This window comes from Rhineura floridana, chromosome 5, assembly GCF_030035675.1.
Source record: "Rhineura floridana isolate rRhiFlo1 chromosome 5, rRhiFlo1.hap2, whole genome shotgun sequence".
Lineage (NCBI taxonomy): Eukaryota > Metazoa > Chordata > Lepidosauria > Squamata > Rhineuridae > Rhineura > Rhineura floridana.
In genome coordinates, this window is record NC_084484.1 from 119005021 (window position 1) to 119077109 (window position 72089).

Sequence of the window (72089 nt, forward strand, 5' to 3'; positions counted from 1 at the left end):
CCCAGCTTTGTCCACCTGGTTTTTCAGTACAGCAGCAGCCGAGACCTGGGGGATGGGGAGGTGGGGTCGCAGTGGTCTATTGTGACACCATCCCCCTGACCAGGTGCCCTCTCCCACAGTTCTCAGGGTTCGAGTGTGTGTACTTGAAGTTAGGTGGCCAGGACAGAATAGGGATTTTGTTGGTGTACCGCCCACCCCGCTGCTCCACAGTCTCCCTACCTGAGCTAGCCGGGGTAGTCTCGGGGTTGGTATTGGAATCACCTCGGCTTGTGGTGCTGGGTGACTTCAACATCCATGCTGAGACTGCTCTGTTGGGAGTGGCTCAGGACTTCATGGCCTCCATGACAACCATGGGTCTGTCCCAAGTAGTATCTGGCCCCACTCATGTTGCTGGTCACACCCTCGACCTTGTTCTCTGTGTTGGTCGGGATGACAGTGATCTTGGTGTGGAAGAACTCGTGGTGGTTCCATTGTCATGGACAGATCACTACCTGGTCGGGTTTAGACTCACTGGGACTCAGAACCTCTGCAGGGTTGGGGGACCGATTAGAATGGTCCGTCCCAGGAGGCTGATGGATCCGGATGGTTTCCTGACGGCTCTTGGAGATTTTCCTGTCACCTTGGCAGGCGATCCTGTCGAAACCCTGGTTGACCTCTGGAATAGAGAAATGCCCAGGGCGGTGGACACGATCGCTCCCGAGCGTCCCCTCTTTCGGAGTGGAGCCAAACCGGCCCCATGGTTTTCCAAGGAGCTGGTGGTGATGAAATGTGTCAGATGGGGACTAGAGCGACGTTGGTGGAAGACTTGGAGCGAAGCTGATCGATCTCAGGCTAGAGCCTATTTGAAGGCCTACTCCGAGGCAGTACGGGCTAAGAAGAAATCTTTCTTCTCGGCCTCCATTGCGTCTGCTGGGAGCCATCCAGCGGAACTGTTTCGAGTGGTTAGGGGGCTTTTAAGTTCCAGCCCCCATGAGGGTAATTCTGACCACTCAGCAGACCGCTGTCAAGAATTTGCACGGCACTTTGCAGACAAAGTCGCTCAGATTCGCTCTGACTTGGATGCTAAAATTGATACAGTCTCTGAGGATGTAACTTTGGTGCCTGTTTGTCCAATTAAAATGGATTCTTTTCAACTTGTCCTGCCCGAGGATGTGGACAAGATCCTTGGAGCGGCGCGTGCCACCACTTGTGTACTGGACCCTTGCCCTTCCTGGCTCATTAGAAGTACCAGAGGGGGACTGGTTGATTGGGTCAGGGGAGTAGTTAATGCCTCTCTACAACAAGGCAGAATTCCTTCATGCTTAAAGGAGGCAGTTATAAGACCACTGCTGAAAAAGCCCTCCCTGGATCCCTCTTTATTAGGTAACTACCGGCCAGTCTCCAATATTCCATTTTTAAGCAAGATAATAGAGCGTGTGGTGGTCACCCAACTCCAGAGATTCCTGGATGATACGGATTATCTGGATCCATTTCAATCTGGTTTCAGGCCTGGCTATGGGACAGAGACGGCTTTGGTCGCCTTGGTGGATGACCTACGCAGAGAACTGGACAGGGGGAGTGTGTCTCTGTTGGTTCTACTGGACCTCTCAGCGGCTTTCGATACCATCGATCATGGTATCCTTCTGGGCCGCCTTGCTGAGATGGGACTTGGAGGTACTGTGTTACAGTGGCTCCAGTCCTTCCTGGAGGACCGAACCCAGAAGGTGGTACTGGGGGACTCCTGCTCGACCCCCTGGCCATTGACCTATGGGGTCCCTCAGGGTTCAGTTTTGTCCCCCATGTTATTTAACATCTACATGAAACCGCTGGGAGAGGTTGTCTGGGGTTTTGGGGTTCGGTGCCATCAGTATGCTGATGACACTCAACTCTATTTCTCTTTTCCACCTGAAGCCAAGGAAGCCGTACAGGTCCTAAATCAGTGTCTGGCATCAGTGATGGACTGGATGAAGGCAAACAAGTTGAGATTAAATCCTGATAAAACAGAGGTACTCCTGGTCAGTCGGAGGGCAGATCAGGGAATAGGGATTCAACCAGTGCTGGATGAGGTTGCACTCCCCCTGAAGTCTCAGGTTCGCAGTTTGGGTGTACTCTTGGACTCAGCTTTGAATTTGGAGGCCCAGATTACTGCTGTATTCAGGAGCGCCTTTGCCCAATTAAAACTGGTGCACCAGCTGTGCCCATTCCTGGAGCTGCCTGATCTGACTAGGGTGATGCATGCCTTGGTTACATCCCGCTTAGACTACTGTAATGCGCTCTACGTGGGGCTGCCTTTGAAGACTGTTCGGAAACTTAAATTGGTACAAAGAGCTGCAGCCAGAGTGCTAACCGGGGCTGGTTACAGGGACCATAAAACTCCCCTGTTACAACAGCTCTACTGGCTGCCAATTTGTTTCCGGTCACAATTCAAAGTGCTGGTTTTGACCTACAAAGCCCTATACGGCTCAGGTCCAGGCTATTTGACAGATCATATCTCCCTACATGAACCTGCCCAGGATTTGAGATCTTCAGGTGAGGCCCTTCTTGTGCTCCCCACATCTTCGCTAGTACATATGATGCAGACACGAGATAGGGCCTTTTCGGTGGCCGCCCCTAGGCTATGGAACTCCCTTCCGAGTGAGGTGCGATTAGCTCCCTCCTTGCCGTCTTACTGGCGACAAGTAAAGACTGTTTTATTTCAACGGGCATTTGGGATAGAGAACGACCAAGATTAAATGTCATAGGATTGGTGTCTACAGTATATGATTTTATTATTTTAAATTGTCTGTTGTTTTATAGTTTTTAATTTTTCTCATAGTTTAATTCTATTTTAATTGTATATTTCTGTATGTTTTAATGGTGTTGTTTTTAGTTGTAAGCCGCTCTGAGTCCTATTGGGAAAAGGGCGGGGTAGAAATAAAGTTTATTATTATTATTACCATTTCTTTTTCCACAGTCCTTCTCCAATCCCATTAGAAAACTTTTCAACATCAACACAGGTCACCCTCACAATGTTTGTAGATTATAAGTATATAGTCAGTTAGGTCATCCCAAGTAAATTAATCTACAAAGAGGGCACAGCTGTGGAGAAAGCTTTAACTGCCATTCAAAACTAGCCTTTTCCCAGCTGAATTTATTAACCTTACTCACATTAACCCTTCATGGGGTTTTTTTTTGGTCATTGGAGGTACTGCACCCTAGAAATACTGCATACCACCTACATATCAACCATTTCACACTTTATGCCTATACACAATCAAGAAAAATAATATAACAGATATTGAAAAGCAGATTACTACAGTTCACCAGGATTTGAAAGAACAAAAACTCCACAAATTCCAGAGGGATTAAAAGGATTATGAGGAAAACAGGGTTTACAATTGGAAAAGACAAAAAGACACCTATAAGTTTATACCAGAAATAAGTGAAATTCCTACCTTGCTTGTTTGCACTAAATGTAATATTTCCTAGGAAAGCTACTTTGACTAATGGGCTCATATAAGTCAGTCTCATGTTAGGAAGGCCAGAAATTTCAATCCAGCTAGAAAATATTTCATAGGAGTCGAACCATTACCGCAGTACAGTATTATTTCATTTTTAAAAGACAGACACTAGGCCAAGGACAGAAATAGTAGGGAAAAGAAAGAAATAATGTGAATTGCTGTTAAATATGGGGGGAAAATAGCAGAGAGAACCTTATCTAAAAGACATAAGACTGGTGGCATAGCATACACGATGAGCAGGCTATTCTACAAGAAACATATTGATAGCAATGTCAATATTTATTCACTCATTCACCAAAACAAACTAAAGCACATTCTACAAAAGCATAGCTGCTGGCAATTTTATATATAGATTTCCTTGCCTGCTTCTGAGATGACCCAGAAAGTGCTATTTCAGGGGACGGGGGAGAGAGAAAGAAAGGAAATAATTCATTTGCAAATCTTGCAGGCATAGTGTGCCTCTTTCAGGCATATTAACCACATCATAAAGCTCAGTGGCATGGCATCTGAAATCCGATAGACCTAGTTTGGAGAGAAAAACAAACATATTGGGTTGTATCCAGCTAAGTTGTCCTCAGAGTAGATCCACTGAAATTAATGGACCTAAGTTAGTCCTGTCCATTAATTACAACAAGTCTGTTCCAGTATGATTCATGTTGTATACAGCCCATTTTTTTCTGAAATGTGTAAGAGAAGAAGGTAGCACACATTTTAAAAAGGGATAAAAGCATTCCCCCTGATAACAATGAATAACTGCCAATATCTGCCATAAAGTCTAGCTTTAAGTAATCTGCTGCACTGTCATTTGTATCATCAGATGTGGAAGGCAATAGAACTGGGGAAATTTGGGGAAGTTATTTTTTATCTTACTAATAAATCATAGGGAGGGGAAGGCTTGAAATGAGACTCCAAAACTAAAGTGATCTAATGGTTAAACATGTGTATGATACTGGGGAAATCACCCTATTTTATTTATTTATTTTCTCCAAGGAGCTCAAGATGGCGTACATGGTTCTCCATTTCTTTATTTTATCCTCACAACAACCCTGTGAGGTAGGCTAAGCTGACAAATGGCACCCAGTGTGCTTCATGGCTGAGTGGAGATTTGAACCATGGTCTCCAAGGACCTAGTCCAAGACTCTAACCACTACCCCATCCTAGCAGCAGAGTGCAGGCATTAGCCCTGTTGGCCATGGTATGGAATTTTCCTGACTGAAAGGATATTTGCTTCCCCTTGATCTAGGGAAAATCTCAAATAACTGGTTCAGTCTTTGCCAGGCAAGCTCGTTCTTCCTCCCCCAAAGTGCTGCAGAATCAGAGGACCATGTGCGGTCCAAGATGTTGTGGGCCGTCAACCACCACAGTATCAGCAAGGCTCCTGGGCACTGCCTATTTACTCCTATTTTGAGACCCACTTCCTAATTTAATGAAAGCTGCTGCTGCTGCCTCTGCTACTCTTCCACACTCTTGCTGGAACTGCCACTGTACAACCACCATGTGCTGTGACCAAAACAGCAGTTTGGTCCAGGCATTGCCAGACCCAGCAGCACAGCCAGGGCCAAGAGGAGCCAGGACAGGCAACCAGAAGAAGCCCAAGCCAACCCTCCACTCCATAGTTCCAGCTGTAGCAATGAGCCCTGTGCGGTTCTTACAGTGTTGGGGGTCCATTGACAATGCTGGCTTTGCTCTTGGAGTAGGGACAAGGGAGAAATCTGGTATGGTTTCAACCTAATTTGCACTTCCCAAAGCAATGTACAAACTAATTGTACATCTCCAATGTACAAACTAATTGTACATCTCCAATTTTGACAATGCTGTTCTCTAATGGAAATATACATACAAAAATGAGACCCAGTGCCTGCAGGAGGAAGAGACCATCGCCCAAGGGAAGGAGAGGCTGCTGCTGCTGTGCTGCTGCTGCTGTGGGACCACAACCTCCACCACCCTTCCCTGAGGGACTTCTGCCTGGCAGGACCAGGCCCCAGGTACCCAGCCAGCCAGGACTGATTCTTACCACCTGTCCCTCTCTGGAGGGATACATAAGCCGGCTGGCTGAGGTGGCCTGGGAGACCCAGTGCCTGCAGGAAGAGGAGAACATCGCCCAAGGGAAGGAGAGGTTGCTGCTCTTGCTGCTGCTTTCTTTTTCTTTTTTTTACTTTTTTGTTGGTGTGTTGATGCAATTTGAGATGAATGGGTGCCTGATTATATGAATGTATGTCTGAGTGAGTGTGTATGTTTATATGCTTTATATATGGCTGTATATATGGCTGTTTTTATACGTTTAATTGTTGTATATTTTAGTTGTATTATGTGCTTCGGAGAGAGTTTTATCCATCAGGCGGGGAGACTTGAGGGGGGCCCAATTACCGTAGTGACGGGCAAAGGAAGGTATGGCGTTGTGAGAAGTACATGCCAGGTAAGGGGAACGCGGTCCAGACATGTTGTGGCTGTGCCTTGTTCCGGTCCTTCCCACACCCGCAAGGTCGTTGGTAGTCCTATCAGCCAACTCTCAGATCTCCAGTTGCTGTTATTAAATGCCAGATCGGTATATAATAAAACCTCCCTCGTCCACGATTTGATTGTGGATGAGGCAGCCGATCTGGCATGTATAACCGAGACCTGGGTGGGTGAGCAGGGAGGAGTTGGTCTCTCTCAGCTCTGCCCACCGGGGTACTTGGTTCAGCATCATGGTAGATCTGAGGGTCGGGGAGGTGGGGTTGCTGTCGTCTATAAGAGTTCCATCTCACTCACCAAGCACCATGTTCATTCAGTTACTGGCCTGGAGTGTTTGCACCTTGTGTTGGGCCAGAGGGACAGGCTGGGAATCCTTTTGGTGTACCTCTCACCTTGCTGCCCAACGGCTTCCCTAACTGAGCTGGCGGAAATGGTCTCAGATATATTGTTGAGGTCCCCCAGACTAATAGTACTGGGGGATTTCAACATTCATGCCGAGACCACTTTGTCTGGCGCGGCTCAGGACTTCATGGCTTCCATGACAGCCATGGGGCTGTCTCAATATGTTAGTGGTCCAACACATGTATCGGGGCACGCTCTAGACCTTGTTTTTGCTACTGAGCATGGGGAAAGTGATCTGGATGTGGGGAGTTTTACAACACTCCCTTTGTCATGGACAGACCACTGCTTGCTGAAGTTTAGACTTTCAGTAACCTCTTCCCTCTGCAAGGGTGGGGGACCTATTAAAATGGTCCGCCCCCGGAGACTAATGGATCCTGAAGGTTTTCAAAGGGCTCTGGGGGATTTTCCGGCTGATAGGACTGGCGCTCCTGCTGAAGCCCTGGTCGCTCTGTGGAATACGGAGATGACCCGGGCTGTAAACACGATCGCTCCTGCACGCCCTCTCCTGTGTAGAGCTCATACAGCTCCATGGTATACTCCGGAGCTGAGAGCGATGAAGCAAGATAGGAGGAGGCTTGAGCGGAAATGGAGACGAACTCCCGACGGATACAATTATGCGCTGGTTAGTGCTTCGACTAAGCTCTATGTAGGAGCAGTGAAGGCAGCTAAAAAACATCATTTTGCTGCCACTATTAAATCATCTCTTTGCCGGCCAGTGGAGCTCTTTCAAGTTGTCCGGGGGCTTCTCCATTCAAACCCTCCGGACACGGTGGAATCATCGGAGGCCCGCTGTAATCAGTTTGCCGATCACTTCCAGAATAAGATCTCATGTATCCGCCAGGACCTAGACTCTCAAGTTATAGCGGTAGATCCTAGTGAGATGTCCGGAGCACAGTCTTGTCCTGTTTTGTTGGATGAGCTTCAGTTGGTTCAACTCGAGGACGTGGACAAGGTGCTTGGACAGGTACGTGCAACCATTTCGGTACTGGATCCTTGCCCCTCCTGGCTGATAAAAACTAGTAGGAATGAACAGGTAGCTGGGCCAAGGAAGTGATAAATGCCTCTTTACGAGAGGGAGTGGTCCCGGGCTGTCTGAAAGTGGCAGTGGTGCGACCACTCCTGAAAAAGCCTTCCTTGGACCCAGACAATTTTAACAGCTACAGGCCAGTGGCGAATGTTCCATTCCTGGGCAAGGTCTTGGAACGGGTGGTTGCTGGCCAGCTCCAGGCGCTATTGGATGAAACTGATTATCTAGATCCATTTCAATCGGGTTTTAGGCCCGGTTTTGGCACTGAGACAGCCTTGGTCGCCCTGTACGATGACCTATGTCGGGAAAGAGACAGAGGGAGTGTAACTCTGTTGATTCTCCTTAATCTCTCAGCTGCTTTTGATACCATCGACCATGGTACCCTTCTGGAGAGGCTCACGGAGTTGGGAGTTGGAGGTACTGCTTGGCAGTGGTTCCGCTCCTACTTGGCGGGTCATCTCCAGAAGGTAGTGCTTGGGGAACGTTGCTCGACACCGCGGGCTCTCCAATATGGGGTCCCGCAGGGGTCAGTTTTGTCCCCCCTGCTTTTTAATATCTACATTAAGCCGTTGGGAGAGGTCATCAGGAGTTTTGGAGTGCATTGTCATCAGTATGCTGATGACACGCAGCTCTACTTCTCCTTTTCATCTTCTTCAGGTGAGGCTGTCGATTTGCTGAACCGTTGCCTGGCCGCGACAATGGACTGGATGAGAGTTAACAAACTGAAGCTCAATCCAGACAAGACTGAGATGCTGTTGGTGGATGGGTTCTCTGATCGGATGGTGGATATATACCCTGTCCTGGACGGAGTTACACTCCCCCTAAAGGACTGGGTTCGTAGTCTGGGAGTCTTTTTAGACTCTTCCCTCTCACTTGAGGCTCAAGTAGCCTCGGTGGTTAGGAATGCATTTTACCAACTTCGGTTGGTAGCCCAGCTACGTCCCTATTTGAGTAAAGAGGACCTTACATCAGTGGTACATGCTCTGGTAACCTCACGTTTGGATTACTGTAATGCGCTTTACGTAGGGCTACCTTTGAAGACAGTTCGGAAGCTACAACTAGTGCAAAATGCGGCGGCCAGATTGCTGACAAGGACCAAGCGGTCCGAGCATATAACACCTGTTCTGGCCAGCTTGCACTGGTTGCCAATATGTTTCCGGGCTAGATTCAAAGTGTTGGTATTAACCTATAAAGCCTTATATGGTGCGGGACCACGATACCTTGTGGAACACCTCTTCCGATATGTACCGGCCCGTGCACTACGTTCTGCTACGAAGGCCCTCCTCCGGGTTCCAACTCACAGGGAGGCCCGGAGGGTGATGACAAGATCTAGGGCCTTCTCAGTGGTGGCCCCCGAACTATGGAACAGTCTCCCCGAGGAAGTACGCCTGGCGCCGACTCTGCTCTCCTTCCGGCGCCAGGTCAAAACCTTCCTATTCTCTGAAACATTTTAAGTTACACTGATTTATTTTTAAAAATGTTTATTGTATTGGATTGTTGATTGTATTTTAGTATTATTTTGTTATTCATTGTATTTTTATGCTATTTTATGTTCACCGCCCAGAGAGCTATTGCTAGTCGGGCGGTATATAAATTTAATAAATAAATAAATAAATAATAAATAAATAAATAAAATAAATGCACATAGAAAGGAAATCTGGCATAAAAAGCATGAGTGGAAATAACATACAGAAATGCATTACACTAGGCCAACTTCCATAAAACTTGTAAATTGGGAGTAAGATGTTGATAAATTTTCATGTCGACTTTTTAAAAAAGAAATTTGCAAACTGATGCAGGAATGTGGTGATGTGAAAATTGGAAAAATGAAAAGCTGAGAAAAACCAAAACTGACAGATTTGTCCATCCCTACCTTTGGAGACAATGGGGAAGGAGACAAGCCAGGTCTTCTGAGACTGGAGAAGCTTCCTCATCGTTAAACAGATTTCTTCAAATAATCTGTGCAACCATCTCACATACGAGGTCCCAGTTCATACATTCACTAGGCCAATGATGCAACAAAGGACAGCATGACATAACTTCTATAGATGTTTCCCTAATTTTGTCCCAGCTGAAATCTGGAAGGAATCTTTGATCAGGACAAAACATTTTCAGACCAGATTAAAACTACTCCCCCTCCATAAAAGAGCAGTTTGTTTTGCACCATGACTACACAATGACTATATATAATATGTGGGGAAAATTAGTACTTGGAAAATAGACCAGAGCTTAAAATCAGAATTAATCTGCAGTACAGTATGAAAAAGATGGGTTAAGTAAACAGCTTTCAGATCAAACTGACAACTAAGTTACAGCGGAGGCGGTGTGAGTTAGGAAGATTCACTTACTAAATATGGTGAAAAGAGAGTGGCAAGATGTGCTAGCAAACAATGTGTCAATGTATACGGTTTTTCTGTTGTAACAGCCTATGGCTACAAACAATTTATTATAAATAAATACAAACAAGTGATCTAAGGAGGGAAATTAAAGAGGTATGTGCTGCTGGCAGCAGTATGGAAAAATGACTTGGGACTCCCATGTATTACAATCAGCAGAAGATGCCCTGTTTGTTGTTCTCTCCATAGCAGAGGTAAGGAGGGTGGTAATACAAGACAGGGCATTCTCTGCAGAAGCACCCCATGTACAGAACTACTTCCCAGAAGGTATTTGGTACTGTCCCCATGGCAGTGGCACCTGATGCAGTGGTATCTGCTCTGGGTTTCAGTCCAAACATTAAAAGAGTTGTCCCATGTGCTGAACTATGTTGGGAACAGGTTTCAGCATATTAAACAATGCCTTGAAAGTTCAGACTAAAACTCAGAGCAGATTCCACTGTCCCACTGACATGGAGCCACCAGCCACCACTGCCCCATGGTACAGCATAGCCAGTGGGGAGCAGTGGGAGTGTGCCCCTGGCCTCCCAGCAAAGCAAAAGCTCTCAAGGGGGGCATGGAGCAGGGCTAATAAGAGGTCTGGGGCGGAAAGTCCTAAAGGACAGATAGAGAGGCCCAATTGGACCCCCAGGACTGAGATTTCACTACCACTAGTGTAGATATATACCTTGGGTATCTTGATCACAGATTTCCTTCATCATGTCTAGTTTTTATTTATTTTATTTTTTATTTCATTTATATCCTACTTTTCCTCCAAGGAACTCAAGGTGGCGTTCAAACCATGGTTCTCCCCCTCTCCATTTTACAAAAAAACATGTGAGGTGGATTAGCCTGAGAGACTGGCCCAAGGTCACCCAGTGGGCTTCATATGGCCAGATGGGGATTTGAACTCTGGTCTCCCAGGTCATAGTCCAATACTCTAACAACTTTGCCACCCTGGCTCTCCTTGCCTTACAAAGAATGTTTTTATTTAGGGGCTAGGAAATCCAGAGCTTGGAAAAGTTACTTTTTCGAACTACAACTCCCATCCATTTGATTATGGATGAGGCAGCCGATCTGGCATGCATAACCGAGACCTGGGTAAGCGAGCAGGCTGGAGTTAGTCTCTCTCAGCTCTGCCCACCGGGGTATTTGGTTCAGCATCATGGGAGATCTGAGGGTCGGGGAGGTGGGGTTGCTGTGGTCTATAAGAGTTCCATCTCACTCACCAAGCACCATGTCCATGCAGTTACGGGTCTGGAGTGTTTGCACCTTGTGTTGGGCCAGAGGGACAGACTGGGAATCCTTTTGGTGTACCGCCCACCTTGCTGCCCAATGGCTTCCCTAACTGAGCTGACGGAAGTGGTCTCGGAGGTATTGTTGAGATCCCCCAGACTATTAGTACTGGGGGATGTCAACATCCATGCCGAGGCTTCTTTGTCTGGGGCGGCTCAGGACTTCATGGACGCCATGACAACCATGGGGCTGTCTCAACGTGTTAGTGGCCCAACACATACATCGGGGCATACTCTCAACCTTGTTTTTACTACTGGACATGGGGATAGTAATCTGGATGTGGGGAGTCTTACATCTCTCCCTTTGTCATGGTCAGATCACTGCTTGCTGAAGTTTAGACTTTCAGTGGCCTTTTCCCTCTGCAAGGGTGGGGGACCTATTAAAATGGTCCGCCCCTGGAGACTAATGAATCCTGATGCTTTTCAAAGGGCTCTGGGGGGTTTTCCGGCTGATAGGACTGGCGCTCCTGTCGAAGCCCTGGCTAATCTGTGGAATGCAGAGATGACCCGGGCAGTGGACACGATCGCTCCTGCGTGCCCTCTCCTTTGTAGAGCTCATACAGCTCCTTGGTATACTCCAGAGCTAAGAGCAATGAAGCAAGATAGGAGACAGCTTGAGCGGAGTTGGAGACGAACTCCCGACGAATGCAATTATGCTCTGGTTTGTGCTTCTACCAAGCGGTATGTAGGTGCGGTGAGGGCGGCGAAGAAACAACATTTCGCCGCCACTATTAAGTCATCTCTCTCCCGCCCAGCGGAGCTTTTTAGAGTTGTCCGAGGGCTACTCCACCCTGGCCCACAGGACATGGTAGATACATCGGTAGCCCGCTGCAATGAGTTTGCTAAGCACTTCCAGCATAAGATCTTACGCATTCGCCGGGACCTAGATTCCCATTTTATGACAGTTAGTCCTAATGAGGTGTCTGGAACACAGTCTAGTCATGTTTTGTTGGATGAGTTTCAGTCGGTTCAGTTCGAGGACGAGGACAAGGTGCTTGGACAGGTACGTGCAACCACTTCGGTACTTGATCCTTGCCCCTCTTGGCTTATAAAAACTAGCAAGGATGGAACAGCTGGCTGGGCCAAGGAAGTGATAAATGCCTCTTTACGAGAGGGAGTAGTCCCTGGCTGTCTGAAAGAAGCGGCGGTGAGACCACTCCTGAAAAAACCTTCCTTGGACCCAGAGGACTTTAACAACTATAGACCAGTGGCAAATGTTCCATTCTTGGGCAAGGTCTTGGAACGAGTGGTTGCTGACCAGCTCCAGGCGCTATTGGATGAAACTGATTATCTAGATCCATTTCAGTCGGGTTTCAGACCTGGTTTTGGCACTGAGACGGCCTTGGTCGCCCTGTGTGATGACCTATATCGGGAGAGAGACAGAGGGAGTGTAACTTTGTTGACGATCTCTCAGCGGCTTTTGATACCATTGACCATGGTATCCTTCTGGAGAGACTTGCGGAGTTGGGTGTTGGAGGCACTGCTTGGCAGTGGTTCCGCTCCTACTTGGCGGGCCGTCTCTAGAAGATAATACTTGGGGAACATTGCTCAACCCCGTGGGTTCTCCAATATGGGGTCCCGCAGGGTTCAGTCTTGTCGCCCATGCTCTTTAATATCTATATGAAGCCGTTGGGAGAGGTCATCTGGAGTTTTGGAGTGCGTTGTCATCAGTACGCTGATGACATGCAGCTCTACTTCTCCTTTTCATCTTCTTCAGGTGAGGCGGTCGATGTGCTGAACCGTTGTCTGGACGCGACAATGGACTGGATGAGAACTAACAAACTGAGACTCAATCCGGATAAGACTGAGATGCTGCTGGTGGATGGTTTCTCTGGTCAGATGGTGGATACATACCCTGTCCTGGACGGGGTTACACTCCCCCTAAAGGATCAGGTTCATAGTTTGGGAGTCATTTTAGACTCTTCCCTATCACTCGAGGCCCATGTAGCCTCGGTGGCACGGAATGCATTTTACCAACTTCGGTTGGTAGCCCAGCTACGTCCCTATCTGAGTAAGGAGGACCTTACATCAGTGGTTCATGCTCTGGTAACCTCACGTTTGGACTACTGCAACGCGCTCTACGTAGGGCTACCTCTGAAGACGGTTCGGAAGCTACAGCTAGTGCAAAATACGGCGGCCAGACTGCTAACAAGAACTAAGCGGTCTGAGCATATAACACCTGTTCTGGCTCGCCTGCACTGGCTTCCAATATGCTACCGGGCCAGATTCAAAGTGTTGGTATTAACCTATAAAGCCTTATACGGCGCGGGACCACGATACCTGCAGGAACGCCTCTCCCGTTATGAACCGGCTCGTACACTACGGTCTACTACAAAGGCCCTCCTCTGGGTCCCGACCCATAGGGAGGCCCGGAGGGTAGTAACAAGATCTAGGGCCTTCTCAGTGGTGGCCCCTGAATTGTGGAATAGTCTCCCCGAGGAGGTACGCTTGGCGCCGACACTATTATCTTTTCGGCGCCAGGTTAAAACCTTTCTCTTCTCTGAGGCATTTTAATCTAAGTTATTTATGTAAATGTTGTAATTGGTATTTTAGATGATGTACTTTTATATTTGTTATATTGATCTTGTAATTTTATTATTGTATATGTTTCTATGTTTGCCGCCCAGAGAGCTGTTTGCTAGTCGGGCGGGATATAAGCTGAATAAAATAAAATAAAATAAAATCAGCCCAATCCAGTGGTCATGCTGGCTGGGGCTGATGGGAGTTGTAGTTTTAAAAAGTAACTTTTCCAAGCTCTGGAAATCACATACCAAAACATTTGTAAAATGTATCTTTAAACTGTGTCAGAACCAGAAATGATGGGTAGATTTTTAGCCCTAGGGTCCATGATAAGTCTCATTCCTACCATAGCCAGCTAGTACAGTATAATGCTACAACTCAAAACTGAACTCAAAAGTGGAGACTGAAGACTCAAAACAGAATCAGGTGACATTTAGGAGGCAACATCAAAAATCAACATTTTCTTATAACAGACTTTATTCGCTTACATATATTTTTATAGCAGAGGTGAGGGTTAGGTGTTACTGGACTACAACCCCCATAATCCCTGGCTGTTGGGTATGTTGGCTAGGGCTGATGAGAGTTGGGGTCCATCCCCACTCCTGCAGTATAATAAACTATTTCCCAACACTTGCAGAAGTCCTTCTTTCCTTTTCTAGAAGTGCTCCTTCAGAAATTTATCTGAAGTTACAAGGTCTTCTACTACTTGATTGAGGGGACAGAGGAATTGATTTTCTATATCCACTCCAAGATTTTAACATGCTAGGTTGGGGAGAGAAGACCAAAAATATTTTCCTGGTTGTTTTCCTTATTACAGAACCAAATTTTCTTCTTTGGCTTGATTCTCATTTTGATTTGCATGGTCAGCAGTCACTGGCAGAGGAGAAAAAAACAAATTAGTTACTGAATACAGTCTCTCTCCTTAATAAGCAGAACAAAGACTTTTCATAGAACTGCATACTTGCTCTGTATGGCATTGAACTTACCTCTAGATATGGTTGCTTATAATTTTCATCATTAAACTAAATTTCATCTCCTCCTTTGTAAGGAAATCAAATAATGTATTTAAATTTGGAAGAGTTCCTAAATCCAAAAAGTAGAAGCTGAGAGACTCTGAGATAAAAATGAAACTTCTAAGACATTTTTAATTCAAAAAAGATTGGGGTTTTTTTCCTTAAAGGACAGCATTCTGTCTAAATGATTCTGAGATCTGTAGCAGTGGGAGAAAAAACCAAAGGGCAGATTTGTGACTTGAAAAGAGACCATTTTAAAGCACCCCATTCATTTTGAGGTGAGATAGTTATTAAAAAGATACTTAAGCAAAACCACAAAATTATTCTGTAGGAACAGGTGCATGTGTAAGCTTCTGTGGGGTTCTTTTTAAGAGTGGAAATCAATGGTTATTCCAGAAAATGTTGGGACATGATCAGTGTGCAATATATGCACTTCCTGTCATCCACTTTGCATCATTCTGCTACCTTACCTGAGAGTGGCTGAGCAAATGATGTGAAAGAAAAGTGCAGATGTTGAAAGGAACTGAGCGCTATGATGCTTGGCCTTTTGGGCTAATAGCATAGGAGTTTGGTGAGTTTGCATTTTCACAGAATATGTGTTGTGTCTATCATGTCAGTTTCTCTCTCTCTCTCTCTCTCTCTCACACACACACACACACACACACACACACACACACACACACACACACACACACACACACACACACAGAGAGAGAGAGAGAGAGAGAGAGAGAGAGAGAGAGAGAGAGAGAGAGAGAGAGAGAGAGAGAGAGAGAGAGAGAGAGAATGAACAGTATTGCTACCAAGATGCAATTGACAGGCTCAGGTTAAGGAAGTTAAAACAGGAACATTTTTTAAAAAAAATAGGAAGCTACCTTATCCTGAATCAGACCATTGATCTATGTACAGTACCATGGTATTGTTTATACCATTGCTAACATGATGCCTTCCACATCTTGTTGGACTACAATTCCCATCAGTCTCAGCCTGCATGGCCAATGGTCTGAGATGATGAATATGTACTCAAACAATATGTGAAGGGTACCAAATTGGCTACTTCTGATCTACATTGATTGTCAGTGGCTCTCCAAGCTTCCAGACAAGTGTCCATCCTGGCCCTATCTAGAGATGTCACAGACTGAAACTAAGGCCTTATGCATGCAAAATATGGGCTCTACCACTGAGCTACAGTCCCCTTCCAAATAATAAAAGGCACAAGAGAGATTTCTTCACTGCACGTTGGCAGGGACAAATGAGAATTTGCAGCAAATCCTAGTGAAGAACAAATGCATTATCAATGAACAAATGCACACCTGCCATTTGAGGGCTTAGTTTTCCACCTTTTCCTTTTTCAGATACTCCTTCCTTCTAGATGTCCAGATTTCTGATGGAACTGGAGCAGCATGCAGGCCTTCCAGATGTTGAACTATGTCCTGCTGATTTTTCTTTCAGCATTCCTACTCTGATGGGCTATGAAGTTCTATAGGTATTCTGCTAATTTGTGAGGAGCCAAGTGATGGTCTCTTTCAGGCTCACTCCTCTACTTTGATGGTTAGTGCTCTAAAGCAAACTCTGAAGTGAAAAAGTCAAGTGTCATCAAAAAGCATAGCAAAATTAAGACTAACCATTTTAAAAGGTTAAACCATCCTGTGCTGATTGAGGTTTTGTTTTTAAAGGTTGAACTTAGAAAAGAAGAGGAAAGATATATCATGATTATGATACTGAAAATCTCTAAAGCAATGTTAGATCCTTTAATAAAACTTGGAATATAATGGATAATCACAATCATCTGCAATATATGTTGTGAGTAAATGCTTACTGGCAAATGTCTTCACTTGCTCACCCCAATTTACTGTGAGCAATATTGATTGAACCCTTGTGTGTAGAAATAATTTGCATGTAGACATGCTCAGAGTAAGATTCAGTTCTACGTTCTTAAGTGTTTTGACTTGAAACAAGCTTATTGGATTGCTAATCAATAAGCTGAACTTTGGGAAAGACCAGGTGTTCTAAAAGATTATGGAGAGAAATACTGGAGGGGGGGACGGGCTATAAGCTACATAAAATGAGAATCTTAAAGGGACTTATAATTCCAATTTGGGCAAGCATTCAGAGGTCAACATTTAGGTTCAGTTTGGACATATGACCTAGGAATTTGGGTATGTAGTGGGGAGGTGGAAAGTGGTTGCTGCCTTATGTACATGTCTGCTGTCATTAATCGGAGCATATTAAAATGACTGACAAGATTCACACAGATTTTTTCTGACCATAAGGTACTGAGGCTGTGTGTGTCAAACCAGTAGCAGCCCCCATTGCATAGCCTCCCGCACCAACAGCACTCTGCTTCCTCAGAAGGCTGGGCAGATTAAGGGGAAAGGGTGCCTTCTAGGCTATAGTTCTAACTTGCAGAGAGTCATCTGGTCTTCCAGTTTTAGTGCAACTTTATTGCTTTTAAAGCAGCTTTAAAGCTTTACAAGACAATTGGGACATACTATAAAGCCCATGTAGCCATGCCAGCTCATCAGTCTGTGGAACATATCCATCTGAGTAGTATATGACGAGCCCTGCTGTATAGTCCAGCTCTCTGTTTTCACAGTAACCAACCAGATGTCTGGCACCTGGCCTGGCATTCTTGATCTGTTACCTGATTCTAGCCTGTCTCTGCTCATGTCTATAGAGCCTTACCCTCAGTCCTGAAGCAAGCCCCAGATGAAGCCTCAGAGTTAGGTCAATCTTTTCAGAAGATTGCTTTCTATTTAGTTATTTAGAAGAGTTACACACTGTGTGATCAAATAACTCTTTCTAGGTGGTCATGTGTACTATTTTACATAGGACAGCTGTCTCTTTGAAGGGCGGCTTGGTACAAGTTTTATTTAAAGATAAAGAATCAACAGAAGAGAGAAAGGGGCCTTGAAGATGCCCATAAACAGACAGCACCTGGACAACAGACAGAGAGTGCACAAAGGTCACCTGTTAATTGTCTTGTTCTCCAATGTGGTGAGATGTATTATGTTTCTATTTAAATTTTAGTAATTATTTCTAAATTTGCATCTATACATAAAAATTAACACATGCACATTTTATGCATATCTGTTAGCTTTTTTGGTGATGCATTGCTTCCTGTTTGGTGATATATAAGCATCCACCTTATTGCTTTCTTTCACCATCTTTTATAGCAGCTCAGTCTTTTACAGCAGACTGTGAGCAAGGCAGTTTCTGAATGCAGATTTCTGGTGGGCTGTTGGGTAATTTTAAATATGCAGACAGTGTGATTCTAATCTCTGCTCTACCAAGGGGTCTGTATTGCCTCACAGAAAGATTAATTACAGCTCACATCAATTTTGGCCTCTAGATGCCATGTAAAGTACATAACATAGACAAGGAAGCTGAGGAATTTTGATTTTGTCCATCAGTGAAAGGGAGGGAGTAGAATTTTAAAAGGGTTAGTTTTAATAAGTTGAGCACTTAAAGCAAAATACAGACACAGAGGAGAATAGATTCTTGCTGAATAGGCAATCATTTCTATAGGTCAGCTTATAAGATTAAGACAAAATAGATAGAGAACTAATGAACTCCCCTTCACTGGCCTTCAGTATTAAAATCTATATCAATCATAAAAAGCAAGGAAGATGGTAACAGCAAAAACCTTTGCATATTTGTTCCATTTGTGCAATATTTTATCCTACTCTTGAAGAGCTTTTCCCACCCACTCCTATGTTCTGTTGTAACATGTCCTGAAATATATATACACCAAAATGGTGGAAGCAAGTATTGAAATAATAGGCTATAAAGATGGCCAATGTTGTCAGTGTTTGGCTTTAGGCCACAGCAGTGTTTGGCTTGAGGCCTGCAGAGCAAGCATCCACAGTTCAGACGTCTGGGCAATGTCCCAGCCAGGAAATCCTTATAGTCTTCCTAGATCAGGTGGAACCAGCGGACTGCCTGAGTGGGCAAAATCATTCCAGAGCCTAAGAACATATCATAGAACAAGAAACCCTCTAAAATGAAACCCTAAACCACAAAGAGATTTAGCTCTCAGGACTCCTGGTTCTTGCCCAGGTGGCCCCCAACAGCAATAGCTCCTCCCTTCCATTTTAACTTTGCTGTGCCTTCCTTTTCTTTAGCCCTGCTTCCCACACCCCTCTGTCTTATAAGACCCTACCTCCTTTGCCATTATTTGCCTTGTTCCCCGCACCTCTGTTCACTATTTTGTTTTCATTTTAGAAAGCCCAGCATGGTTCAGATGGTTCTCCCAGTAATCTCTTGTCCATCAGATCAGAGAGATGCATACCTGCAGCTTCAGGTGCTCCTAGACCATTTGTTTAGCCCATCTGAACCTTTGAAATCTAGAAATACAGAGGTCTTGTTTCAGTAACTGAAAAACTTACAAACCAATCTATGAACAACTTAACAAAAGCCAAATATTGATAAGAAATATTGAATTCTGAATGCTGTGAAATGTTCAGTCAGAATGAAAGACTGATTCACCTGACTTTTGATAAATGACTGATTCTGGCTCAGTGTATACATTTTGCCTAAAGTAAATTTTCTGTTGGAAAAACTGCTTCCTGTGGTCTAGTTTCTATGCTTTATCAGTATCATGTAAAAATACTTCTTAAGTGAGTTGTGTGATTGTTTTTAAAAATTGGGAGAAGCCATTGCTCCTTTATTCTAGAATCCTATGTGTGTAACCTAATAATTTCTCTCTGTCTACATATACTAAGCTGTAAAGCTGTTTCAGAAAGTATCAACTACTCCATTCCACCTGCTGCCTGCAAATAACATTGTACAAGTATGAGAAGGCATAGCCTTCAGAAAACCACTCTGAGCAATGAGCAAGCTCAGAATCAATGTATGATTCTGAGATGGGTTAAGGCTACCAAGTAGAGCTGTTCTTGATTCAGTCCAGACTCTTCCCCGACTCCTCCCTAATTTGCTATAGCGGCTGTATTAGATAGGCCTCATAACAATAGATGGAGCCTTCCTAGGAGGGCTGACAAGCAGACAGACCAAGGGTAAGGACCTCTTTGCCATTGCTACGCTTTTGGATTAGGATTGGCTTAGTGGTACACAGAGCTAATTGGCCAGAGAACAAGAAGTCAATTGGCCAGAGAGCAGTAGACAGACAGAAATGTTTGCAGAACTTCTCTGAGTTCAACTAGAAGTATAAAATGTCTGTGGAACAAGGAGGAGTGTGTGGCTTTGAGATATTTTGGATTTTTTTAAAAATTGTTTGACGTTCTCATTGGGAGGCGTGTGCCCCAGTAGACAGCCCAATGGACCAGCCTCCACTGATTTTGTTGGTTAGCCTTAATAAAGTTGTTACCCAACTGTGTATTGTAAATTACTCATAAAGGCTAAAGAGACATTTCTAGCACATCCTTTTTTTATGAAGAAAACAGGATGATTCCACTTTTTTAGCTAAACAAACTTTGAACATGAATTCATAATATATAGTTTTGCAGATACCAAACATCACATTAGTTGCCTATGTAGAATTTATTGAATGTTGTATGATGTTTGCTTTTGATGAAAGAGTAGTTGAACAACTTACTATGACTAAGCAACAACGTCTCTGCAAACAGTGGAACTTAAATATATGCTTTTCATAGGTAGTTGCTAGAACAGTGTTTTGAGCATGGAAACATCAATATAGAAATACTTCAAATAAATAACTAGAATTTCTGCACAGGCCAGCATTCTTAATTTTCAAGGACCTCAGATAACCCTAACATGTCTAATATCTGCATTAGCAATTGAAAGGAATAAATCTCATATAGTATACAGATATTCTAACCCTTGATGTGCTTGGGTCCATAGTGAAGTTCTAAAAAGGCATGTAAATAAATATTTCCTTAACAGTTGTAATGTTTTTTGCTTAACCTCAGGGCACATTTTAATTTCAATGCAAAATGAATAACAAATGCAATTCTGAAAACTTTGGTTATCATGTATGTCTGAAAATTAATCAAATTAAAATAGGTTTTGGACCTACACGATGCCTTTTACACAGTTTAATCATTGGTTAATTTGATACCCCATTTAATTTGATCAAGACCTGAGGAATCAAATCTGTTATATTAAAACAGCAAAACTTTCACCCATTATTTTGATTAACTTTTATCACCTTAGGCAGGTAATATTGGATAATTCAATCACTGGTTATAGAAATTTGCTATTTTAATTAATTATGAAGATGAAAATTTTGAATTATGTGAGAAAAAGAAAGCCCAAGACAGAAAATCTATTTGAAAATAGGGTGATGATTGCAGTTTAATATATTCCAAAGACAAAGTTTGTAATAATATTGGCAGACTTCATTTTTTCTAACAGAAAGGACAAGCTTTTAAAATATCATGCCTTTTTCAGCTTGAAATCTTTGCTGTAAAAACTTGCTGGTCCTGTACAGACTGGAAAAAATAAAATAAGAAGTGGTAGTTGTTTTTACTCAGTTTTCCTGAATTTTCTTGTTTCCTTACTGTTTCCTTCCATGTGATATCCAACTTACAAGTCACACTCACAAATAGCCTCACTCAAATCCATGGACTTGTTACTTAAATTCATTTCAAGGGGTCTACTACTTGGAGTATGACATCACCATATAATAATCCTGCCCTCCATCATATTGATTCCCAAGGCAGTTTACAATAAAATGAAGCCCTTTGGGGTCTGAAGAAACAGATATTAAGCTTGTATGAACCTACTGAGCCGTAGGAAGCTGCTTTCTACTGGGCCAGGGCATTGGTCCATCTGGCTAAATACTGTCTACACTGATTGATGGTGGCTCCCTGGAGTTTCAGACAGGGGTCTCTTTCAAGGACTACCTGGAGATGTCAGGAATCGAACTTGGGAGTCCTGCATGCAGAGCAGATGCTCTACCACTGTGGAGTTCCCAAAGAGAATATTTTGTGTCCTCTCCATTCTGCAGGTACATCCTCTGACAACTGGCTGTGCACCAGTGTGCCTGTGGATAAAGTACACCTAATGCACAAATCTGGAATATGCAGGAATTCTTTTCTGCATGAATTATGCCATTGATGGATGCAGTTCTCCACCACCACCACTCAACCTCTCTGTGCCCCTCCTCCACCCAACCATGCAGCTGACTATTGTGTGTCTGGTGCTTCAAGATCTATCTGCAGAAGCTAGTTACTGCAGACTGATCTGGATATTGCAACTTATCTTACACTTGCCTCTAAACTCAATGGGTGTGTACTGAGTTCATGTATTGGCAGCTGCTCTTATTAAAAAGATCAACATAAAACTTTATCGAGTAAAAAGGGCACTTTAATGCAGTCTCTTCCACACATCAGCCTGAAGACCAACCAAGAGAAAGAGTAGACAAGTGCCCTGCATTATGTCTTTTATTCCATGTGTAGTTTCTAGAAACACAGAAACGTACCTTATATTGAGTCAGACCATTGGTCTATCTATCTGGCAAGAGCTTTCCAGTTGTCCAGGCAGGAGTCACATGGAGAGCCGGGAACTTTTCTCGGTCGTCCCAGAGTGCAGGACACAGAATAATTGGCTCAAGTTGCAGGAAGCCAGATTTTGACTGGGCATCAGGAAAAAGTTCCTAACTGTCAGAGCCATATGACAATGTAACCAATTACCTAGAGAGGTAGTGAGCTCTCCAACACTGGAGGCATTCAAGAGGCAGCTGGACAGCCATCTGTTGGGAATGCTTTGATTTGGATTCCTGCATTGCGCAGGGGGTTGGACTTGATGGCCTTATAGGCTCCTTCCAACTCTACTATTCTATGATTCTAAGCCAATCTCCATTCTTCTGAAGCTGGATGCTTTTCAACCAGACACAATTAACTAATATTTCAACCTTTATCTTAAGGTTTCTCCTCACCTTTTTCTTTGTTTTTGAATTGTCACACCTGTGGCACCTGTTTACATTTGTCAAGCCTTGTTTCTGGGTTTATTTCTTCCATCCTAATTCCATCCTCCATAGCCTTTGAACCCCTTTGTAGTAATTCATAGGAGGAAAGTCATTCAGGACATGAAGCACATGGCTCCAAGGATATACAAGTTGCTTAATACAAAGCAGTCAAAGTTGCCCCATATAGTGTATAATAATACTAATAATCAATGAAATTAACAAATCATTTAAAACCCTACATAAAATTAATGTTAAAAAACAAGAAAACCGCCCTACACTTTAGGAACAGTAAAAAAAACAACATAAATCACCAGTCACCAATCACCATAAGTAAAAATAAGGTTGCAACACAAAGTTGATTAATGTGTTAAATTAATTGAGTACAAAGCTTCTAGTAAATTAAGAAGTTGCCCTGATGAACCAGAATTTAATTGTCTGTAATACAAGTATATACACAAACACTACAGCCATCAATTACATCTTAGAAGGCTATCTCTCTTTTGTACATGGGGAGGATTTTTTTTTAAGGTGGCATATATTGATCACAAATTGCCAGTAAATGACATGTGCTATCTTGGATCAAGAGTAGATGACATGTTCACAAAATCCATGAAAGGGGGAGTGAAGTGGGGTGGGGTGCTGATCCAGATTGTGTCCATGCTGTGCAGGGAATAGGAGTTGACCTTTCCCCTTGTGCTCTGTTTCTGCCAAACATCCCTCCAGCTGCTATTTGTTCCCAAATGTATCATTGCAACAAATGGCACCTTCAGGGAAAAATTACAGCTGGGGGAGGGGGAATTTTCACTTGAAAACTGGTGCGGGAGAAGAGTCAAGCTCCACCTTCCCATGCACCACAGTCCCAATCCAGATCAATTCCCCCCACCTCAGCTCCTATTTCTAAAAGAATAACAAGCCCAATAAAGACAATCACATGGTAAATGTATGATCTAGTTCTGGTCTTAGAAGCATTAGCTCCTGTGTGTAAAAGAGAAAGAGAATGTTTTAAAGATGGAACCTTCTGATACTGTGTGATGGTAGCAGAAAGTCCCACTGTCATCCTTACTTTCCTATATTCAATTGTTTAAAAGGAATGATAGCATCAGGCTGCACCAGAGAGAGAGAAAAAGCAGGGTGATTCCACGGGCTCTTCTGAGACACCAGTTCCTTTGGCTCATCCTCAGTTGCCCCCTAGCAACAGCCATTCCATCAGGCTATCTGAACTATTTCTATCCTTGCTGGTCATTATGTGAACGTACTGTTTTAAGAACTATAATTTTGAAGAAGTGGTACCTGATTTTACTTTTCTCCCCCCTGACCATCCCTTTTTCTTTTTGTACTATTCAGGGCCTGTCTTGTTCTCAGTTGACCTGGAAACCCTTATGGGAGCATTTCTGGCTGAAGAACAAAGTAAAGATATTATTAATCAAATCTGAATAATTCATTACTGTATGATTGCCTTCATTGTGTGTATATACATCTACGTATGTGCACACACACAGAGAGATCTTTACTGGCACTCTGAGTGATGCGCCAAGCATTTCAGCTGTATAACTGTGTTGATTTCAAGAGCATATCCCTTCAAAATAAATGTGCAGCTGTAATACTTAGTGGATTGTCCTCTAAGCCTCAGTCTTAAATGCACTTACATGTATATAAATTCCAGTGAACTCAGGGAAACAGCACTGAAATCAATGGGACTTACAAGAAAGCAATTGTATTTTGAAATGGAGCTTTAGATTCCTTCTTGTTCAGTGTCTCATTGATCCTAATGAGTCAGGAAGACTGTACTTTCAGTATACACCAAAATATGTTCAGGACTGTTATTGCCAACATTTTGATTTTTTAAAAGACTATCAAAATTGGTTGCCTGGAAACTATTTTAAGATTTTCCTTTGAAGCTATTTTTACGAGCTAAAAATGTCACCTATGTGTAATTTACACCTTCCAAAATATATCTTTATTGCTTTCAAATCTAATTATTCTCAGCACACTATCACTATATTAAACATAATTACGTTCTAGGCATTTGAATTGTGTGGCAAATGTTTGTTTTAAAAAAGCTTAATATTCATGTAACATGCTCCCTCTCCCTCTGATATCATCATATTTCTGGAAAGAAATTGTAATCCTCTTTCCTAGTTCAGGTTAATTCCAATAAAATATTAAATCCATTTTCTAATCTAAATGAGTTCATTAGGAGAGGTCTGGTATGGAGAATACCATACTCTCTACAGAGTTCAGCTTCATTACGTTTCAGCACTCTGCATCTCCAGAGCTGTTGTACTACATTTATGAGGATTTATCTGTACTGTTCCAAAAACATTCATCCTAATTCTGCTCCTTCTGTGTATGCTAATCATGAATATGTTAAGTGGAAACACTAAGCTTATAGCCAGTCTCATTCCCAGATGGGTTCAAGGTATGATTACAGAAACAAAATTGCTATAAGCACTCTTAAAGCAGTGCCAGTGAAGACAAAATGAAGGTTTGAAGCAATACTAAAACAAATCCTCACAAAACAGCATAGAGAGGAATGGAGTGTGACACTTGAGGGTCTGGATTCTTCAGTTTGCTTGGAAATATTTATCTTCTACTAAGAACCAAAACCATACACCTCTACCACAGCAACATATACAGCAACAGCTCAGACAAATAAATCAAAAACATACTAAAGCCTAGGATCCTTTCAGCTGATGTTCACTGAAAGCGCCTTCACAATCTGGGGTCAGCTGACTTGGGTTGCTGCAGCCCACAGATAGTGAATGGAATAACTTTCAGTAAGCTGGTAAATTCATGCCCCATTTGGGCATTCAACATCATGTGATTATAATCATATAGAAAATGAGACTGCAGCCATCCCTAGAGGCCCTAACCAGATGTGCGTTCACAATGGGATGCCTTGGGCACAGTTCCATTACTCCAGACTCCCAGAGTCCATCTGTCTCCACAGCCAGTCAAGTTACACAATTCCCAATTGCCGAGAGTGCAGGTGTTTAAAAGCTATGTCCTTTCCTGGTTGTCTTGGAAGACAGGCTTTGAATCCAGCAAGGTAAGCAGTCACTACAATCAAAAAGCAGTCAGCATGGATCCCCCTTGCACACTGATTGGCTCTCATCATTTGTTGTTCTGGGGGAAGAGAGAGTCAGGAGGGCTTGAGAGATAGAAGTTTGAGATAGAAAGCTCTCTCACTCCTCACTCACCCCCCCACACACACACTACTTGAACCCTCCCTTCAGAAAACTCCCTGGGGCAAAGGAAGCACTCGCTGGCAGACAACAGCATCTTCAGCATGCAAGGACCCATATACTGCTCCCTGCTTCCCTTCACAACTTTTTTTTAAAGTAAGCCTCAATCACTCCCCCAAACCTTGCTGATGGCTGGCAGCCTAAGCTTGCAGTGATCATAAGAAACTTGGCTGTCCGCTCTCCTCTCTGCAACTGATTTGTGTGTGTGTGTGTGTGTGTGTGTGTGTGTGTGTGTGTGTGTGTGTGTGTGTGTGTGTGTGTGTGTGTGTGTGTGTGTGTGTGTGTGTGTGTGTGTGTGTGTGTGTGTGTGTGTGTGTGTGTGTGTGTGTGTGTGTGTGTGTGTGTGAGAGAGAGAGAGAGAGAGAGAGAGAGAGAGAGAGAGAGAGAGAGAGAGAGAGATCCACTTTAAAGTAATAACTAGAAAACTCAGATTGGTAACTTACTCTTTTGGAGTGGAGACAGAAAGTGTACTGCTAACTCTTTCATTTTTTAAAAAAAAGCAAAAAGGGGGGAATGGCATGCATGCTGCGCATGCGCATCCCTGCCATGAACCAAGATGGCGGCAGAGGCTTCAGCTCCTTAGGGAAACCTCAGCTGCCATCTTTGTTAAGGGCACCACTGCGTGCGCAACCACAGAACAAGGTAGGTTAAGCAAGGGAATGGCGGAGCCCCGAAGCTGTCACCGTGCAATCCGCAGCAGCGATCCTGCCACGAATTGTGGAAGGGGAGAGCTGGGGCCTGGGACAGGCTTGTGCCCAAGGGCCCCAGCATGTCTGGGGCCAGACCTGCATAATGGTGGGTAATGATCTTCTTAACCAACGGTGGCTAACCTATGGCCTTCTGGATATTGTTAGAGTCCAGTGCCCATCAGCTTCAGCCACCATGGCCAGTGATCAAGGATTATGGGAGGTCTAGCCCAACAATATCTGGAGGGCCATAGGATAGCCAACCCTGTTTTAAACATTACTATCAGTGTGTGCTTAATAAAAGGCAGCACAAACCTTTTTGTGGCCTGCATGAGGGTAATATTAATTACTATTTATTAATATTTAAAGTATTATTATTTATTAATATTTAAAGTATTACTATTTATTAATATTTAAAGCATTATAGAAATATCAATAATTTAAGATATACAGATGATACCATACTACTAGCAGAAACCAGTAAGGATTTGAAATGAATGTTTTTAAAACTTAGAAAGCACAAAAGCAGGACTACAGCTGAACGTCAAGAAGACTAAAGTAATGACAACAGAAGATTTATGTAACTTCAAAGTTGACAACGAGGACATTGAACTTGTCAAGGATTGGCACAGTCATTAACCAAAATGGAGACAACAGTCAAGAAATTAGAAGAAGGCTAGGACTGGGGAGGGTAGCTTTGAGAGAACTAGAAAAGGTTGTCAAATGCCAAGATGTATCACTGAACACTAAAGTCAGGATCATTCAGACCATGGTATTCCTGATCTCTACGTATGGATGTGAAAGTTTGACAGTGAAAAAAGCGGATAAGAGAAAAATCAACTCATTTGAAATGTGGTGTTGGAGGAGAGCTTTGCGCATACCATGGACTGCGAAAAAGACAAATAATTGGGTGTTAGAACAAATTAAACCAGAAGTATCATTAGAAGCTAAAATGATGAAACTCTGAAAATGATCATACTTTGGACACATAAGGAAAATACATGATTCACTACAAAAGACAATAATGCTGGGCAAAACAGAAGGGAGTAGAAAAAGAGGAATGCCAAACAAGAGATGGATTGATTCCATAAAGGAAGCCACAGGCCTGACCTTACAAGATCTGAACAGAGTGGTTTATAACAGATGTTATTGGAGGTCACTGATTCATATGGTCGCCATAAGTCGTAGTTGACACATAATGGCACATAACAACACCAGCAACGTTTAAGCAGCTGGCAATGAGATTCTAAGCATGTTTAGTCAGAAATTAGTCCTATTGACTTCATCAAGGCTTGGATCCTGTTAAGTATGATTAGGAGTATAGTCAAAGAGGAGGAGGTGGCAACACGAGAGCAGGCCTTCTCAGTGGTAGCCCTCTGCTTATAGAATGCTCTCCCCAGGGAGGCATGTCTGGCGCCATTATTATTTATTTTTAAGCATCCGTCAAAAAATGTCTTCTCCCAGGCATTTGGCTCTTAATTTTGGAGGGCTCTGATGTTGTAGTCTCTTTGAGTGTGTGGGTTGTTCTACCACTTTGTATTTTTTAACGTTTTGTTTTTAAGATTTTATACTGGGTTAATTTTTTGTTGATTGTAAGTTGCTTAGGTTTCACTTTTATGAAGAAAAGCTACTAACTTTTTTTTTAAAAAAAGAATCATTATAATTAGGCATGCTCAGGTATTCATTGTACATTCATTATAGAAAGGGCACAATGTCCTGTAAAGCCTTGTGAGATCTCCACCCCCTCTTATATTGTGTAGTTCCTGAATTTGAGATAAAGAAGTAGTTAGGCTATGCAAATGCTGCAGTACAGCTACTCTGTCAGAATGAATGGAAGTAGTTTGAGAGAACATGAATATTCTTCACTAGGTCCCATACATTTCAATGGAGATTAATCAATGGATCTTCTCAGTAAACCAGCCCTACAGAGAGTAATTCATTATGCATAGGAAAAACTGGCCACTGGTTGTCACTGTTGCTCCACCAAAATATAGCCATATAGATGTATTGTTAAAAGTAGCCTTTATAGAGCACAATAACTATTTCATATAAACTTATTCAGTATTTTTGCCATGGTAAAATAGTCTATTTTCAGGTAGTTTGTTTAGAACATACAGAACAGACCCATTAAAACAGGGATCACCAACCCATTACCTTTAGGCACCCATGGCAGCCATTTTGTGACTGGTGCCCCCAGAAAATTTGAAATGTGCCTTCTAGTCCAAAACATAAAAAACCCCTGCGTTAAAAGAAGATACCTTCATAAAAAGTATCAAAGTGTGACTAATTGCATTGGCTGCCTGTATGTTTCCGAGCTCGATTCAAGGTGCTGGTTTTAACCTATAAAGCCTTACACAGCTTGGGACCACAATACCTGATGGAACGCCTCTCCCAACATGAACCCACCTGTACACTATGCTCAACATCAAAGGCCCTCTTCCTGGTGCCTACTCCAAGGGAACCTGAGAGTCTGGCAACAAGGGAGAGGGCCTTCTCAATGGAGGCCCCCAAATTATGGAATGATCTCTCTGATGAGGTGCGCCTGGAACCAACACTATTGTCTTTTCGGCACCAGGTCAAGACTTTCCTCTTCTCCCAGGCATTTTAGCATGTGTTTTTAAATTGCTTTTTAAAAATGTGTTTTTAAATTTGTATACTTGTTTTTAATGTTTTTAATTGTTGTAAACCACCCAGAGAGCTTTGGCTATGGGGCGGTATGCAAATGCAATAAATAAATAAATAAATGTGTCAAGAACTGAAGAGAAACACTATCTGTTGAATCCAACAAAGTTGTTGCATTAGTGCAAGGACTTCCATCTGCGTGACCCCACAGGACTTCCTCTGCTCGCATGCCCCCTGTGTGTCTCCCATTTTTTTTCTGAGTAAACCTTCCAGAGCAGATTTTGGCTGGGGGCCTGGGGAGAGGAATAGAAAGTCCCGTTGTGCTTGTAAAAGTCTTTGCTCTACTGGGATGACTTTGTTGGATACAATCCTATGAGGGAGTTGTGCTCCTGTTGTAGTTGACATATTCTGTTATATACTATGGAATTAAAAGTAATTAATAGACCAAGTTGTAATAACATGTTGTTTTTGTCATATTAACAGTGTATTTCTGTCTTTCTCTGCAACAAGGGGTGGGAAACTTGTGGCCCTCCATAAGTTGCCAGACTCCAACTCCCATCAGCGCCAGGCAGTATAGCCAGTCATGAGGGATGGTGGGAGATGTAGTCTGGCAAAATCTGGAAGGCATCAGGTTCCCCACCCCTGTTTTTCTGAACAAGGAGCAGTTTGCCTAGTGAGGCAGAAATGTAGCAATAACTTCCAGGCAGCGGAATCATTGCTGCCTACTGGGGAGGGGAGGGGAGAAGAGAGATGGACGCAATTTTGGCTCTGCAAATCATCCTTTTAGTTAATTTTCTGCAAATTACATTCTAGGTTAAATGAAAGATTTACTGTGGAGTAAATGTTATTTATTACATTTATTTATTTATTTGTTACATTTATATACTGCCCCATGGCCAAAGCTCTGTGGGCAGTTTACAGCTACTAAAAACATTAAAAACAAATATATAAATTTAAAAAAACAAAAAACAATTTAAAAACTCAATATATTTTTTAAAAAAACAATTTGAAAAAACATGCTAAAATGCCTAGGAGAAGAGGAAAGTCTTGACATGGTGCCAAAAAGATAACAGTGTTGGCACCAGGCGCACCTCGTCAGGAAGATCATTCCATAATTTGGGGGCCACCACTGAGAAGGCCCTCTCCCTTAATGTTTGTGATTAATTAATTATTAGGTCACAAATCAAATCCATTTAATTGTTAGCCTTAATATCACCCAGTGGTGTTGCCTAATTCACTCATTGCTATGTAGCTATTATTGTAGATTGGGTTCTTCCCTGACTCCATGTCTTTATTTTTTTATTTGCAAAAATGTCTGTACCACCAACATGAAGAAAATAATATCATGGTGGTAAACAGCATCAAATCAACAATAAAATTACATTGCTAAAACAAGTACAAAATAAATGACAAATCAATAGAACTTGTTTATACTAAACATTTTTCTGCTTCGATGTAGTAGTTTTATTCCTTTGTACTATGGTTATTTTTCAAAAACAATTTAAACAATAAAAGGGGGAAATTGTTCTCATGTTGTATCTCTCTGAGTCCAGAGGATCACTTGATTGACACCATTATTTCTGTTTCTATTGAAAAGTGCCAATTAGCCAGATTCCTCAGTTGAGAAACTCTCATTCTGAAAACACTGGAGCCTCTTTTCAATGAGCCTACAGGTCACAGAGGTAAGAAATGCATTTAGAACATTAAAAACTCAAGCAAAATATATATAGCAGTTCTAGCAAGATGTTTGGATCCTGAAAATGCCTGGGGACCAGAAGAAAACAAGCATCCCTTTCCATCAAACAGAGTTCTGCCCTAGGATAAAATGTCAGCAATAGTTTATTGTAGGGATGCAGCTCCCTACAGAATCCAGCCTAAGCAGAAACAATGGAAGTTATTGCTTGTTAGAAAGCTTTCTAATACATCCTGTGAAAAATGGTCATACTCGTGAGATGCAACAACTCATTATTAGAGCTATGAAAATCACCCAAAATAATTTTGTACCTCATCAGGCTCAGATACTCATTTCATCATTGATAGAAAGTTTTCATGGAATTGGAAAGTTGGAAGGCAAGAGTAAGATTCTGTGTTGCTGCCCAATCTGCAGAAAAGATGCTTCTGGAACATCGAGGAAATAAAACAAATTTAGACACACACACATATATACACACACAAACTGAACTGTATCCTCATTCACTTATAGGAAATGATACATCAGAAGAACCAACACATGTGTCTGTGCATAAACTCACAGACACGTAGGGGCAGATGTCCACCTCAAGGAGTTACCTCATGGATAGAACTATTCCAGTTCTAGCCACAAATGTAGATGGGCAACCATTTATTAAAGGACAGTTGTAGTCCTAGTCCCTTCCTGTGTAGATTAGGCCCTACGAGATTTTAACAACAAATCTCATCTGCAATGTTGCCCATCTGTGACTATATTATACCAATAAGCTCCTTTAACATTACCAATTGCCTTACATGAAGGTTGACTAAGTTGGAAAGAAATAGCTGAGTTGGGAAGAAACATATCAAGCTGATCTGAAAGTGGAAATGGAAACTTTCGGCTGAAGGAATCAAATCAGAGTCTAGCTGTTACTGTGAAGGTAATCAGGCCCAGCATGGTGAGCTTCTGCCAAGTTGGCAAGAGCCCACTGGCCCTACTGCCATCTTATTCTGCCATTTGTTCTCTTACCCACCCTGTGGTTCAGAGAAGATGAGTAATTAAGTGGCAACACCAGCAAGTACCTGCTCTACTTATCTGCTCACCAGCTGGCAGCAATGGTTGTGAGAAGTATGAGGTTTTGAGAGCCAGGTGTTTTGCCTGTGAGTTTTTGTGGAGCCAGCACCCCCCAGTAGATTGGTACAATGATTATAATAATGCTACAGGGTAGTTACTAGGCTGTTTTAAATGGGTAATCACTAATGATATTTCCTTGATGTCTATTAGCTACTGGACATACATAGTATACAATGACCATAAAATTTGCTTTGCATATGTGTCTGTCACATATGGAAGCAGCCTGATATGCTTTGGATTAGTTCAGTCTTGTCCCAATTTGATCCATGCATTCTGGTCTAAATCTGATCTGTTAAACCCTAAGCTCTGCTTTGTTCCTATAATGGGGGATCCCAAAACACCTATAACTTTTTCCCCCCACATAAGTAGATGAAATTCACAGGTAAAGGAACCCCCTCCAAAGTGGATAAAGACTGCCAAATTTCAGGCAGATCTATCCAGGATTTTTTGTGCAGGGCACCTTTAAAGGTTTTTTTTTAAATCTTTTTTTATTTTCTACCAGAGTTGGATGTAAATTTTAGGCACAGATGCCCCTTATGAGAGCAACAAAAGGGATGAAGCCATCCATATTTTATAAATATAGGTGCAGCAGTTTTCCTACAAGGGCCAATTTTCCCAACTTGGGGTGGGAAAATAGAAATTCATGTTCCCTCCCCTAGTTTTTTGTAGATAATCAGTTTGAAAACTGGGGACATGAGGGAGGTGCCCCTGGGTAAGAAACCTGCTAAAGTTCTGGCAAATAGTTCCAGGGACTATTGGGCTAGGTGATTTTACCTTCATTTTAAAAATGGAAGAAGACACAGCATCATCTCCCTGCCCCTCTCCCTTCTTGGAAGTACCCTGCATGAAGAAAAAAAGAGAGTGCTGCCGTTTTTAATTATTTGTTAGAAAAAATAATTATTTGGAATGAAGCTTTCCATTCCAATAGTCTGCTTACATCTTGGTCTCACAACCCAAACTCAAAGAATGATGACCCATGTAAAGAACAACTCTATTTCTTCCAGAGCTTGGAAAAGTTACTTTTTTGAACTACAACTCCCATCAGCCCAATCCAGTGGCCATGCTGGCTGGGGCTGATGGGAGTTGTAGTTCAAAAAAGTAACTTTTCCAAGCTCTAATTTCTTCCTCAAATCACTGTGATTGGAGGGCACTGAGAAAATGCACTATAATTGAAAGCTAGACCTGTCCATCAAAACAAAGATCCCACCCCATACTGGGACCCTTGGGTATCAGCTTTCCCCGGGCCCTGGTGTGTGTGTGCGCGCACATGTGCACACGCATGCATACACGCGTGCATACATGCCCCCACCTACCTGTTGTCTGTCTTTTAGCATTGCCATTAACCAAGATGGCAGCCACTGTTTCCCTAAGGGGATGAAGCCTCCATCGCCATCTTGGTTGATGGCACGTGTGCATGCTACACACATGCATCTATGCTGTCAATCAAGATGGCGGCAGGGGCTTCAGCACCTTAGGAAAACCTAGGTGGCCATCTTCATTAAGGGCAATGCTAAAAGGCAGGAGACAGGTAGGTACGGCGAGGGAATGGCAGGCAGGTGGAAGCTTCGACCCCATGATCCATGGCTGCTGCTGCGGATTGCGGAAGGTGAGCAGAGGGGCCCCTTAGGAGTCCCTGTAGCTCCAGCAGCCCTTGAACCAGTGCCCCACCTGGCCGCCCTTTAGAACTGGCCCTGATCCCACCCTCTCCTCTCCATCCCCTCTCCTCTCCATCCCCTCTTCTCTCCACCCCATCTCCTTGTCGTTTTTCCAGTTGGGAAATTGCAAATAATTAAAAATTAGAAACAGAAACAATATACAATGAAGGCCAAGAAATCATAAACTTATTTCACCCGGAATAAAGTAGTCAGAGGAATACAATAGTCTTCATTTGGCATTTGTAACATAATAATGTAGGGGACAGGCCTATGTCTGGGAAGGATGTTCCATAATTGGGATGTCACAGGCAGCTAAGGGGCCCCCATCACTTGCAGCTGCCTAACCTCTCAAAGTGGGGACATCTCAAGTTTGTATAGAATAAGGAAGCCCTTCAGATAACCCGTTTCCAGGTTCTTTAGAGCTTTATGGGTCAGCATCATTACTTTGAACTTTACACTGACCAACTAAAGGCCAATGAATTTTTTTTTTACAAATTGCACAGGTATGATATGTTTATAATGGGACATTCCAGTTAATAACTGGGATGTTGTGCTTTGAATTTTCCTGCATTGAGCCAGGTGTTGGAGTCGATGGTCTGTTATAGGCCCCTTCCAGCTCTACTATGTGAATCAGCTGAGATTCTCAATATTTTTCATGGCCATGTAATACATTGAATTAATCTAGCATGGACATTATGAAGGCATATAAAACGGTGCCTGTTCTGATCCATCCACAACAGATATCAAGAAGGCAAGCCAAGCAGATGACTGCAGCATCATATGAAGCTCAAAGTGGCACTCTGAGCTCAAGCCTAGGGCTATGACAGCAGCAAGGTCATTTGTTTTTGTCCAGGAAAGGTCACAACTAGTGCAACAACCAAAGTTGAATAAAGGCACCCCATGCCTCAAAATGTCACTTGTATATCCATCAACAAAGCTGCTTTGGGTTTTATGACTATTTTTTTAAAATGCATGCCATTCTCCACCCACAATAATTCAGTTGATCTTTACATTTTGGAGATAGATTGGGTATATATTTATTTTCCTATTTTTTACTTTACAAAAGAAAACAGGCCAAATTTGTATGAAGGTGGATGAGTAGCCGAATATTCTAGGGTATTCTTATTTAAATCTTAAATAAAAAGGAATAAACATTGAAAATAATCTTTTAGCAAAACAGGCAGTCAACACCCTGCTATGCTGCTTATCTGCATCAAATCAAGCCTACCCAAAATGTCAAAGTACTGATTGTGGAATTGTTTCCACTCTGAAAACAGTTTGCTGTAGATTAGAATGATTCAACCTAAATTGGTGTTATGTTTCATTTGAGTCTACAGAATGGTATCTGGAGAGCCCAGTCAGCATTAGCTGAGCTGCAGGATGTGTGTGAAAGTTCCATTGCAGGTTAACAGGATAGACAGTAGAAATTGAACTAGTGCACACTGGAGCCCATGCTTCATCATTCCAGCAATCATTTGCTAAATAGGACTAGTCAGTCTTGCTATCAATTAAAGGGGAAATTAATTTACAGTAGTTAAAAATGAAATCCCAAAGGATGCTTGATAGGGCTGGGGTTTTCATTAGTTACAAACCAAAGAGTCATTTGATGGGAATGCAGTGCATTACAGTTTTTTGCACATTGTTTAAGGTCTTTTCCCCATCAATTCCATTGGGGTTGTCAAGGAAAGACTTCATATCTATGGAAATGGGCCCAAGACACATCACACATTAATTGGCAAAGGCCCAGGGCTAGCAATAGTTTAAAATGAATGTTCAAGCTCAATCCAATGTGTCTTTTATTATACCTTCTCATTTTGAGCAATTGCTAAGAAGTCATTTTCATCTATGTTTTAATTCTTATAGGCAATCGTTCACTTTGTGTGGCCAAAAACTATTTATTTCTCAGTTCATTGTTCATAAAGCAGGCAAGGTACAACTTCAAATATCCATATTGTTCAGAGAGAAGCCTAGCCATAAAGATACACATGTTCATCTATAGGAATGTGTTAGGTTATGTTTGCACAGAGTATTTTTCTTTTTAAAAAAATTCAAACTACTCTTAAACTCAGAAAGTATTCAAGAAAATTTACCCTCCCCAAATTATTCCATGCAAATAGGTGGAGAATTTCAGATACAACTGAAAATTTCAATATTATATGATTGGTTAACATAATATCATACTGAAGGAAGCAATGGGCTTGTTCCTACTCCTTCAAGTCTTCCACTCTTAATGTATTGCTTTCTCCATCTGCCATTATGAACTAACAATATGTTTCCTTCAACATTAACTAAGACAAACATTTTCAGAAGAGAATTTTCTTTTTTCACTCTTCCAAACTGTTGGATAATTCTGTCTCCCCAAGAAAATGTTTAGCAGAATGCTCTGACTTTTATTGCCTGCAAATAGGGTGAAGAATTTTGGGAGGCTATTTTTGCTTAGTCAAGGAACTGACCAGGAATAGAGATGTTTTAGTCAGTAGCATTAAATCATTGGACAGACTTTAAAGAAACTTGTTATAATCCTTGAAGAGGGGTGGTGATGGCAGGGAGAGACTTATAGTGCACACTCTGATTCAGTACACATATCATATGCTGCTTTATTATAATCAATGACCAGCATAGAAAGCATTCAAAACCAGCATAAAACATATTGTCCAACTATATAAAATAGAATAAATAAGCTATAAAGATAAACATATTTGCACAGAAATATTAGACATTTTGTTAAAATCACAAGTTCCAAAGAGGAAGGGCATAAAATGGCTAAGATTAGTTCTTGACGGATTTTGCACGCTGAAGCACAGAATTTAGTTACACTGGGAAAAGTAGCTGCATTTTGATCGGAAAGACGTATGCTGCTTTCTTGATTCAGTTCTGTGAAAAGAACCTCCCTGTAGACACAAATGAATGTTTCATTGAATCCTTCCCTCTATTGAAATGAACATGGGCTCTGAACATTGAACGAACCCCTTCGCCCAGCCCACAAAGAGTCTCAATTTCTCAACAATGAAAGTCTTGTGGGCCGAGGAGGGGGGAGGTTGAGCATTTGTGATAGAATGGGATATCAGAAGCAGGCATCAAAAGTCCTGCAATGTTGCAAGTCATCTGCATGTTCAAATGAGATTTCATGAGATTTGGAGATTTGTGACAGGTGAAATTGGGCATATAAAATGCCTGCCCAGCCTTAATAGGGCTATTACAAATTTCTGTGAAAATTGTATGTTCTTGCAAAGAAGAACACTTATCTACAAAATAACATTTGAAATGAAAGGCTAAGCTGATCTCTACTTATGGCTGAAGGACAAGAAGTAGTAGCTGTGTACCTGAGAGCAGGGATTTTGGAGAATTCCCAAAATAGAAAAGGAAGTGGAAATTGCTGCAGTTTGTGAGTTCGCAGAAATCAGTCAAGTGAATACAACTGGCATTCATTCACATTGTTGTTGGAAAAACAACAATTAATATGCAATTAATGACAGGGCTTTTTTAAACATTGTTTTGGTGTTTCCTTTATACTGAAATGAATATAAGTTACATAAATAGTTATGTATGTTATACAACTTACATTTAATAGCTTACAGCATGACAAAGTAGTATCTGGTGCAAACTAAACTGCAACGGAATAGAAACAGAACTGGTTATGATGAAAACAAGTCAGAATGGAAACTGCTAAATTCTTACATCATTATCTGAGAGCAATATATCCTAAAGATCTAGGATCATTTCACAGGCTGCTCATAAAGATGTGGCATCTGTGATCTAACTGCGTCTACTTTTGATGACTGAGGTTAGCCAAAAGGAACTGATAGCAGCTTCAAAGGGTAAACCCACCACAAAATTCGATCTTCCTAATGGAAGAGGCATTTCAGAATCCAACTAACAGACTCTGTATGAGTAAGCCATTTGGGATCTGAACCCCATTATAACCTACACTGATTCCATTAGGTTTGTTCAGTTATTATGGTCATGTTCCTTAATGTTTGTAACTCATTGCTCATGCTGGTCTGTTCCTTGTCTAAGCAACTGAAAGAAACTGCTAGATGATGGAAATGATGAATATGGGAAAGGGATTTCAATTTTCCCTTTCAGAGCATTTGGAATCACAGCATAAGCCTTGGATTTAATTCAAAATATTTCTTTTTCTGTTCAGTAACTGAATAAGTAAAATTCTAAAGTTAGCTCTGCAGCTATGTAGTTTAATAATCATTATGAAAAACTTGGGTCAAGGTGGACTAAAATAGAGACATTGGTAGTTTCAATTCTCTTGCTTTTTAATTTTATTTTAAGAAATCGGAAACCAACCTTGGTGGCAAGCATTGGGAAACTTGCACAGGTCTGATAAGAAAAGACATCTCATAAATATTCATTAAAAATTACCTTTTCTAGATCATGAATTTTTCAAACAGGCAATGATTTGACCTCTGCAGGGAAGAAAATCCAGACTGTAAAGTCCAGCTTTTTGATACATGCAAAAATTCCCCAATTATTGCTATTCTAGTTAAGCATCTAGCATAGTGTGTGAAAGCTCTGGTCACTTCAGTTCTGTGATATAAAATATTTAAGCATTCATTTTAATCCAAGTTGTAATTTTACATTTTCAAGGAACTGCCTATTGTAATTTGTTTGGAACTGAACTGCAATTGAGAACAATGGTTTGCATTTTAAATAGTTCAGTAAACTACCACGTTTGATCTTCTACATTTTTAGAATTCTGCAATGTCTAGAACATACAATTTTCATGATGCATTCATTTTAGCAGTAAGGGTCTGGATCCTGAAAGATATGGGCTTGTTTTTATCCCAGGTGAGGGCTGGGGTGTAAGTAGCATCTGATAGTTTTCTTTGTTTAACTGTCTCCTAGTTTGATGCTTCCTGCTATCTGCTATGTATCTTTGTTTACTAGTGGTAGGCCAGGGCCAGGGAAGTAAGTGTCTTGGCCAGGAACAGGGAAGGGTTCGGAATGATGGTATCCCTGTGATGGTAGGTAGAGGAAGATATGATGGTGAAGAGGAGGGCTAGTTACATCAAATCCCATGCCCCATGCTTTGCCTACTGTGACTCAGAATTTGGAAACACTGGTAGCCGATCCCCTGGCCTTGTGGTGGTAGTGCTGATAAATCTCAGATCTGCCCCCCCCAAAAAAAACCCATGATTTGATAGTGGATAAGGGGGCAGACTTGCCATGTATAACTGAGATATGGGTGGGTGAGTTTGGTGACCCAGTGCTAGCTGTAGAGCTAGTCTGCTCTGCAAGGATGGGGGACCCATTTAGATGGTCTGCCCTTGGAGACTTATACAATCCAATGGATTCCTGAATGCTCTGGGGGATTTTACAGCTGGCATGACTGGTGCTCCTGTTGAGACTCTTGTCTCACTGTGGAATGGTGAGATGCATACAGTTATTGACACAATTGTTCCTGAATGCCCCCACCATCGCTGTGGAGCACATAGGTCACCATGGTATTCCAGTGATGAAACAGGAGGGTCAGCAGCTAGAGTGCAGGTGGCACAAATCTCTGTCTAAACCTGACTGAATATGGGTAAGGCTGCACTATTGTGCCAACCACGTGGCACTGGTGACTGCAGAGAAACATTACTTAACTGTCACCACTGCATCTGCACGTAGCTGACTGGCAGAGCTTTTCCGAGTGGTGAATGGGGTTTTGTCATCTGGCCAAGGAAGTGTTGCTCTGACACCCTTGGAGGCCTGCTGTAACAACTTTGCAAGGCGCTGTAGGGATTCAGATTCAGACAGGGCTGGGTGCCACAGTTAGAGCAAATCCAACAGATTGTCCAGAGCACTGTCTGTTCCACCTGTATTGGATCAGTTGCAGCCTGAGGATGTGGACAAGCTGCTTGAAGAAGTGTGGCCCACCACGTGTTCCCTTGACCCTTGTCCATCCTGGCTGTTGAGAACTAGACATAAGGGACTGACTGGCTGGGTCCAGGCAGTGATCAATGCTTTGCTGCTGCAGTGGGAGATACCATCTGCCTTGAAAGTGGTGGTGGTGCATCTCCTCCTTAAGAAGACCTCCCTGGACCCAGAAGTGTTACAACTATTACCCAGTGGCAACTATCCCCTTTTTGGGTAAAATGCTTGAGAAGGTGGTGGCGGTCCAGCTTCAAGCATGCTTGGAGGAAACTGATTACTTGGATCTGTTCCAGTTTGGTTTCAGACCTGGCCATGACACTGAAACTCCCTGGTTGATGACATGTGTTGGGAGAGAGATGGGGGGAATGCGACCTTGCTTGATCTCCTTGATCTTTCAGCATGATCCTGTTGACCATGGTATCTTTCAGGAACGTCTCAAGGAGGTGGGATTTGGGAGCACTGTGCTTCAGTGGTTCTGCTCATACCTCCAGAGCTGTTTCCAAAAAGTAGTTATGGAAGGCTGCTATTCAGCACCATGGGAATTATTCTGTGGTGTTCCACAGGGTTCCATCATGTCCCCCATGCTTTTTAATATCTATATGAGGCCACTGGGAGCTGTCATCAGGATATTTGGAGTGAGGTGCTATCAATATGCACATGACACCCAGCTCTACCAGTGCTTGGAGGCAGAGATGGACTTGATGTAGACTGGAGCTTCAGATGGCCTCAGTGGGTAGGAATGCCTTTTTCCAGCTCCGGCTGGTTTGCCAGCTTCAGCCCCTTTTGGACAGGGATGACTTGGCCACAGTGCTCCATGCTCTGGTATCTTCCAGACTGGATTACTGCAGTGTGCTCTACGTGAGGCTGCCCTTGAAGATGACCCAGAAATTTCAGCCAGTCCAAAATGCAGCAGCCAGATTATTGGCTGGGGTTCCTTTCAGAATTTATATAACCCGTTTCAAAACAACTGCACTTTAGTGTTTAAAGCCCTACACAACTTAGGTCCCAAATATCTGAAACACTGCCTCCTTCCCTACAGACCCTCTTGGGTGTTGAGATTGACAGAGGGGGCCCTTTTGGTAGACCCACCACCCTCAGAAGCTTGTGGTATGGTGGCCCAGCAGAGGGCATTCTCTGTGGCAGCCCTTAGGTTGTGGAACTCTCTTCCTACCAAGGTGTGTATGGCAACTTCACTGTATAACTTTTGGCAAATACTGAAGATGCACCTATTTACCCTGGCCTTCAACACCTGATATTTATTTTATTTATTTATTGCATTTATATACTGCCTCATAGCCGAAGCTCTCTGGATGGTTTACAACAATTAAAAACATTAAAAACAAGTATGAAAATTTAAAACCATACCAAATTAAAACCCATAAAAACTGATAGGCAATTTAAAAATGTGCTATTCAAATGCTGTTAAAAATGCCTGGGAGAAGATGAAAGTCTTGACCTGGCACCAAAAAGATAACAGGATTGGCACCAGGTGCACCTCATCAGGAATATCATTCCATAATTTGGGGCCACCACTGTGAAGGCCCTCTCCCTTGTTGCCAGCCTCCTAGCTTCTCTCGGAGTAGGCACCCGGAGGAGGATCTTTGAAGTTGAGCATAGTGTATGTGTGGGTTCATGTCGGGAGAGGTGTTCCATCAGTTATTGTGGTCCCAAGCTGTGTAAGGCTTTATAGGTTAAAACCAGCACCTTGAATTAGGCTCGGAAACATACAGGCAGACAATGCAGGCGGGCCACCCTATGTGTATTTGTGTATTTTTAGGGCTCACCCCATTTTTTTGTGATGTTGTTTAGGTTGTTTTTAACTGTTTTTAATTATGTGTTTAAATTCTTGTAACCCACTCTGATTGAAAGGCGTAGTAGTAGTAGCAGTAGTAGTAGTTCATGAAATAAGGTTAAACCAAAAGCTTTAAAAGTTAATTGCTACCAGATGTTAAGACAAATTGTATTTTAGTCATCATCAGGGTATATGTAAATATGGGACTGTCAGGTCTTTGTGTGATAGTACCACCACCTCTTTTGTTGCTGCCTATGGCAGCCATTTTGTGCTGGCCCCATGGCACTTTTATCAAGTTATGAGTACTGGCACCTCAGTTTTCACAACAACAAAATGCTGGGGGTCACCAGCCTCTTGGAGCCAGGAGGCACATTTGGAATTTTGAGAAAGTGTCATGGGTGCCAGTCATAAAATGGCTGCCATAGGTAACTGGCATAAGACAAAATGGCTGTTGTTGGGGCATAACACAAAATGGCAGCCACATCTAAAAGGGAGGAAAAAGAGACCACAATTTTTGCAGGCATACCCACCATCCATTGCCTCATAATGGGGAAAAAGGCACATATATCAGCCACTCCCTTGATTGCTCACAGAAATAAACTCTTTGCACCCCTCCTCTGTTCAGCACATATGGAAGGGTGGGTGTCCAGTCCTGGCTTCTACTGAAACATAGGCATGTTTAAGGGAGGCATGTAGGAGAAGCTGAGCAGTGCAGACAGGAACTGAGCAAGAAGGGCAAATACTCTCATTCATTTCTGATGTTTGATGGGATCTTTACAAAGAACTTTCACAGATGCCATAGGGGGTACTGGTGGGTACACTGGTACCCATGGGCACCTCATTGGCAACCCATGACGATGGCTTATTTGAATTGTAGTTGGGGTACGAGGACTAGAGCTAACAACTTGTAGATGATAATCCATGGACTTCCTTCACCTATCTTCATTCCTGTCACAGCCTACTCTGGGTGGTTTGTGCTCAGTGCACCATCTTGTATGGTAACTGTGTTTTAGACATTGTGCTGAATGTATGACATTCACAGGCAGCATTACAAGGCACAAGGATGTTGGGGTCAGAGCCAAAGTGCAGTTCCACTTTCTCTTTCTCACATTGGATATTCACCTCATAGGGCTCTTTTGAACAACCCCTATGTGTGGATTAAATTCCATATGTTATCATAATGCTCAAGTCACATAAAAGTCCATTCCTGAATTAATTTCATTAAGGGAAATTATCTGTAAACTATACCTAACTGGTAGACTATCCTTAACAGGAGGTGGTCTCAACTGGATGGATTTTTGGCTCAAGCAGGAATGGGGTGTCCTTATTCCAGCAAGAAAAGCAAGGCCAAGTAAACATTCAAGCTCGGGTTCTAGTATGGCAAAGCCAAGTCAAGCAGGTAGCACACTGTACATCTCCCTCTGAAGCTCAGGCTATGGAGTCATATGAGTAGGCTTAGATATTGCTTAAGCAGCAAGCAGTATCTTAAGAACTGCTGCAGCTCAATCTGGATGACTAGGTCAACCTCCAGTGAGAAAGTCTATTGCATTAAAATGGCCAAAACTGTTTCATTATCCATTGACTCTGTCCATGGTTCTGCTGGAACCTCTGGGATTGAGTCTGGGAACAGTAACATTACCTTTTCAGGCAGGAGAGCTACTTGCAAAATGGTCTCCTCCTGTGCTAGAACTTCTGGTGAATTGGGGACATGTGGGTCTTGTTCTGAGGGCAAATACTTCTTAAACTTTCTCCAAACCCCCAACCTAGTCCCCTGAAGATGGGGAGTAAGACCTTAGGGTAATGATATCTGTCATTCTATAACGTTAGCCATGGTGTCTCATAATCCTGCTCTAGCCCATGGTAAAGAGTCAGCATGGTATAGTGGTCAGATTGCTGGACTAGGACCTGGAAGACCAGGGTTCAAATTCCCACTCCACTATGAAGCTTGCTGGGTGACCTTGGGCCAGCCACAGCCTCTCAGCCTAACCTACCTCACAGGGTTGTTGTGAAGATAAAATGGAGAGATATGCACCACCTTGAGCTCCTTGGAGGAAAGGTGGGATATAAATGTAATAAATAAAGCCCCATCCCAACTTTTATGCCATCAGTTTTCTTTTACGTCTCTCTGTGATAGATGTGTGTGTGTGTGTGTGTGTGTGTGTATACTCCATTGCATAAGCATAACACCCGTTGCACTTTTCTGACTGTGTCTTATATCAGAACCCTATTCCTCTAGCTTTATTTGGTTTTCTTTAAATATTAACTATTGAAATGGTTGCAGTATCTACTCATATTGCCATGTTGTGCTCCAGACAAATCCACACAGAAAACCTGAGAATATCACTTTGAAAAAGACTGTCCAATTTGATTCCTGCTGGGATCCCTTATAAATGAATTTTAAAATGTGAAGAGATTGTGACTAATGGGAAAAATGGGACCTGAAATCTCTATATTTTTGTTAAGTATAACACTCTGTTAACCACAGTGATTTTCAAACCTTGATAATTCACTTAAACATCGCCATGATTTGTTGGTCATAAGCATAAAACCCTTCTGTTGTGGAAATGTAACAAGAAACTTTAGCATGATTTAAACTTAGGCAATGAGACATCTTTGGAATCAAGAAAGCCTCTATCTTAGTCCACAAATTGTACCCTTCCTAGGATGTCAGGAGTCTGTGGTTGCCACAGTGTGCAGTGAATGAAGGGCAATAATAGCTACATTTAATCAAACGCTAAAACCAAATGATAAATATTAAATGCGTCCTTTAAAAATGTTAATCTTCCTTTTAGGCTTTGTTTTCACATGACATTTTAAATTACCTTCTGACAGATAAATTCTATATGCTTCAGACACTAAAGTAAGCCCATTTGTTTGGTTGGGAAGGCAGAAATCTGACAGTGACTTTTATTACGTTTTGCATTTTAATACACACATCCAGCACAGAGCTGAAGCAAGCTGTTTCCTAGAGATTTGAGATGTGGCATATAGTGTGCCCTTACCCCCAAAAGCAAGGTATATGCACACATACAAGCCTTTCTTTATGAACAACATGATTGCTATTTGCCTATTTCAAATAGAATCCAAACGTGCCAAGCACAGCAAGAATATTGAGAAGAATGCTTAATATTCTAGCCCAGCTCACCAAAAGAAGAAAAAAAATTGAAGCACTGAAGTGACAGAGCAGTGTTCTGTAGAGCAACATGATGTGTCTGCTTTAAATGGAGAATAATGGATTTAAGTTTAGTGCAGAACTAAAGGGCTCAATTACTATTCATGAATTCTGAAATGTTCTACTTCAGAAACTTTTTTTGCATGAAATGTTCATCAGAATCAATGTGGGAGACTACATGAAAGTAAACCTTTTCCCCCTTCACACAATACAGTTCTTAACTAGACCAGTACATTTACAAAAGAGCATTTTAGTAGAATTCCTGAGTCGGTAAAACTAGCCACCTAAAATAAATACGGCAGATTGTGATGGTGGTTGTAGGCAAAGAACCCGTTAGCTCCATTTTGAACATGTAGTTTTCCTGAACTAAATGGACTACCATTTGTCTTGAGGCTTCCGTACTTTGGAGGACTCGTTGCCATGGGGACAGCAGGTAATCTTTTTGTTAGCAGAGACATTAATTTGTCACTCTTTAAAGGCATCTGTAAAGGCAGCAGTAATGATTTTACTGTTGAAGGAGCCCCAGAGATATTTTGTTTCATGTTCCAGGAACATTATTCACCATGAAACCAACACTTATACTCATCTTCCTACCCTTCAGCATTTCATTTGGACTACACAGTATAATCCTGTTGCTCTAAAGCCCCAGAAAATGCTATCAGGATTTTGCATGGCTGAGGCTGCAGTCCTGTCGTGGAAGTAAGTTCCACTGAAATCAATTGGACTTTGTCAGTTCAATGTGCTTAGGATTGGGGTGCTGGGTCAGAGTTTTATAGATAAAGGCACAAGTTGAAAATATTGTTCACTTGCATTTTAGAAGTGTTAAGATATGCATGCATGTGTGTTTGTGTACACACAAACACGCATATATAATGTTGCCCACAGATATTCTTAAAATATTGAATGTATGCTACTTGATAGAAGAACTAGACCAACCTTCACCAACCTGATCCCTCAGATGTTTTGGAACACAACTCCCACCAGCCTGCACGATTATTAAAAATTGCCTTATTTATGATAATAATAATAATAATAATAATAAATTTAATTTCTGTGTCGCCTACCTGGCCAATGGCCACTCTAGGCGACGTACAAGGCAGTTAAAACACAATATGATAAAATACAATGGTACAATATAAAAACAGTATAAAAACAATACAGCAGCAGACAATAACATTAAAACAGGGTAGGAGGCATTTCAATCTCAGTAATTAACCCTCCCCGGAAATCCCAAAGGCCTGTTGAAAGAGCCAGGTCTTTAAAGCTTTACGAAATGTATTTAGGGAAGAGGCGTGCCGGAGATCTTGTGGGAGGGAGTTCCAGAGGGTGGGAGCCGCCACTGAGAATGCCCTGTGGACATGTCTTCATTATTCTATGTGTGTTGTGCTATACATTAAGACCTGCTGCTGCTCGTTACTCCAAAAGACACAGGAATCAGAGTTTTCTGCTGCCAGCATTTTCTTTTACTGAACATTCCAGAACAAGAAGAAAGAACAGAGAGAAAAACCCACAGGGGGCATGCTTGAATATGTTTTCCAGGCAGCCCTAAATAATCACTGACAGAACATACTTAAGGCATACTTAGACAATCACAGTCATAATAACACTACCCCAATATGCTACACCCTACCCACTGGATATAAACCCATATTATCTCTATTATCTTTTAGCATCCCTCACTAACGTCAGCTCATTCTCAGCTTTAGCCTTCCTGACACCATCCCGGCAATTCCCTGATACCTGCCTGTACTCTTCCTTTGTGGCCTGGCCTTCTTTCCACTTCCTGTATGTGTCCTTTTTTGTTTTCAGGTCATCTCTAAGCTTTTTGTGAAGCCACATTGGTTTCTGCTGTTTTCCCGTTTTTTTCCTTGTTGGAATTGCTTGCCATTGCGCTTTTAGAATTTCCTTTTTTAGGAACTCCCACCCATCTTGGACTCCTTTTCTCATTAGTGTGGCTTGCCATGGAACTGTACTTACAATTGTTCTGAGTTTATTAAAATCAGCTTTCTTGAAGTCCAGGGTGCGTGTATGGCTACTCTCAGCTTTCGCTTCTGTTAAAATCAAGAATTCAAGTATGGTGTGGTCACTTTCCCACAGAGTTCCCGTAACTGCCACTTCATCCACCAAATCATCTCTATTGGTGAGAATCAAGTCCAGGATAACTGATCCTCTGGTTGCTTCCTCCATTTTCTGTAGGAGGAAGTTATCTCCAACACAAGTCAGAAATTTCTTGGAGGGGCCATGTTTGGCAGAATTTGTCTCCCAACAGATATCGGGATAATTGAAATCCCCTGTTACTACTACATCATGCCTCCTCGAAATATTGGCAATTTGGTTTTCAAAAGTTACATTCTCATCTTCTCCTTGATTGGGTGGTCAGTAGTAGACTCCAAGCACCACATTCCTTTTGTTACTTGCCCCATTAATTTTAATCCAGATATTCTCGGTGGAGCCACCAAGCTCATCTTCCTGTATTTCTGTGCAGCGATATATATTTTTAACATATAGCGCAACTCCACCTCCCTTTTTATTCCTTCTGTTCTTCTTGAACAAGTTGAACCCTTCAATTGTTGTATTCCAGTCATGGGAGTCATGGGAGTTATGTTATGTTAATGTTTATTTATACCCCGCCTTTTGGCCGTAAGGCCCTCAAGGCGGCTTACAGAAAAAGTAAACACAAATATAAAAATACATCAACAAGGCAATACATCAAAAAAACAATACATCAATAAAGCAATACATTGTACAAAAAATTAAATTAAATAACAAATAACATTATATTAAGAAAAAAATATATCCAGGAAAGGCATTCTGTCTTGCCTGAACTTACAACTATTTCAAGAATCAGTACACCAGTCCGAAATGGCAATGGCCTGTGGCTCAGGCCAAGAATAGTACAGCTTAACATTGAAGGTCACCGCCTGCGTGCACTGGCCCATGATGACAATGACAACGCCGCTGGTAGAGTGGAAGCAGGGCGGTGGCAACTGGCAGGCCGACGAACTGGTCTGACACTGCAGTTCGCTCACACCAAGTATTGTAATGTTGATGTGTTCCATTTCTTGCTTGACAATTTGTAACTTTCCCTGGTTCATGCTTCTCACATTCCATGTTCCTATTGTGTGTATTGTACAACTCCAGACTCTCCTTTCGCACCTGTGCGCATCAGCCTCTGGGCTTCCTTTCGGCTTTGACCCAGCTGCGTCATTACTCACAGTGCTACTCGTACTTGTCCTTTATTCTTCCCCAGTAGCTCGTTGAGTGCCTTCTGACCTGGGGGTCTCATCTTCCAGCACTATCTCATGTTGCATTTTGGATACTCTGTTCATAGGATTTTCATGGTAAGAGATATTCAAAGGTGGTTTACCATTGCCTTCCTCTGAGTTTGGATGCATCTTAGTCTGGTGTTTCAGCTTTGACCATTCCGCCTTGGGTGCCCCTGCTAGAAGTCTAGCTTCTTGGTATAGACTGTTGACTGCATTGCTCTTAGCTTCTCCAACACTCTCAAACCCCCTAGGTGTGCATCCTAGAGGGGACCTTCATCTTTACTACTCCTATATGTCAACATGTACCTCCTCCAACACTTGAGCTCTTAGCTTGGATGGAATGATGACCCTAAATGCCCACAGAATACAACCACTGTCAAGTGTAAGTTCCTCACAGTGGTGATAGAATTCCATGAACCAAGATTTCTGCTGTTCATTCCAGCCATTTTGGGTTGCTGTGTAGACTTGTGACAGTGTCAGGTCTCTTCTAGTTTCTTTTTGTATCATCTCTGCTGTGATGGGAAGACTCTCAATCTCTGTGAGAGAAAGCATGTCAAAAGAATCTCCACCTGATGCGTATTTCTCAGATTTTTCTCTCTCTAGAGGCAAATGAGATAATCCATCTGCATTTGAATGACTGTGCATCCTCTTAAATTCTATTCTGTATCGGTGCCCTCCCAGAAACAATGCCCATTGCTGTATTCAGGCAGCTGCTGTCAGGGGAATCCCTTTTTATAGATAGAAGATGGACAGTAGTGGCTGGTGGTGAGTGATGAGGGTAAACTCTCTCCCATATAGGTTCTGATTGAAACGTTTCACCCCCCAAACCAAACTCAGTGCTTCCCTGTCTATCTGTTTGTAATTTCTCTGCAGCTGTGAGTGAACATGATGCAAAAGCTATTGGACGTTTGCTGTCATCTTTCATGACGTGATATAACTGCACCAATGCCATATGGTGAAGCATCACAAGCTAGTCTCACTGGTAGGTGTGGGTTATAGTGTGTGAGCATAGTATCTGATGTCACCGTTTTCTTCACTTCCTTGAAAGCTGTTCACACTGTTTCGTCCACTGCCATGTTCTCCCCACTTGTAGCAAGGTATTCAAGAGGTGTGGGATGGAAGCTAAGTTTGGCAGGAATCTGTTATAATAATTAATGAATCCTAAGAAGGATTGTAGCTGGGACACATCTTTTGGCCTTGGAGCATTTAAGACTGCTTGGATTTTGTCTGCACACTTGTGTAGGCCTTGCGCATCAATAGTGTGACCACAATATATAATGCTAGGTTTAAAAAACTCACATTTGTCATGTCGTACTGTGAGTCTGTAGTCTGCCAATCTCTGTAGAGCTGTCTCAAGGTTTTGTAGATGCATCCTGCCACTCTTTCCAGTGACAATGATGCCATCCAAATAGCACTGAGTGCCCGGACAGCCTTGTAGCACCTGCTCCATGGCTCTCTGCCAAACCACTGGTGCTGATGCTATTCCAAAAACAAGTCTGTTATAACGCTATAGTCCTTTGTGTGTTTTTATGGTGAGAAACATCTTAGAATCATCTTCCATTTCCATTTATAAATAAGCCTTTGCTAGGTCTATTTTGCTGAAATGTTGTCCCCCAGCTAGGTTAGCAGAAATGTCCTCAATTCCGGGCAATGGATACTGCTCAGTGCATAATACTGGATTAATGGTAACTTTAAAATCACCACAGATTCTGACAGCGTCAGTCTTCTTAGCTACGGGAACCACCAGTGTAGTCCATGGGCTCCAATAAACTTTTGAAAGAATTCCCTCTGCTTCCATGCGAGCCAGCTCAGTTTCCACCTTTTGGCATATGGCACTGGACAGGCCTTGTGAAACTTGGGTGTGGCATCCTCTGATAACACTATTTTACCTTTGATGTGCCTTAGTGTGCCGATGCCAGCTTGGAACACAGGTGCAGCAGCATCTAACACCTTTTTCAGCTTACTTTAAGTTGACTCCAACATGAGGAGCATGGTGTGCAGACTGTTCATGGCACTCCAATCCAGCTGGAGCTTCCTCAGCCAATGCCAACCCCAGAGTGCTGGTCCACCTGTTTTCAGAACATATAAGTCCAATATCTTTTGTTGGTGATTATATCTCACAGTTACATGTGTCATTCTAATGGGAATTATCTTTTCTCCAGTATATGTTTGCAACTGTAGTTCTGAAGCCTTCAGTTTAGCATGTCTGAAATGCCGCTCAAATTCACGATGTGATATAACTGATACAGCTGAACTAGTGTCCAGTTGCATTGATATTGTTTTGCCATTCACCTCTGGTGTAAGCCATATTACTTGTCTTATTCCACTCTTTTTTTATATAGATTTCCAGGCTAGCTAGCCCTGTTTCACCTCCATTATAATTTTTTTCCTCTATAGCATGCACTTCTGCACCTTTTTTTAAAGTGGTGGCTCTATCGATTATCTTTGTTTCTGGCATTAGCAAATGGTTGCCTTTTACCTGAGCAACAGACTCTCTGAATATGTCCCATTTTATTGCCTTTTCTGCACGTTTCATATCTAAATATGCATTGAGCTGGTGCGTGTGAAACCTTGCCATAATGATAGCACAGTTCATTTGAACCTGCTGTCCTCTGTTTACACGTTATTGCAAGCTTGTTCATGTTTGCTTTCACTCCTGACTGCAAGTCTATTTCATCTTTGACAGCAGTTTCAATAGACATAGCTATTTCAATTGCTCTCTTAAATGTTAAATCTGCCTCAAGAGTTGTTTCAGAATGCTTTCTTTCAGAATCCCAAAACCAGCTGGTCTCTCAGTGCATCATTCAGCCCCTCACCAAATTGGCAATCCTCAGATAGTCTTTTAAGTTCAGCTACATATGTTGCAATAGACTGTCCCGCTTTCTGGTGTTGTTTATGGAATCTGAAAAGCTCTGCAATAAGTAATGGTTTTGGTGCCAAATGTTCCTGCATTATTTTCACTAATTCTGTAAAGCTAAACAGTGAAGGTTTTGTGGAGCAGTCAAACTTCTCAGCCAACTGTATGCTTTGCCTCCCTGAGCACTCAGCAAAAGTGGTACATTTTTTTCAGCAGCAATCTCATTTGGTTCAAAATACTGTTCAAACTTCTCTGTGTATAGTGTCCAATCATCTGTTGCAAAATCAAATATATCAGTCTTTCCAATACAGCTAGCCATCCTGTTTTTCTTTACTCACTGTGACCAAATCTCTTTCTCTCTCTCTCCCCAGAGATGAAGTTAGGCCTAGAGCTTTAAGGTGTTTATTCTCATTGTCACTGTTAAGTCCTTCTGCTGCTCTTTACCCCAAAAGATACAGGAATCAGAGTTTTCTGCTGCTAGCATTTTCTTTTACTTAACATTCCACAACAAGAAGAAAGAACAGGGAGAAAAACCCACAGGGGGCATGCCTGAATATGTTTTCCAGGCAGCCCTAAATAATCACTGGCAGAACAATAGATTAAGACATATTTAAACAATCACAGTCATAATAATAACACTGCCCCAATACACTACACTATACAATTTATTTCTCATCCCAGTATAGAGAGCTTGCAAAGCTTGGCACACATCCTTCATTTTTTAAAAAACTGCAGGCTTCTTTTGGAAATTTCTTCACATGTAAAAGCAGCTTTCCATGTGATAGGGAAGTTAGAAGATCATTAGGCATTGCAGAGATTGTCAGTCATGTGTCTTGCTTGAGGCCACTGGCCGAGATGTAGAGGTTAGAGTTGCAAATGTAGGAGAGTGTCCGCTGTATTCTAGAAATTTGCTTGATTTTCTTGCCACAATAGCTCACAGGGCCAAAGATTTGCCATCTTTTATAGTGCCAGGTAGGTTGAAAAATACTTCTAACTGCATGTTGCAGGTGGGAGTTGTAAGCATATAGAATTTGGCAAATCAACTGGGTTACACTCTCACACAGCCCAGATGGAGCGGGCAAGATTCACTGAGATTAATGGGATTACTCAAGAGACTTTTCACAGTTGCATTTATATGGTGAAAAACCCATCAAACTTGAGCCGTTCATCCAACATATTGTTGCACACCTCCCCAATCTCCGAGCGGTGAGATCTCAGGGGTCCCTGTGCTCATCCAGGGTTTGGTTTCCTTTGGGAAGAAGGTCAGCAGAGACTGCAGTGTCTTTATGAAATATGGTTTATTTATTTACACACATTCCAACCTGAGCTTAAGATGGAAGGGTTCCAGGCATCAGCAGTCCAATATCCAGCTTTTCCATCTGGGTTGCAGGAGGCATCCTATAGCCTTGATGCAGAGAGCCAGCCTCTCTGCCTGCCTCCAGTTACCAGTCTTTCTCTCAACACAACTAAAAACGCAAACCTCTCCTAGGCTCCCGGGGGGGGGGGGAGGCTTTCCTGAAGAGTTTCAATGACAAAAGGATCTTCCTGGCTCATTCATCAGTTGCTGGGCACCTAATAGGCCCATTAACTACATGGCCACTCTATTTGTTTAACAAAATAAATTCATCTGGCTAGGAGAGCCAGCCCCAAGGCACAGGATTCCAAATCAGAGGCTGGAAAGGGGACCCACAGGAATCTTCCATTCCAACCCCCATGCTCATAACAATATCTTTTTAGAGATCAATAGATATATACACAGAAAGAAAGATACAGGCTGCATGGGCAAGACAGATTCCATCACTAGTGGATGGATCTCTGTGAAATTAAAACTGACTGAGAGGTGGTGTCATAATTGGAGAAGATACCCACAACTGATTTATTAGTTAACACCTTTTGAATACCATCCTTTATTAAAAATTCCAGGGTGGTTCACAACCTTATAAATACAGTTTCTTTAAAATCAGTATCATAAAAACAGTACTACATCAACATCCACAGAAAGCCAGATAAATACTACAAGCTTAGTATTAATGACCAGCAAATACACGAGTGACCAAATAAGTCTTTAACAAGCACCAAAAACACAACACCATAGATGCCTATAGGTACTGAGTCTTGGTGTCATTTTAAGTGTGCCCCTAGCATCTTGAGTTCAGTTTGCCCAAGAAAGTATACAATGTGGTTAGGCATATGAAGCAACAAAGCAGCAGCATGTAACTGATGACCTCTACCTACATTTAACCATACTTGTTATATATACCTGCATGAGAAATGCAAATACCTCCTGCTTTGCCTGTTCTCTAACCAAATCAAGCCATCCAAGGCATATCCTAATTTGGCTGTCTTAGAGCTCAGGCAAGTACCATGCCTGAGGCACTACAACAACTTGTAATCGCATTAGCTTAAGATTTAGAATTCTCCACTGGACATATGCACACAGAACCCTCTCTTGTACACTGCATACCTTTGCATTTATCAAAGAAAAGTGAAATCTCAATGGTTAGCACACTTAGATCCCCAAGTATTTTAGACCCTTCCCCTCGTTTGTTATAGAAAAAAACCCTCAAGTTACTAAGCATATGAGAGTTATCCACTTCAAACTTATAGTGTTCAGTCTTCATGGGATTTTTCCTAGCCAAAATTGACCCATTGCAGTCTGGGTTCAGGCCCATTTTTTGAACATAATGAGTCTTGGTCACCTTCTTCAGGAGAAGGACAAGATGACCCTACTGATTTTCCTGGTTCTCTCAGAGCCTTTTGATGACCACAGTATCCTCCTAGACTGTCTCTGTAAGTTGAGGGCACCATTTTATGGTGGTTTTGCTTAGTTCCAGAGAGTAGAGTAGAAGTAGGTGACTGTGCCTCAGGACTCTGGTAGTTGAACTGTGGTGTACTACAGGGTATGATTTTGTCCTCAGTTCTATGAAACTGCTTGGGGCAGTCATTGGGAGATTTGGGCAAAGTGTCACCAGCATGCTGGTGATACCCAGCTGTATTTTTCTGTCACATCTGAACCAGGAGAAGCTGTGTATGTCCTAAACCAGTGCTTGGCTGCAGTCATGGGCTGGATAAAAGCTAATAAAATGTGACTGAATCCTAACAAGACAGAGAATCTATGTATGGGTGGCTCCCAGGTCCAGGAATTGGGTTGCATAGCAGCTCTGGTTGGGGTTACACTCCCTCTGAAAGTGCAGGTACATTGTTTGGGGTGCTCCTAAATCCATTGTGTTCACTATTTATTTATTAGTAAATTTATATCCTCCCTTTCCTCCCAGAAGGTGTCGACTAGAGGTCCAAGTGACCTTAGTAGCTCAGAGAGGCCATTACTTACTTTAGTTATGCACCAATTACAACTATTCCTGGACAGGATTAGCCTTGCCATCATTGGTAACCTTGCAGTTAGACTACTGTAAAGTGCTGCATGTAGTGTCCAGAAAATAGATTTTTGGGCCTGAGAAAATGGTTGCTAAGGATTTGTGGGTAATTTCTTGTTGCTAGGAAGAATCCTGTTCTCATTAGAAGAGAAACAATCTCATGCTGGAGATACCTGCATTGTCTGGAGAGAGCGGTACTTCAAGGCCAAAGCTGGGGCCTACTAATTATGTTGGGGAGCTGTGAGAAGTATGCTACGGCAGAGGAAAAGTGCTGGAAAGTTCTTTCATAGAAGCCTTCTGATTGGCTTTTAGGCTTTAACTTATTTGCTGTGCTTTTTCCTACAAAGTTAGCCTCTTGCTTTATTCTGTCCTGCAATCTTCCATACAGCCTTGCAACAACTTGTGTGCCATGTTCCTTTGTTCTAGGTGGGGCTGATGTTTCTATGCTCAGTTGATAGGTATTAGAATTAGGATTAGTTAGCCTTGTTTTGTTCTATCTTGTTTTATAATTTCTAAGGTATTTGTAATGGTGTTTGCTAACTATATTTCTTAAGAATGCTCTGGTTCTTTTATGCACTATTCTAAATTATTTTTAATAAAGCTACCTCATATTTTCTGGGTTTTCTTTTAGATTAAGCCTTGGTAATAAGGCCAGCACCTTCCCAAACTTCACTTACTACTCAGTAACCTGTTTGCCTGGGGGTTCCAGGAAGCAGAGAATCTGGTTTCTTAGCTCTTGCTTTGTTTGGAATCCCAAGGATTTCCCAACTTTAAGGTTTGGGAGTCTTGTAATGGGAAACCCCAGATAATGGCTTAAAATATGCATATGATGTGCTGAAATAATTTACATTTGCTTAGAAGATGCTTCAGATTTATTGAAATAGTTTATAAAGTCTGCTTTATGCATAAGAGCCAAACAGTAAGACGGGAGTAGTTTAAAAATGCCCCCCTTGTTTCTACTCCGTCTCCTGACTAAAGCTGTAATTTTCCTGAGAAACAACTGGAACCAACATAGAGATAACAGGTCTGGGCAGACCGCCAATGTGTCATGTAAATTGTCAATATGAAGTAAGAGGAAATACTTATATGGTGAGTTTAAGCTGACTAGTTGAGAAAGGACGACTCACCAGGAGCATGTGATGAGAGCCTGATTAGAAGTAGCAAAAAGCAGGTAAGACCATGGGAACCTGCCTTCCCTTAGGTAAAAAGTTATAAAAACCCAACTTTTATAGCACTCAGGACTCCTTAGCTCTGCTGGAGTGGGGAGATCAAAGAAATCAGGAGAGAACCATCCATCTATTCCATCTATGACATCTGATGCATGACATGTATTTCTATGTACTTTGTAATTTTGGCTGTGTAATATGACTTAGAGTTTAACTCAGTCCTTCAAATATTGTAACTTGTTTTAACTAAGGTGTGCTTTCAGAGTCTTCCACTTTGATGTTAAATGGATATCTAGCAATTTCATGCTGATATGTATTTCTATTTTTCTGTTTTTGCAATGATGGCTAAGGCCACCTAGAATGCATTTTATTAGTTGTAGTGTGCAAGATATGAATAAATAACATATATTATAAAGACTGTTCTGCTGTCTGAAGTCTGACTCACAAATAGAACATTTCTGGTACCTCCCAAGACTCAAGAATTCTTGAGTGGGGTCTCTTCTATTCTGTGCCTACACTAGATGACTGCTATTGATAACCAGTGAGCTTAGGTGACCTAATGTTTGACATACAAGTACTATATGTAGATATGGAGGAAGGGAGAAAGCAAGAACTCTCAATCCTATCATTACTGGTGAGGAGGCTAGTCTTGCCAGTAACAGTCTCCTGATCCAAACTGGAGTTCATAAGGAGTGGTGACAGCATTCTACCTTGGAAGTGTTAGACCCTGGTAAGTTCACAACTGCTGTTTGACTGTACGTGCTGGTTCTCAGGGTTTGGGGACCTAGTGATCTTGACATGTGGGGCTACCATTGTGGCTGGTTAGGAAGCTGGTACTAATGTAAAAGGGAGCTGCTAGGGTGCTTAGTGGGACATCTAGATTTATGCATATTACACCAGTGTTGAAAGTTCTGCAGTGACTCCCAATTAGCTACTAAGCCAAGTTCAAGGTTTGTTATTTATAATTAAAACCCAAAACAACTTGAAACAAGGATACTTTAAAGACCGCCTCCTCCAGTACAGACCAAACTGATCTTTGAGATCTTCCAAGGAGACCCTGCTAGTTGTCCCATGACCACTGTATTGTCACTTGATGACAATAGAAGTGAGCCTTCTTGTCAATAATACCCACACTTTGGCATGCCCTCCTTAGGAAAAATCCACTTTAAAATGTGATTGTTTATTCACATTTTCCTGGAATCTGACTCTCTCTGTTTAAAATGTTTTGTACGCTGCTCCTTTTTATTTGTGATTTACAATTGTGTTTTATCTTGTTTTTATCCAGTTTGAAAGGTAATCTTACTGAATGTTTGCAATTATGTTGTGTTTTAATTATAGTAAATGGTATGTTTTTATTAATAAATAAATGATCACCTTGCCTCCTCTTCCTACCTCCTCTTATCCAGTATTCCATACCTCCTTTCGGTATTTGTGTTTTTACTTCTCAGTTTAATTAGTGTTGTAGAAGAGGTGCATAACACCTATAAAACCTTTATTAGAAGCTTTCAAGCAGAGGCTGATGGCCACCTATCAAGGATCCTGTAGTAATGGGTTTCCTGCATTGACAGGCTTGAACTAGGTGACCTTTGAGTTCCTTCTGATTATATATCTCCCTTCATCACAGTGTTAGCTACGTGTAACACCAGGCTCATGGAAACCTATCCTCATTGTCCCATAATTGCCTTTCCCCCAAGGAAGACATTCAAAGTTAATAAGAAATGTCTTGTCAAAGAGTGAGGGTGTCTGACCCCTCTCCCACCAAAAAATTGAAAGGAACTGTTCAAGTAAGCCCTTGTGTCCTAATGCAGAAAACAATATCCTATTTTACTGCACCCTCTAAGGAAGAATTTCTCTCTACTCCTCTGAGTTTAGAATAGGCAATATTCATGCTCCACTTCCTTTCTGTCTCTGGGCTCATCCAAACGGAGTGGGATAATCCACGTTTTCCATATCTGGTTCATCATCTGACAGTCCTCACTTTGCCTGTTTGTTCGCTCTTTCCCAATAAAAACCCCCCGCTTTTTTTGCGCCCACACACGCAGCGAGAGGACCCGTACTTCTTCTCGCTTTTTCCCAGCTCTGCCCCTATCAGCCAATTGGTCCGCAAAAATATGACGTATGCTCCTCTCCCCCTTTGCAACAAAGCACAACAAGGTGCATGCGCTTGAACGTACGAGCGTGAAAGTTTGAATTTCCTGATGGTTTGGTAGTAGTGGCTGTAATGGAGTTCCTTGTCACTCACCACTCTGGACCAGCACCGGCTGGGGGGGTGTCTCCAGGTTCCCCTGACCATCCAGGGGGATTGTGGGCAGTGCAATGGATCAGCGGTTGTAATCGCTGGGTGAATCCCCCCGTAACCCTTGGGCTCATTCACTGCAGGGTTCAGCCCCGGACCATTATGCGGCTCGGTGGCAGGAATGCTGCCCCTGAGGGAAGCAAACAGCTCTCCCCACGGGTGGCCACTCTTGGCTCGGGCAGAGAATGCAGGCAAACAGCCCCGCATGCTGCTGTGTCAATCTGCGCTGAAGCGACCAGCACAGGCTTTGCGGTGTTCCCTCTGATAAAAGAAACATGCAAACCACTTATATGTCTATCCTGTATTTTTGTTTGTTTGTATTTGCGATATTTCGCAAAACCGACTGTATGCTTTTCTACCTTTAACGTTTCTGGAGATACACATGATTGCAATTCCACTTATTTCTCCAGAACAGCAAGTAACAATGTGTCATGTGTAGGAAGGTAGACCACCAGTCTTTATTGTTGCGGGTGGCTGAGACGCTCTAGCAAACCACTTATATGCCAATAATTCCCGTGGGTTTTTTGCTTGTATTTGCGATATTTCGCAAAAGCGACTGTATGCTTTTCAGCTCAGCTGGGCTATGGAGAACCTGCAGGCTGTGGTTGAAATTGACAAGACTCAAAGAGAGTAGCCTTGCAGGCAGGAAAGCAAAATTGACTAAGGGTGCGTGAGTGTCTGTAGTCCTAGAGGAAAGCCTCTATTTCTCTTCTCCCCCCCTTCTCCCTTGACTCTGGATGCCTGGAAGCAAAGACCAATACGTTCAAGAAGGGCATTTGATGCGGGGGGGGTGAGGGGTGGGAGGTGGAGGTTAGGCAAAGATATTTTCTCCCTTGAAAAAGTTTACAAACAACCACAATTGCAGATCTCACCCTGAGCAGCTGCCCAGTTTGCAGGCTGGCTAAAAATTAACCGCTGTTGCTGCTTCTGCGCAAATGTGCTTTTTTGCATCTGCACAGTAGAAGTTGCAGCCCCCCCCCAACACCACACCATTGCTCTGATAGGTTCCTTTTTCCCGGGCTTTCCCTGGACATTCGCTCACATGTGCAACAGTGGAAATACGTGATTGGCTGAGAATGAGGGAAGGGATATGGGGAACCGCCCAAGAACCGCCCATCAAACACCCACAGCTGTAAAGTCCGCGGTATTGCATCCGAGCACCTGAAGGTACAGCGGATGATTCCCAGTTTAAAAAAGCAAATCGCATGATTTGCAGTATTGCAGGAGCGGATTTAACCACGTGAAAATGCACAAAAGCGTGCGGCGTCATATGGACGACTGAAAAATAATGAAAACACACAGTGATCATGTCACACATTTTACAGTCGTCTGGATGAGCCCTCTGTGTCTATCTCCCTATTCCTCTCTCCAACACTCTTCCTTCTTTGATTCAGCTCACTCATATCCTCTTTCAGCAAGCCTTTTAAGTAGAGACCTTATCCCAGTCTGCATCAGCATTGCTTTTTAAGATTTTTTTAAAAAAAATTAAAAGAAGTTTTTAATGTTTTTAAAGATGTTTTGTTTTAATATATTTTAAAGTCTTTTTTAATGTTTTAAAGTGCTTTTAGTGTTTTTGTTTGCTGCCCTGGGCTCCTACTGAGATGAAGGGCAGGATATAAATATAAATAATAATAATAATCTATTGCCTTTCCCTTTCCATATTTGGCATTATGGTTCTCATGTCTTAGATTTAATCAGAGACTGAGAGTATAAGTACTGCTGGTATAATCAACTTTTTATTTCTCAAACATCCTGCATTTCTCCTATACTATATTTGCATAAGAATGTCACTGAGATGGAGGGGCAGGCCTCATCTCCATGGTAACATGGAGGGGAAGGAGCAAAGCAGGGATGTGGTTTCCTAACGATGTCTGTGTATAACAACACTGAGATCCTTTCCTGCCCTGGTAAAACAATGACAGATAGGGACAGTTAGAGGGGAAGAGTGGTGGTATAAAACAACAGGAGAGTGGGAAGGAACACCGAGGATTGGGTTTTTTAAAAAACAGTTTTAACAAGGAGAAATAGCATAGATGGGTACAACACAGAAGTTAACACTGGTGCAATAGAGCTTTTCCCAGCTATTTTCTTGTTGTATTCAAACCCTTGCCATTGTTTAAAACTAAGACTTTTTTCTGCAGTGTTCCTCCCTGCCTGCCTTGCTCAAACCCCTGCCGTTGTTCAAAATGGGTTATGTGTGCATGGGCTGCAGTTAGGGTTGCTAGGTCAGAAGCATCCCAAAACCTGAGATTTTAGGGGCGGGCCCAAGTGATGTCACGGGGCGGGCCCGAGTGATGTCATTAAGCATGATACATTAAGCATCAACCACAGTTGCTTGGAGCGTACAATTAAAAAAAATATCTGACTAGAAATTAAGCTAGACATCTTAGCTAAAAGATGGAGCCTCGGTAGGGAACATTTAATCTAGCATGCTTACTTTTGGCAAGAAGGGTTTAAGTGCCTTCAGGCCAGGCCAGTCACCAGAAGGCCACTGTAGGAAGAAAGGAGCCTAGTGTTGTGGAGATGTTAGATGGGAGCATTCTGGAGTAAAGATGGATGCCCCTGAAGGCTGCAATTCTAAACACACGTACTAAGGGACTAAGCCCCCATAGAACTCAACAGGACTTACTTCTGAGTAGATATAGTTTGGATTGTGCTGTTGGTAAAGCTTGACTAGGGATCCTCTGCAAAGACACCCATATCCAAGCAGGGTTGGCAACCCCCTGCCTGGAATGCCCTGCCCTTATCTTTTAATGTGACTGCTCCAAACTTCTTTACAGATTTGACCCTTCACTTCAGAAAGAGGTCCGAGAAATGAGTAAGAGTAAGAAGATTCTGTACTGTTTCTGTCTGCATAAATGCCCTCATCCTTCCTCTGCGGCCAGCAGAAGCTCCGGGCCAGGCAGGACGCAATGGCATCTCGTAGAGGACACCCTCCCCTCTCCTGGGGTATATGATTTGTCCTGTCCCAGAGCAGAGGTTGGGGTGGGCACCCCCAGTTACTTATTTTTTATGATTTTATGACATCATTATGTATTTATGATAATATCAGAAGCGTGATGATTTGGTTGCATAAATGTATTGTTATTCTTGATGGGGAGAGTCCCCCAATCACAGTGATACTGTGTACTCCAACATATATTTTGGGGTTCAGAGACATGTTAAGTTTGGTTTGAAGTTGCTGTAGTTGTCAACTCTTCTTTTTTAGTGTTTTGAACTTTCAAGCAAATAAGGAACTGGGAACTAGGAGCCAACTTCAGTGTCATATCAGTTAAATAGATTAAACAGTCACGGGGGGCGGCTGACATTCTGGTGTATACCTCGGGAACCAGACCACCTAGAAACTATTTTTTTTAATTGAAGCTGAGAGTCCAGAGATTAAGGGGTGCTAGCCAGAGAGCTGGAGGGGGCCCAAAAAAACCAGAGACTCTGGCCGAAAAACAGAGACCTGGTAACTCTAGCTGCAGTACAGGAGACAGTAGGAGGCATGGAAAATGGGCACTTTGTGTGCAAGGGTGAGTTGAAAAAATAGAGAAGGAGGAGGGAAAGGAGTGAAGGTGAAAATGGGGCAAAGAGGAGTTGCAAAAAGGAGGAGGGGGAGGCATGAGAATGAGGGTGAAGGTGAAAACAGGTACAAAGGGGGTGTGAAGAATAGTGGTGGCTTCAGAATTGGGTAGGTGAAAAGGGTGCTTAGAATGTGTGGGAGTAGGCAGAATTTATAATGTGGGTGTTTTGTGTACAAGGGAGTTGCGAAAAAGGAAAGAGAAGCCATGGACATGGGGGTGAAGGTGAAAACAGGGTTGCAAAGTAGGGCTGCACAATAGAAGAGAGAAGTGGCTTCAGAAATCGGTTTGGGAAGGTGAAGGGAGAGCTTTGCATGGGGTGGTAAAAAGAAGCTCTAGGAGGTTACCATGGTGGGAGTGGTGGGGTTGGAAAGTGGAGCAAGCAGAAACATAGGCCCTAGTTAATATTTTTCTTCTGGAATATGGAATACAGCAGAAATTCTTTCAAATTTGGTAAAAAAATCACATGTTTGATGGGACTTTGCTGAAAGCAACAATGCACATTTACTCATGAGTAGTCCCATTAAATTCAGAAGAATTTACCCATTCCACTGCACTGTCTGAAAAGATCTTTCCTATCTCAGTCATATTTGTGGGAAATGGGATGAGAACACACCTTTTGTCCAATCCAGGATTATTCTTTTTATGTGTCACAAATAGAATGGAAGTATAGAACACTCCATAGACAAAACAGCTTTTTTTATTTACAGCATAAGTCTATGAGAACCACTTTTAGGTTCAAGTCCAGTTATGTTTACTTGGAATCACAATCACACAGTTTTTCAATATAACATACCACTTCTCTGTAACCAAGACTAAACTCTGCAACTTCTGTTTTTACAACTATTAAGTATTCATGACTTGGAGAAAAACAAATTCTCTTTCAAACTATAAACTCACACTTTCACATGAACTGAGAAATGAATGCAGAGCCAGGTACTGACATATATGGACAAATGAAGTTGCCCTATACTGAGTCAGAGCATTGGTCCATATAGCCCAGTACTGTCTGCTCTAGCTGGCAGCAGCTCTCCAGAGTCTCGTAACTGAAGATGACAGAGACTGAACTTGGGACCTCTTACATGCAAAGATGTCCCCTGAATTCCTTCTCCTGTCCTTTCTTCAACATTTTGTGGTACCTACCAGGAGCAGACAAAGAACACCTGGCTAAAGAAACATACATATTAATGTGTTTGTTGTCTAATTAGCAAATATATTTGCATAATGTGCAAATGAGGCTGTCTGGATCAGTGGACTGGGCCATTGTGGTGCTATTTGGAAAACTTTTGTTCTAGATGTTACATTTGTTATGTTTAATATATTAAGCATGTGAACTTTTCTCATTTTCTGTACTGCACCCTAAAGTGGTAAATCAGAAAGTTTTACTGAATCAAAAATGGCCATGCCATTTTTGGCATGGGGAGAATAATAGAGAAATTTGTGAAGGTGATTTCTAAAGCCTCAGAAAACAAAGTTCTTTTGTGTTTATAGTCAGTCCCTCAAAAATAGCATATGCATAATTTTATCATCACTGTGTGCCATCTGGAGTGTATGGAATGAACTACAGTTTCAAAATGATGTGGAAGATATCACTTAATTTCATGCCTTTGGAGCAAGAAAGAGATATTACTCAAACAGATATTAAATTTATTTGAAGAGAGGACAATCATTAAAAAATTAATTGTGAAAAATACAGCCATTATTCCTGCACCAGAAAAAAAAAATGGCTAATAGTTCAATGTGATCTTTTTTAAACAGATAATATATTTAAGAAAGCAGTTCTCTAATTTAAATAAACAAATAATAATAAAATAATAAGGAAAGGTTTGATAAAGATTGCACTAGAGTTAATAAAGGGTATTGTTGACAAGGGACCACTTTGCTATTCTTCACGGGCCTTTTATTTCATTAGGGGGGTACAGTAATGAAGAAATGCACTTAGGCTTCGGTCAATAGCACACAAAGTGGGAAACAGCATTATGAGCACCTGGGAATTGTGCTGCTGCCATAATGTAGAATTTGTGGTACACTTTAGCTGGATTGTTAGCCAGTGGTGACCAATAAAGTGTTCTTTAAGGAAACTTAAATATTGTAGTTCAGTCCACTAGGCTGGAGAGATACCATAAATCTACACTGGACTTGCAGGAGGAATGGGGGAAAACCAAACCAGTATTATATTGGTCTTTGAAACAAAGAACAGAGCAATGCTTTGTTAAAGAAAGCAGTAAGAGGCTTACACAACAGCTTTTCACTATTGTATATCACAACTCTCCCCTAAATTTATTTGTATTTATTTATTTATAAATATATATTTTCTTATTTTATTCTTTATTTTGTCTCTTCTTTTCAACTGTTACTATTCTGTGAGTAAAATATCTTGATAAGATTAATAAATACTGGATAAACTAATTGACTGACTTGAATTCAGAAAGAACTGAATATTTTGGAATATGTTATAAATATGCATTTTTTCATTTCTCCTTTGTATACATTCTCTCAATTTTTGTGTATCTAATGCTTTTTTTAATAACAAAGAGTTTTTAAAAATCTTTTTTAAAAAAGAAAGATATATCAACTGAACATAAGAAAAGCCTGCTGGATCAGACCAATGGCCCATGTAGTTCAGCATCCTGTTCTCACAGTGGCCAACCAGATGCCCATGAAAAGCCCGCAAGCAGGACCTTAGTGCAACTGCTTAATCAAAGAGCTGTCTAAGCATTGTACATAACAATGTAGATAAAACTGTGCTAAAATCCACAATACTGTTAAAAAACAAATGTACATAAAATAATTGCCATTAAAATGCAGATAAGATCAGTAAAACCTTTACAACAAAAAGGTAAGTAAATTACATGCCTGAGCAGGCTTGTTGAAATAAAAAGGTTTTCAGCAGGCATGTAAAATGATATAGTAAGGGCACCTGTCTACTATCAATAGGCAGGGAGTTCCAAACCATGGATTCTCCCACACAAAAATATTGACTCCTTGCAAATGCAGCACAACCATGTGGCACTTGTAAAATTGCAAGTTTTGCAGATCAATGCAGTCGAATAAGTATGTATGAGGCACATTTGAGCAAACTTGTAGCATTTTTTTTTTAGAAAACTCACCAAAGAAACCATACTAAAATAAAGGAGGGTCTGAAAGACCTGGAACAAAGTGACGTTGCCATGTGTCGAATCCTTAGTGAGCAGAATAACTTGTCACAGAACTTCCGGTTGGATTATTCCTCCTCAATATCACAGCTTTTTTTCTGTTTCTCTAGAGGTTTGTGAGACCAGAGAGAAACACACAATCCCACCTGATCTGCCAATGTATGCCTTTTGCCACTAAGAGACAATGGATCCATTTCATGCTGACAATCCCATAGTGATATGTAGGGAAGAGGGAATATGTCAATCTGTGTTTCCTTCTGTTTCTTATTTTTCAGTCTTAAATCCAGTTCTCAGTCTGATTATTTTGTGTGTTTTTTAAAAAGGTCCTCATGAAAATTCTTCAGCTTTGTGCCAATTTCTCCTAATATATATCTTTTTGCAAAGACATTTCACTAATATAATGCATTTTTGCATGTTATTTTACCAATAAATACATCTCTCTGCAAACTTTATCCTACTATATGAGCTTTTGCATACATTACTTGGCTGGTGAACTGCATTTCAATACTTGGAGAAGTGTGAATTTCAAGGAAAGATTGTGTTTCAAATTGTGTATTATTTCAGAAAGTGTGAATTGGGTAGGTTTGCTTTTAAATGTGACATGAATCAGATTTCTCCCCCATTCTTAGTGGCGCATTACAGCAATTAGAGTCTATTATTGTGGGGACGGGATTAAATTGTGTTTATGATGACTTCTAGTCCTGAGTCTGTGAGTTCAAATCCCCGCTCGTGTCTCCTAGGTGTCAAGGGCCAGCTAAAGATCACCCCCCCCCCAGTGAGAGGCTCAGGGGTTATGAGCCCTGCCACCTGTGCAGCTGTGGGCAAGCTGCATAGTCCCAAGGAGTCCAGTTGCCCCCCAGCTGGCAGTTGTGGACAAGGAAGGGGCTGGCTTGTGCAGCTGTGGCAAGCTGAGCAGGCCCTAGCCAGCTGGGGAGGACTAGCCTCAGAGGGAGTCAATGGTAAACCCCCTCTGAATACCGCTTACCATTAAATCCCTATTCATAGGGTAGCCATAAGTTGGGATTGACTTAAAGACAGTCCATTTCCATTTCAAAACCAAAGTCCATTAAGGGCTTGAAAGACTTTCCCAGCAGGGAAAGTCTAAATGGTTTGAGGTAGGGATACTGTGGTAATCCAACAAATTCAATTTCTACAAATTCAATAGTGCATTTCCATTAGTATAGACGAGCCCTCATACAAGAGTCTATCCTATTTACTTTCTATCAGAAAAAATTATCAGCAGCTAAGTGACCAAATTATTGTGCAAGCTAATCAGACGCAAAAATGGTGGCTGAATGTAGCGAATTATTCTACATACAAGATTTGGGTTTAAGAACAATTAAGGATGTGTTGACCTTGTTGCATTGGAATGTGTGCTCTTTTTAATGTATTTTTAATTTTATTGCAAAATAAAAATCCATCTGAATACACATCCCATTGGAGCAATACAGTGGCTAACTCTAATGTGGCTAATTCTAATGACTATCTAGTTATGTCCATACTTCCCTATATTTCTGTATATAGCAAATACACTGGAGAATTTTCAGAGATACCTGAGATCATATGGTGAAAAACTAGAAAACTCTACAGGAATAATGGGACAGGTTTTGCATGGGATTTATTGTTTAAGAGGGGAAAAATAAGATTGGGGATCACATGACAGAAGTTGAAAAAATTATGAATGATGTACATAGATCATGCAAAATTTCTTTTGATTTATAATACTAAAACTTAGGGCAGGTTTCCACAAATTTGTGCCCTTCGAATACTTTGGACTGTAATTCCCATCATCCCTGATCATTGGCCACGCTGGCTGGGTCTAATGGGAGTCAGAGTCCAAAACATCTTGAGGGCACCAGTTTGCAGAAAGCTGACCAAGGCTTCAGTCCTAACCCCACTTACCTGGCAGCAATTCACACTAAATTTAATGGGACTTCTGAACAGACATGGCTATGATTGAAGCCTTAGAGTCAGCCAATGAATTTTATTGGCTGTACATTCAGAATAGTAAAAAAAAAGTTCTGCTTCATACAATGCACCATTAACTTCTGTAATTTACAATCACAAGAGGTGTTGATGATCATTAGCTCAGACAGCTTTTCAAAAGAAGTAAACAACTTAATACTGGAAAAAGGCAACCAACAGCTGTTGGTCAATGATAGTAAATGAGACTTTCATGGTCAGATATTGATAAGAGTTGTTTAGAGGGCAAAGCAAGGAAGGACTGTGGATGTCCCGGAGGCATCTGACTGGCCACTTAAAAAGGAGAATGAACTTAACAGACTTTGATATGCTCCAGCATAACTATTTATGTCCTAATTTTATATCAGATGTGATGTCTGTAAACATGTCATTTTATATCAAGGTTCTGGCAAAGCTTTTACAAAGTATCTTAAAAAAACCAACGTAAGCATTATCCTTATTCCATCGGCGACACGCCCTCCATTGGCCTACAAGATCGGCGGCGCGGCGCAGTATAGTAACTCCGCTAGCCGCGACATCGGTGACACGCCCTCTATCGACCTATAGGTTCGGGCGGACGTTCTTGTCGGCCTGAGAGGGGAGGAAAGAAGAAGATGACGGGACGCTTTGGCCACGATGCTTTACCGCGACGGAGACGATTACCGCGGTGGAGGCCTAGGAGCGGGAGGAGTCGGAAGGTCCATTATCAGCTGCAAGTGAACTAATCCCACGCTGTGGACAGAAGAGACGTGGACTAATTTTATTACTATTGTTACTTAGGGACGGAAAGCCTGTCTGTTGGCGAATAGGAGGGAGCTATGTGCAGACCGGAGGGGGATAATGTGGGGAGGGTGGGGAGCCACAATATTCAAAGGCTAGGCGGCAGATGCTGGAGAGGCATGGGTAGCAGGCCTAGCCGGCGTCGGGGAACCAGGGATAGATGCTTAATATCCATCCCTTGTTCTGGGCCTGTCTACCACCAGAAGATAACTGGGGGAGGCAGAACTCCATCCAATCTTCGACTGCTGTTGTGTAATGCCAGGTCTGTGGTACAGAAAACATCACTCATCCATGATATGATCCTGGATGAGAATGCAGACCTGGTGTGTATTACGGAGACCTAGCTGTATGAGGCCTCAGCTCCTATACTTGAGGCCATGTGTCCGGCCGGTTTCCAGTATGCACAGCAGCCAAGGATTGGTAGGCGGGGAGGGGGAGTGGCAGTCATCTACCGGGAATCCTTGTGTTTCGCCAGACCCCCTCTCCACAAGACCAAGTTTGTCGATTGCATGTACTGGAGGTTGGGCCCAAAGGGCAATTTAGGGATTCTACTTGTGTACCGCCCACCCCGCTGCACAGTAGACTCCCTGACTGAGGTGTTCGAGGTGGTCTCGGGCGTGCGGTTGCTCTCCCCCAATCTTGTGGTGGTGGGGGATTTCAACATACACGCCGAGGCTGTCCTCACAGGAGCCCCTCGGGATTTCATGGAAACCATGACTTCTTGGGATCTGCACCTTAGTAACATAGGGCCTACCCATGTAGCCAGTCATGCTCTCGACCTTGTGTTTGTCTCGGGAGGGGAGGGAAGTGTTCTGAAAATGGGGGCGATTTTTTCTAACCCCGTGTCATGGTCAGATCACTATCTGGTGAATATAGAGTTCTCGATGCCGCACGCCCTCCACAGGGGACAAGGACCTATTAGGATGGTCCACCCCAGACGCCTGATGGAGCCCAAAGGATTCCTGAATTCGCTGGGTGATATGGAGCTGACCGAAGGACACCCGGTCGAATCCCTGGTGATGGAGTGGAATAAGGAGATCACTAGGGCAGTAGACCGGGTGGCTCCGAAACGTCCTCTCCCCCTGAATAGAACTCAGACAGCACCCTGGTATACGCCACGGTTGCGGGGTCTGAGACAGGAGGTGAGACGACTTGAATGCCGGTGGCGGAAATTTTGCACTGAAGACGATCGGACACAGGTTAGAGCAGCAATAGCTGCCTACCAGGTGGCAACAAAGGCAGCAAAGAGAGATTTCTTTGCTGCCTCTATTGCGTCGGCAGAGTGCTGTCCCAGGAGACTGTTCCAAGTGGTCCGAAGCCTGGTCGGTCCAGTTGCTCAGGAACCCATGGAACATTGTAAAACCTCCTGTGATACTTTTGCTAAACACTTTGCCGATAAAATCGAGTGCCTGAAGAGCATGCTGTGGAGACAGGAAGTGGGCCAGAGTCGGCCAGTTGCATTCCGGTCCGTTGTGATCGGTTTCAGCCTCTTCTCTCTGAGGAAGTGGACAAGGTGCTCGGTACTGTGAAGCCAACCACCTGTCTGGTTGATCCTTGCCCTTCATGGCTCATTATGAGCTGCAAAGAGAGACTGAGCGAAGGGATCAAGGCGGTGGTGAATGCATCCTTGCAAGAGGGTGCAATGCCATCAGCCCTCAAGGAAGCGGTAATAAAGCCCATCTTAAAAAAACCGTCCTTGGATCCCCAACAGCTAAACAACTTTCGCCCAGTCTCTAATTTACCATTCTTGGGCAAGGTGATTGAGAGGGTGGTGGCTGCGCAGTTACAGACACACTTGGAGGAAACGGATTACTTAGATCCATTCCAATCGGGTTTCAGGACTGGTCATGGAACGGAAACAGCCTTGGTCGCTCTGGTAGATGATATGAGGAGGGCATTGGATAGGGGTGAATACACCTTCCTTGTCCTCCTGGATCTCTCAGCGGCTTTCGATACCGTTGACCATGGTATCCTTTTAAATCACCTAGAGGGATTAGGAATAGGAGGCACTGTTTTGCAGTGGTTCCGTTCCTATCTCTCGGATAGGCAGCAATGGGTGGCACTGGGAGATGAGGTTTCAGACCCCTGGCCTCTTCATTGTGGAGTGCCACAGGGTTCTATCCTCTCCCCCATGCTAGTCAATATCTATGTGAAACCACTGGGGGCCATCATCAGGAGTTTTGGGTTGCAGTGTCATCAGTATGCAGATGACACTCAGCTCTATCTCTCATTTAAGACCTTACCGGAGTTGGCTGTGAACACCATGTCCAAGTGCCTGGAATCTGTAAGTGGATGGATGGGAGAGAATAGACTGAAGCTGAACCCTGATAAGACTGAGGTGTTGCTCGTGGGAGACAAAAGAAGGTTAGGAATTACTGACCTGGTGCTTAATGGGGTGAGTTTACCCCTGAAGGGCCAGGTCCACAGTCTTGGGGTCATTCTTGACTCCCAGCTGTCCATGGAGGCTCAGATTACAGCAGTGAGCCGGACAGCTTGGTATCAATTACATCTGATAGAGACTGCGACCCTACCTTCCTGTTCATCTGCTCCCACGAGTGATACATGCCCTGGTCTCCTCTTGCTTAGACTACTGCAATGCACTCTACGTGGGGTTACCCTTGAAAACGGTCCGGAAATTGCAGCTGGTACAGAATGCGGTGGCACGCCTGATTAAGCATAGCCGTCGCTGGGATCATATCACCCCAGTGTTATTAGATCTTCACTGGCTACCAGTTGTCTACCAGGCCCAATTCAAGGTGTTGGTGTTAACCTTTAAAACCCTATACGGTTTCGGCCCAGTATATCTGAAGGAACGCCTCCAGAATCACCGATTATGCTGCCTGATGAGATCAGCCTCACAAGAACTTCTCTCGGTCCCACCGGTGAGAACAGCTAGGCTGGTACGGACCAGAGAGAGGGCATTTTCAGTTGTGGCCCCCACCCTCTGGAACTCCCTCCCTTCTGATCTCCGACATGCTCCCTCCTTGTCAAGCTTTCGCCGAGCCTTAAAGACCTGGCTATTCAGGCAGGCCTACAAGATTGAGATAGATTAATTCTACGTTATATGAACTGAAGGATGGTTTTTAGTTTTTATTTGATTGTTATTGATATATATATATATATATATATACTGTTTTTATCTTGTTGTAAGTCGCCTAGAGCGTCCCTAACCCGGGCAGATAGGCGACTGAAAAATAAATTTTATTATTATTATTATTATTATTATTATTTTTACTGAAATATTTTGAAAAGTTATTATTCCCATATGTCAAACAATATACTTAAAACTTAATACTTAATACTTAAAACAAGAAAACATCATTATTTTTTAAAGAAAAGGGCTGTTTTCATTTATGTGCTTCACAGCATGAATGGTAGACTATAAGAACAATAAAAGTAAGTTCTCAATTTTTTGGAAAAATATAAATAGCACCTCATGTTATGACAGCATCTTTGTCCTTGAAACGTCTCTATAGATAATAGTCTATGTTAAGAAAAATATAAAGTGAATATGTAACATATGTAGATTAGTTAAATCTTTTTTTAAAGGAAAAACACCTCACACTGTCAGTCTTAGATTTTTGCTATATACTATACCCATATTGTATACCCATTCACCTTATAAAGATAGTCAAATAAGGCATGGAGGAAAAGTCAACAGCTGCTATTCACAATGGCTCAGGGTTTATTCTAAACATTTTTTTGCTACTACACAAGCAGCTAGCACACTCCCCACCCCCAAACTAGTCAAGTAATCTGTCCCATAATATATTATTAACAGGCCTTTTTTTGTGACAGTACTCACTGGTTCAGAGTACTGGCACCTCTTTTTTTGCTGCCCATGCCAGTCACTTTGTGATCAAGACACGAGTACCAGCACCTCATTTTTTACCAAAAATGTCCTATTTGTATAAGGTTATGAAGATATGAAAGGAACCAGTATATTCAACTTCATTTTCTATTTATTTTATATTTTCTCATCTATTTCTTTTTTAGAAACTACCTAGCTCCTTATTATATCCCATATGCTCAGCAGCACAAGTTTCTGATACTGCACAAAATGTGTCTAGCTATGTGTTAGAATAAACCCTGCAATTGCTAAATGCAAGCTCTGGGTTTTCAAGGCAGTAATCTTCTTAGTACTAGGTGCTAGGAAGCAATGTTGAGAGAAGACTACTGTCCTAATGTCCTTCTAATGTGCATCTGATTGGCCAGTGTGGGAAACAGGATGCTTGACTAGCTGAATCTTTGTTCTGATCCAGCAGGTTCTGATCCAGCAGGTTCTGATCCAGCAAGAGGTTCTTATACCAGGCAGCACATTTTTGTTCTTGTTTATGAATAAATAGGAGCAGAGTTGGGACTGATCCATATGATTAACAGAGTAGTAAATGTTAGGGCTGTTGTTCTGATCCTATAGCCCCATGGCCATGCGTGCCTGAGAACACATACATAGATGTATTGTTGCTGTTTTCCCCTTTTTTCCAACTGTACTGTATAGGAAGAAGCTTGAATTTTTTTGCAGCTTTCCTGGATGGGCAGCACAAGAGTCCTTCTTCCGGAAGGAGGCAAGTCAAATGTCCTGTTGCACACATTCAGTGCTTGCATCATGGATTCTGGATCATAGCCTCAAGGCTTTACAATATAATACTAACATATAGCATAAGCATGTGGAAGAAAACTGTCTTGGTGAAATGAAACTGAGTAGAGAAAACCCGTCCTCTCCAAAGGTTTGATATTCATTGTTAGTCATTCTCAAAAATGACTTAGCTGGGTACCACTAAGATGCCTTGTTTGAGAATCTGGGGAAGAATTTTGAATTCCTTAGAATAAGTGATGTCATGGTTATTCTAAATCTGTTTAAAAAAAAAAAACCCTGACAAGATCAGATTTTTAAAGCAATCACAATTAAGAAATATTCTCATAAAAAGTGTAATTATTTCTGGTATGTTATACTCCTGGAAACAGACTCCTGAATTTTCCTACCATTTTGCATTGTTTTCAGAAGATGCAATGATCAAGTGGGTGTATTAATTTATATACTGTCACAAAAAACATGATTCTGTGAAAAGAGCTATGCATTGAACCAAAAGGCTTATCTGTATTGCAGCTTTCAGAGCTCAAACTTGCATGCTATTCATTTGGAAAGTTTCTACCATCTTTGGATCTAATGTACAATGCTTTAATCTATTGCTAAAATATTATTATTATTGGAGAGGAAATTCTAGACAGTAGACTATTCCACATCAAGAAGATGGCCAAAGGACTTTTCCATTTTTTAATATTTTACATAGCGTTCATAACACAATTCACACTCACACCAATGTAGAATTATTGGGTATATAATCATTTTGTTTACCAGGTATCACAGACAAAAGCA

The 72089-nt window shown here is 42.2% G+C and overlaps 1 long non-coding RNA gene across 3 annotated transcripts; it reads right to left on the reverse strand.

Moving 5' to 3' along the window:
• Positions 1 to 14037: 14037 nt before the first annotated feature.
• On the reverse strand, positions 14038 to 32648 carry LOC133385916 (uncharacterized). 3 transcript variants are annotated; one of them, XR_009763014.1, is made up of 5 exons: positions 32581 to 32648; positions 31008 to 31121; positions 18854 to 18908; positions 15876 to 16134; positions 14038 to 14422 (listed from the first exon to the last, which is right to left on the reverse strand). It is a non-coding gene; the product is annotated as an uncharacterized LOC133385916 (long non-coding RNA). The 3 variants fall into 3 exon arrangements; XR_009763013.1 differs by lacking the exon at positions 32581 to 32648 and adding an exon at positions 31488 to 31631; XR_009763015.1 differs by lacking the exon at positions 32581 to 32648 and adding an exon at positions 31293 to 31369.
• Between the last annotated feature and the right edge of the window lie 39441 nt (positions 32649 to 72089).